Source organism: Thunnus maccoyii, chromosome 4 (genome assembly GCF_910596095.1).
Source record: "Thunnus maccoyii chromosome 4, fThuMac1.1, whole genome shotgun sequence".
NCBI classification, from domain to species: domain Eukaryota; kingdom Metazoa; phylum Chordata; class Actinopteri; order Scombriformes; family Scombridae; genus Thunnus; species Thunnus maccoyii.
Genome location: NC_056536.1, coordinates 13,548,934 through 13,609,044, shown reverse-complemented (window position 1 = coordinate 13,609,044; position 60,111 = coordinate 13,548,934). Strand labels below are relative to the sequence as shown.

Here is a 60,111-nt window from a genome sequence, read left to right as displayed (position 1 = left end):
TGTATTAAGCTGGTTTAAGTGTTAGGAATCTGGGAGTTATCTTTGATTAGGATATGTCCTTTAACTCCCACATAAAACAAATTTCAAGGACTGCGTTTTTTCACTTACATAATATTGCAAAAATCTGGCACATCCTGCCGCCTGGGCTGGGGAGGCGCAAGACTGCGGGGATGATGTGGGGATGGTAGTGTGGTCCTGTGTGTGTCCTGCCTCAACACCCTCTCCTGCTATTATTGCTATTATTATTACTAGTCATATCTCTATTATTATTATATTGTTATTGTTGTTATCATGCTTCTCTGTGTCTCTCTCCCCCTCCCTCCTTCTTTCTGTCTCAACCCAACAGATCAAGGCAGATGGACCCCACCTAAAGCCCGGTTCTGCTTGAGGTTTCTTCCCATTAAAGGGGAGTTTTTCCTTGCTGCTGTCGCCAATTGCTTGCTCATGGGGGAATTGTTGGGTCTAGACCTGCTCTATGTAAAAAGAACCCTGAGATAACTTTTGTTTCAATTTGGCACTATATAAATAAAATTCAATTGAAGTGAATTGAAAAAGATTTATTATGACATGCCCACTTTTCAACATTCAAATAAAATTCCTGTCAAGTCCCGCCTGTCTATCCTTGGAAAGGATAGACAGGCGGGACTTCCATATCGTGGTGTATTTCACTTGGAAATACACCACGATATGGAAGTTAGATACTCTCAAAATGCCGTTTCATCTGGACTTTAACAACTCTGCTGTCTGAGTTTATGTTTAGTTGCCACTTTGTGCAATAAAATAGTTAATTAAAAGTGCAGTTTGCAGTAAAGCTGATGAAATATACTGTATTTTAGACTAGACAGGCTGAAAGCCTTTTGGACTGATGCTCTGTTGGTTAAGCATGTTGGATAGGATAGTGTTTTGCTGTTATTGGCTTTGTGGTGCAGAACGTTGCAAAGTAAACTGGTTGTTTGTTTTTCAGTCTATATTTGTTCTTTTTTTTCCTTCTAACTTTTCATAAGTCAGTTTTTCTGGGAAAAGATGGTCCACCCACTTTTGTATTGGCCAATCCAAAATACAATTTCTGGCAGTGTACTAGCACACATTGAGACGTTGACATTGATAGTTGTTTTAACATTTCTTCAAGACATCCTGTAACGGTTCAAAAATAGTTCCAAAATGAAAGTTTGTGCTGAATTTAGCCCCAGACGTTGGGGCTAGATTAACAACTTAATATGCTATACTTTCTAAAATGGTCCAATTTACATCTTAGTCATACACCCATAACAATGAGTCACTTTGAAAATAATCCTGATAATAAATGATATAAAACCATTCACACAGCAAACACATTAAATATCTTAGTGAATACAAGACATAAGCAGTCATTTTTACAGAAACACACTGAGTCAATACTGACATACAACAGTACTTTATTAAGATAAACAAAACAGAAAAAGAAGATCAAAAGTACAGCTTGTTGTAGATAATTAAAAGGCAAGAGAATATGAATTTTTAACTCTTTTAAGTGTATACTTCTTCCTTCTCCTTTTCAAACACGTAACATTTAACTAGTGTTGTTTATGAGAATTTGTTTATTGAGTTTGTATAAGTTTAATGTTCATTTCATTTTATTGTTATTCTTCTTTTGTTTTTGTTTTTTATTTTTACATGTTTGAATTAAAAATAGACTAATTCTATGTGATGCACTTTGCTCCAGTTTCCATTGAAACACATATGATACGATACAATACGATATGATTTTATTATCAGCTTACACTGAAATTCATTTTGCGTCCTTGGGCCAATCCATTTAGGAGGTTGACACATACATACTTTTCGTAGACATAGATAATACATCAAACAGTCATAACGATCATACATATCACATCATATCCTCTGGATTCAGATCTCAATTGGCAGCACACGGCTCTTGGTTAAGCAATAGGATAGACTGATGTATAAAATAATTCCTCAGCCTGTTTCGTTTAAATTGAGGGATTCTAAATTTCCTATTTGAGGGCAGAATTTGGTATCTCTGTGTAACAAATGGAGGAGTCAGAAGAGATACTGTTGGCAAGACTGAGCATGCTCTTGTTGTGAGCTACATGAAATGAGTGTGCCACAGGTTGTCCAATAACATGGGCAACTCTGGGCTCTATGGCAATCTTCATGTACTCCCATGAGGCAGGATGATGTGCCACTAAAATCAAATGAGAATGAGCCAAAATTATGAAGCTATGTGACTCAATAATAAATCCTTCATAACCCTAACCCAGATAAAGCTTACATCATTGCTGAACTATTAAAAGAAAATCTGTAATGCCCAATGGAGAGGACGTCTCTGTAGGATGTCTGCTCACAACCAATTAATGACAAAAATAAAAAGTTTATTTGACTCCTTTTCTTTTGATACTTGAGGACATTTTTCAGTGAACACGTCTCTTCAGTGTGATTTATAATAATAATAATATAATGGAGTATTTTTGACATTGTGGTATTGCTATTCATTCCCGGTGCCAGAGGAAAGTAACTGGTCAGGTATTTGGTTTTTATTAATACTGTATCATGTTCAAACCATACAATCATCTTCAACCAAAACATAAAACATAAGTATACAAATTGACATAAAAAAAGACACTAACAAAACTATATACATAGGGGTACCATGTAACAAGCAACAAAGGCATTACAGGAAAATGTTTTAATCTTTACAAATTTCTATGGTTCAGTATAGTGTCTGATTTCTATTTTGAATTGTTATATGTGTGGTTTCTATTAGTCCATTTGCATTTGTGAATGTAATATTTTCCATATAAGATAAAGAGGTTCAAAATAAACAATCAAAATCATTCCTATCATTAAAATCACACAGGCAATCATAAAATAAAATGACAAAAGGTCTCAGTTTCGTTATTGCAAAACACTTTCCATCAATAGCATTTTTGAATCTTGAAAGTACCTGATTCACAGGATAAATCAAAATTTTGGTTTTGTTGGTAACACAATATTTCTTATTGAAATACCAAACTGATTTGCACTTAATATTTTCAAATCTCAAGTTCCAAAATAACTTGGCAGGAGGAGGTGCGGACCCCTGGCAAAGTCTCATAAGAAGATTATTAGTACATTTTTTGTCTGTGATGCATATACCATCTGACACAAGGTTACATTTAAATTGCAGATTCACATCAAACATGCTATTTCCCTGCATTAATCTCAAAAGACCAGGAGGTATTGCATCAAAGATAACTGCAAATTATTTAGGCATAGCTGGAATTCTATATTTCCTGAGAAATTCTGTATTACTAAATAAAAGTCCGTTTTCATTTTGTGTCACCAACTATATGTTAAACCCAGCTATCAATTAACAATGTTTTATTTTTAAATCTAATATACTATCTAAAACTTGTTTATGGTAGTTAGACAGTGTAACAGGGATCTTATTTATATCAAAATTGCAATGCAGGAGGAATTCAATACAACCTACTTTTTCAAAATTAAGTTCTGGAATAATGTACCATAGTTTATACTTTCCTATATAGACCATGGTATATCATTTTTTATCCAATTGACCTTGAACGTAGTATTGGAATTACCAAAATCTAATACATTTAGACCCCTCTCTCACACATAATGCACAGTTTCACACACACACACACACACACACACACACACACACACAAACATATGAAACAACTGAAGTCCATTCCCACCTTTAAAACATCTTCCCCACACGTTTTACTGGTGGTTAAGTCCAGGGCTCTAACAATGTCACTTTCCAGTGATGACCATGATTCTGTTTTAATTTAACGTTTTATTTTAACATTTTGATCGTTAACAGGTGTTTCAGTTTAACCAGTGACCGTGTTAACTGGCACTGTTCAGCTGAATGCGTTGTGGTTGTTCATAGTGATGACAGCTGGCTACTAAAAGCCTTATCAATTTTACTTTAATAAATCAGTGTGTTTATTATCTATGCCAACCATTAATGTAAGTTAAACTGTGCTAAGCAAGAAGCATTCACCTTTTTACGTTTCTTATAACGTGGGAAACAAAACGTAGCCGATAAGTTGGCAGTGCAGCTTTGGTCTTTTTTGTGATTTTATACTATTATCTTCAATTTGAAAGTGTCCCATATTCAACCAATTAACCTGCTTTGTCATTGTGCACTAAAAGTACAGTTTGTGGCTAAATATTGTGTGAACTGTGTAGTCACACAGCCAGTATTCACCGGGGTTTGACCAGCCTACTTTAACTTGTGACCATCAGTGTGGATACTGCAACGAGAATCAGCGTTTCATCTCAAGCAAGCCATTTAAAAAGATTAATTTCAGAAAAATAAGTGAGGAAATGTGACTGCCTCTTGTTGGCGACACCATTTAATTTACACAATGTAACACAAAAAGGACACGACTAACATATACTGTGTTGAATACATGATTATTTAAGACTTTTAGGAGGACACCTACATGTACTGTTCGTGTTCTCAACAGCTGCCGTCACCACGACGCATTGCCATGAAAGGCACCAGATAACATGGTCACTGGTTAAACTGAAACACTGGCGGGCATGCTAACCTCAGCTAGCTGCTTTAAGTTTCCGCTCTCGCTCTGGCTTCCAGGGGCCCACCCATAATGCCAGGACTGAAGGGGCGGTTTAATGACAAACAAAGCAGCTAAAGCAGATAAGTAAGGCAGATCACTAATAAAAACTTGGTTTGGTCTGAACATTAAAGGGGACATATTATGCAAATTTACAGATCTATATTTTTAATCTGGGACTCTACTGGACTATCTTTGCAAGATTTATAGTTCAAAAAACTCCTTTTTTAATTCATACTGAATGTTTATGCAGCCCCTCAGTTAAGCCTCTGTCTGAAACAGGACGTCTTAGCTCCAGTTTCTTTAAGGCCTCCATCCTGATGAGCCCACTCTTTTCTGATTGTCCAGCTCCAGCAATTTGTATATATACATATTGTATATATGTATTGTAATTGTCACCACAACCAACACAAGAAACATCAAGGTCAAATAGTTCACTGCTGTGGACACAAAGAAACACTGATATAACTCTACCACTCATCAATTCTGACATAATTCTGTCTGGAAACCTCTGATGATTAAAATATGGGGTGAACTTGAGTCATATTTAAAGATGACCACATTTCTTAAAGAATCATGACAACTTACTGAAACATAAACAGATAACATGAGTCATAAAACAAAAAAAACCACAAACCAGTGAGTTGTTCTGTCTACATCACTTCTTAAGTACAGTAGATATTTAGAACTAAAAGTTACTTGGAACTGGGACCATATCAGGAGTCGATGGTGTGTTGTTTGAAGATGTCATCTTCATAAATGTAGTTGTAGTTGTGGATGTAGTTGTATTTGATAGACATATCTTCTTGCATTCTGAGTTTTTCAGACAGCTCTGACAAGCCCTGAAAAACATAGAGATAAATATAGACAACAGTGGAATATAACAACATATTTATGCACAGTTACAATCCTTTATTCGTAAGGCTACCCTGACAGTCTTAAAAAAACTTTTAACATCTGCAGCCACACTGTTCAGTGCAGGTTGTACAGTAAAACCTCAGTAAGTCAAGACCATTGAGAAAAAGTTCCCCCCGACCTGAAATCATGCTATGCTGGATTTGACCACAGAAAAATACTTTTTAAATCAACACTAAAAGTCAGTTACAAGATCAAAAGGGGTTTTTTTTTTTTTGAACTGCACAGTTAACTCTCTGGCTATATGTGAGTCACTTTCATAGGAATTTAAAATGCTTTGGAGCAGTAGTATACACTCTCAAAATGTGAGGCATAGCACTGAAGGAGGTCTTTTGGCTCAGAAATCAGACAAAACATCTGCACACTCTACTGATAGCTCCTAATAATTGTAGAATATCAGAGTCAGTGAATAGTTGACATTTTCTCTTGATTCAATGGAAACAACAACAAATTGTATGAAACACATATTGAATATTCTACATGAAGTTTTGATAAAATACATAAGTCATAAAATCATCAAAAAGAAAGCAATTATCATAGAAAGTACAACATAGAAATAGCTAAGTACATCAGTGACGAAAAGTCAAAAGATAAAGAGATAGTGATGATAAGACATCAGTCACCCCCCCAAAACAAATTAACAGTGGAAAGATTAGCTTAAAGCGATGAGCCTGACTTATTACACTGAGTGAAAAGATCCTTCCTCAGCTCTCAAGATTTATTAGGATCTATTACTACAGTATGTAGATCAGTCTGATTTCTGCCTTCTGTTGCAGTTTTTTACCCAGCACCTATAAAAGATTTTTAAATGTGTGCACTCTCCACTCATTAAATACTACTCATTTAATGACTTAAACATATCTAGGTTTTTTGTTTCTGTTTTATAGTAAAATCACCCACCTGTTAGGCTGTTGCTTCCTTTTGCCATCTGGAAAAAAAACCCAAAAAATATAAACAATGTGATTCTGAGAATCCAAAAACCACATGCCTTTCTTTTGAGAGAATGTAATTTATATTTAATAAGCTAGAATATGAATCAATATGGCTGCTGTGAATCCCAATATGTCCTTGACTTTGTCTTTACTTACCTTTACAACCTTTAGTGGGGCATTGAACACACCGCCTGTCGTCAGTTTGAGTAGCTTCATTGTAGTATCCCGTTTTACACTCACACACCACATTACTGTTAAAGGAGCAGGGCTTTATTTGCTCCTCAAATTCTGGGGGAAATTTAAAAACACAATGTTTCTGTCTCAATCCACAGCATTAACACACAATGCTGACAAGGCGTTTTATTCTGAACAATAAAATTGGGAGGGCATGAGCTGATTCGAGGATTATTTTAATCAATTTGCCATTGCTTCAGTCAGCACACAGCCAGATATCTTTTTTAAAATTCTACTACAAAATTAAGGCTAAATCTGTTGCAGGACAGAAATAACCTTTTAGACAAGATCACATTTAACCTGGGCGTTAAGTTGGAGTTAAAATGGGAATGGCACACAGTGTATGTAATTCACATGTTGCCATTATCCAACAAAATCCCTCATCTTAGATCTATTGTACAACCTCATTGAACGGGACGTGCAGCCACATACAGAAGAAGATTTTACATCAGATTTATCTTATCAGTGTTTCCACTTCTGTCTAATCTCAAACCATGAAAATTACAAGTGAATGTTAACTGCAACAAAAAGCAATATATTTTCTTTTAAATAACTAGAAACGTTCAACAATGTATTATCTTAGTAGAATTTAACTTCAAGTTCAGACAATATCCCATAAACTGACAGTACGTGTGTTATATCACTAAACTCAATGAATAGTATTTGAACAAGATACTTACTCTTACATGTGTCGCACCTCTCACATCTCGATATGGAGTTTTCTATATCTGTGAATGTGTTAGCATCACATTTTTTACATCTGAACTGTCCAACATGATCATCACAGTCACTTTCTTTATGATATCCTGGAAAACAGTGGAGAAAGGGGTTGGGTTAATAGGTGATAATGCCAGTATAACTGTGCAACATGAAGGCATTTTGTGTTATAACTTACCAGGTGGGCACTTTTCATAACATGATGTACTGGTTTGTTCTGTCCCCTCAGTGTAACTTTCTCTAATAGAAAGTAAGGCAAGTCCCAGTGAGAAAGCCTGAAACAAAAGACGAGGTTATGATAATAATAATGTGTGATACTGTGAGGAGAGGAGACTGCTGGCAGATCAACTGACATCTCCAACACCGTAGCTGCTCCCATGTCGTCATACAAAGCTACAGCCGTAATGGTGTAGTAACTTGGCTGAATACAACTCTTTAAGTCATTGCATGGGCATATGTACTTTTTAATCTTCATACATCTTTGATATCAAGCGGGTTATTAAATATGCATATTGTGCCATTAAATCCTCTAGCCAAATGTTTCTGGGATGGTGGTCCAGTCTTTTCACATATCACACACACATCTTAAACAATTCTTATCCACCCCTGAAAAAGGTTTTGCTGCTAGTCAGATAGAGTCTATGAGGTATTCTAAACTGTAGTCCTTACGTTATGCATATTGATGAGGAATTAACTACCCCATTTGCTAACTGAAAACATATTTGTGATACTGTATTTGTAGAGACTGTCTCTCTACCCACAGCAGCTTAATGCGATCTAAGGAAGAAGCAGCTGCATGTTTCCATCTTCAAGAGATGGAAAGATGTTTTTTTTCTGACAAAACTCCTGACCTATAGGTATCAGATAAAAGAGTGGGGAATGCAAAACTCCACCTGCTGTTGTTGAAATGAGAGTACACTATCTAAAAAGGTACTTCCACCTCCTGGACCCAAAACATCAGCATATTGGCTTCATATAATTTGGCAGAGCTAACCTTACATCCTCCAATTTGGGGCTAATTCTTATTCCAAATGTATGTAGATGTGGGTTTATTTAATTAATAATAATTACTATTACTTTGATAATTACAAGTATTGTTTGAAATAAAAATAAAAAACCTGGCATTCACTTAGCCACATATAACTTAATCAACATCATCAACACAACCTTGTGCGTATTTGCCAGCAACCCATAAGAAGCAACACTACGGCTTAATGTTAACTCTTAACTGAAACCAACTGAAAGCTGAACTGAGACACTGAGTTTTTGCAGATATACTTTATATCTCTTTTTTACATTACTAAACATAGTTGGCTGCAGATCAACCCTTGAGTCAAATATTGAGACAAATTGTATGTTTTTTGATCATTTTTATTCAACACTTGCTGCTAAGAATAGTTATGGTGATCTAAAATCAATTCACAGAAACTACATTAAAGCGTCCTGGAAACAGACATACAGATGGTCCAATTAAAATGTCTAAATTAGTACTTACCAAGACAAAGTTCATGTTGGAAGATTAGACCTTGAGGTGATCAAACAACCCACTTAAGAGGAGTGTGAGTTTCTCTCATTTGAAACAAAAGTCCGATTATCACAACATCACCAGTTGAGGACACTCCTACATTCACTAACAGGAAGTAGCATTCTTACTTTAAGCTATCTATAGATTTCCCTCTAAGCTGAGTCAAGTGTTAAAGGAAGCCTACATAGTTCTGGGTTAGAGCTGACAGTTCTTTGGAGTCTTCAGAGAAATTGCGCAAGGAACAGGAAACACAGTGAGATCACAAAACCCCTCTATGGGACGCCGTTTTGCCTGGTTTTAGTGCAGTCATATGTCAGTAACTACATGTTCACCATGGTGTCTGGTGCTAATATACATAAAACATGTGACAGGCATCGTGACCAGGCGTTTCATTGACACCTGGGTACATGGTCATGGCCTGGATGTGATCTACAAGAATTATATTTAACACAGCACCACGGATGGCTCAATAGCGTAGTTGATAGGCTGACAAGCTTAAAAGATAAGGCTTGCAATTTTCTTTCTTTTTTTTTTTATTGTCAACAAATCTCATGTGCTCAGCTCCAAAGAGTAATAACAGCGATAAGACTGTGAAGCTTCATTTATATTCCCAAGCAGACGCGTACATGGACAGCTGCGGACACCACAGACAAGTAGTTGTTCTATTTTTACTACTTTCTGGGGTCCGCTTGGAGGACACGTTCCACACATGCACAGTAGATCAGTTTCTATAGGGAGACAGTGTTGTGACCGCGCATACTGGTGCGGACAGGTCCACGCAGACACAATAAATTACAGGTAGGCAGATGTCTGCACAGAGCCTACTCGTACACCCTCTGATGACGAAAGTTATGTCACGCAGACCCTAGCGGACACGGAAAGTAAACTTTCAGCTTTACTCTCAGGAGAGAAGTTCCTTGTATGGCAGATGCCACTGCGTATGCATGGCAACGTGGTTTAGTTTACATATCTTTGCTAGCTTGTTGTGCTACATATCACAACCTCTTGACTTTGTAATACATTAAAAATTTCTCAAATAACTTAAGTAGAAAGTCAAGAGGTTGTGATATATAGCAGATGATGGTGACGATGATGAAGGGTGGTACTGATGCCCACTTTCCAAGAGTGTAAGGAGTAGGTGGTGGAGGATATGGAGGCAGCACTGGCAGCCAGTGTCTGAGACCCTGGGCTTAGAGTGAGAGGAGGTGGAGGATGGCACTGACGAGATGTGGAACTGCAGAACCAACAAAGAATCTAAAACAGCTTCACTAGAGCTAACTTCCAATATTTGAAACATTTTAAACAAACAACTCAAATCATGAAAACAATTTTAAAAAAAAGCCATAACCCATGAAAGGAATGAATTAACAACCTGGTACACCTGGTCGTGTGCTCTGCCCGACGCCATCAGGTGTTGCAACGTGTGGTTACTGACACATGACAGCACCAAAAGCAGGCGAAATGTAATACTGGTATGTGGTGGTCCATACACACCCACACACAGTGACACAACTATTGGCAGCAACATCAGTGCACAAGTTCCTCCGCTTGTTTCTCATAATTCCATGTGGTTCAGACTGAGTGACAGGAGATGTCAATAATTCATGAGCATGTGGGTTGGACATCGGTGGTGGCTGGCACCACATAGCTGTGGGTGGGCCTGGATAGGCGTGGGCTCACCAACTTGGTACTCAGGCCCAACCAAACAGAAGGCTTCCTTTTTTGCTAGATCATCCAGTGGATAGCAATCAATGAATACTGTTTCAAATGTGACTACGCGACCAATACAAATAATACAATTCTTGTTTCTTGCTTCTTGTTTAACATATGATGATGATGATAGGTTGGAATTTGTGAGTGGCAGTGCATTGCAAGCAACGAGCAGTCCCTCCTCTTTCACTCAGCGTACAGCCTGCGCATTGCACAGAGGAGCATTTCAGTGTTCAACACCATCACCTCCTGCTGTAATCATCAAAAGCAAGCTCATTTACAACTTCGGACTGTAATAGCCTATTGCCTATTTCAATATTATTGTTTACTGAGCATAATTTTTGTTGGGTGTATGATTGGATTTTATGCTGATATTGATGATCTGTGTGTGTGTGCGTGCATGTGTGTGGTTCATGTAGCTGCTGTTCCAGGCTATGTTCAAGTGTCAGTTTTAACATTACTGAGCATGGTGCCAGTGTACCCTCTATCCATACGCTTGATGAAGTCTGTCCATCCCAACTGGTTTTCAAGCTAACTGGTTTCCGTACCTAACAGCAGCAGCTGTGGTCTGCCTCTGTCAGCAGATTCATCACACATTCACAAACATATTACTGGTGATTTTCAAGTCACTTCTCATATCTGCTGCAGCCAATATGATTGTATAAGTGAGCACTACATCACAGCCACCTACAAAAAAAGAAATTTAAGAAAATATCATCTTTGCAAGATTGCGTCGAGCAGGATTCGATCGCACTAGAGCAAAAGACTATTTAGTACAAATCACCTGCCTAACACTGTGAGCCACTCAAGCTTTCACAGTTTACTATTTCTGTCACATATTGGTAAATTATGTCAGCATCCAGGTGACATTTTGTTTTGGATTTACTCAAAACAACTGGTTACCTTGGGGCTTGTCTTAATAAATACCCAAACATATTTATTATATTACAAAGAGATACTTTTAAGCAGTGATGATATAACTCAGACAATAATACTGTCAAAATACACTAATATCTTAATAAAAAATAAACACTTAACCACAGGATGAGTAGAAGAGAAGTAGTAATATTCTACCCACAACACAATACTGAAGGCATGGATTTAATGATTTACAATAACTCTCCTTCCTTTTCTGTATATTGTATAGTAAAGTACAGATTGGCACTCACCCAAACCTCCTTTGTTATTCATAAGACAAAGAGGAACAGAAAATTTCCAGTAACATGTTTTTGAATGTGTGACGAATCTGCTAACGACAGCTGCTGCTGTTGGTATGGAAACCAGTTAGCTTGAAAACCAGTTGGAACATAACACAGCACCAGAGGAAAGTAACTAGCCGGATATTTGGTTTCCATCACGACTCAACAACCGTCCACTCATCCAACCTGCACAAACATCAGCCACGCTTCACTATTCACAATCACTAATGACTGCAGTTCAATTTTTTAATTCTAAGACTGTTGCAGCACCAAATACGAGTATAAGTCCACAGTGAAGCATACATATATAATACAGAAACTGTGTCACCAAAAGGTACAGGCCGGCTGACTGTAGGCCATCTCTCTCCACACATAATGCATGCATATGCAAGCTTACACACACACACACACACACACTCACAAACAGATGAAACAACCAAAGTCCATTCCTACCTTAAAAACTTCTTCCTCCTGGTTTTCCTCGCGGGAAAGTCCAAGGCTCTAACAGTGTAACTTTCCAGTGTCATCAATGTTAAATCAAGAATGATTCCATTTTAAATTTACAATTTAATTTAAATGCACATATGTAATTTCAGCTGCTAGAGGTCTCTCAATCAAAACCATAACAAAAGACAGAGTAGCCGAGCTCGCAGCCCCTCCAGAACTTAAGTTCCAGACTTAAGATCCAGACATCCGATGACTAAAATCCTTCATCCAGTTAAAAGATATAGTTAAAAACAACCAAAATCTAAAATGTTTATTGTAAAAATTGGGCTTAAAACTCAATAAAAGTCCATTTATTCGTTTCTGGCAGGTGACCACAATGCCGACCCATTATCTTGTATACATATACTCTTTGGTAGACGCCATTGTGGTGGACAACCACAATGCAGACGCATGCGCACAATATGATTATCATCTTACTCTTTGGGGATATGACGCCATTGACAGGCGACCAAATGAAACGGACCGTTACCTTGATTAAAATTATGGATTTCTCTGGGTTTGAAAATAGTTGGAAACATTTGGGATGGTGTGAGTGCACAACTTAACAAAATATATAACATAGATCAACCTTTTAGATCTTGGTCGCTTTTAACTTAAGAAGGATTTTAGTCATCGGACGTCCGGATCTTAAGTTATCAGAGAAAGAAGCTGAGCAAACATTAGCCGCAGCTTGGCTAGCAGCCCCTCCCAGACGTCCTGTGTCTGCTGAACAGCATCAGAGAAACACTGATTTTTCATGTAAAACTGCTTTATTCAGTGTTTTCATCTGTTTTAATCACTGGCTCTGTTTGTTCTGGAGAGGAGGATAATGGTCACGTCATGGTGACGTCGGTGACTCCTGCTGCTGTTGCCGCTCCTACTGACAGCTAACGTTACTCCTCACCACGCCGCAAGAAGTGCACTGTCCACACTGCACAAAATATCAGATGTCTTTGTGGTCTTCCATATCTTCCAGTGCAGATTTATGAATATTCTGAGTTTGTTGCATCCTTAATTTCAGAGTATTCTGCAGTTGAATATTAGCTGGTGAAGTTAGCAAGCTGTAGGATGTTAGAAAGTCCACATTATCCCCCTATGATACGGTCTGACAACTTTACATCGAGCAAAAACAGACCAGAACACAAGTACTTACTCTGAAAAAGAAAATCCTTTAAGGTAAGAAAAAATCATGTAATCCAAAAAGCTGTTAAGTCCCAAACCAGCTGCAGTGAAGTAAGTTACTTTGGTGCCTAGACTCACTCAGTGACGCTGTTCAAATTTGAGATCACATCAGGGCTCAACATTAACTTTTTGAGGCTCTTGTCCTTCAGACGAGTAAATTTCCTTTCACTTGCCCAGGCACAAAAGTCACTTGTCCAGGTAAAAATGACAATAATTTACTTTTTTCATTTTGTTTGTGAATGCAGACTTTAGACTAACAGTTGAAAGCATCCCAACAGTGTCAACATATAAATGATTCAATTTATGAATTTTATTAAAGCCGTTACTTCCCTGTTAATGATCTTTTCATTTGATCCTGAATTGTGAAATACTTTGTAAAGTCTGAGCTCTATAGATTAATCACTGATGATCCTTCTGATGTTTAATAATGATGACTGACAGTTATTCCCCTAGGGTTTGTTTCAGGTGGGGGTGGTAGGCCCGCTGAAACTACTAGTTTTGTCTTTCGGGGCGGGCGTGTCATGGATACAATATGTGGTGTCGACAGTGTCGTCATAGACACATGCAGTAAGGTGGCTGAAATTAAATAAGTGCACAAAAATAAGGTTAATAAATATTAACAATATTAATTCACAACACATAAATAAATGTGGGCCTTATGGATGACAGATGGACCAGTGAGTCTCTATCTTAAAAACAAATCTGGATTCTCACACTGTCTATATGGTCCTTAATATTGATCAATGTTTGCAGTATAACAAAATAACAAAACTGACTTATGAGGAATGACTTTGCTCAAACCAAATTAAGAAAACAGTTTGACCAATAGATGAATCATTCAGATGAATAACGAATCAGCATTTTGTGTTGCCTAATAACCGCAACTGTCAGTTTTAGTGCTGAGTTTACAAGTTACTGAAGTCAACGACCTTCTAACAGCTGAAGAAAACATCATGTTAATAGAGTTGTTGTGTGGTGTTAGTATTTGTATTAAAAGGTCTGTTAATCCTTTTACATGTTTTAATCTTGTGCTTTGACTTTTGTTTGTTAGGATGTCCTTTAGTTTACATTTGCTTTGAACCTCTGTGTGTTTCTCTGTCCTCCTTAAACTTTTTCTTTCCATCTTGAACCAGTTGCGTCTTCTTTACTTTCTCCTTGTTTTTCTTTCAACACCATTAAGTTACATCCTGCAATTCTTCCTCATTTGTGTCTTCTCTCTCCTGATTCCTTCACTCACTCTGAAAATCTAAAAAGCTTCCTTTTAAAAATCTGACAGAGCATGAAGCAGAACTTTAACTTGTACGGTGTTAATTACAGTTATTGTGGACAAACTACACACAGTGTGAATGCATCAGCAGTCCAGCTATCCAAACTATCAAGCTAACGTCACATTAACAATGTAATGTAAAGCAGCAGCACCTGATAAACTAGTTGGTTGAAACAACATTGATGTAAATTTTAAAAACTTTAGCTTCACTGAAGAGCTTTTCTAGCTACTTACTTTGTTGTCTAATGTCTGACATTGTTATTTGATGCCGTAAATGTCATTTAATGTCATATATGATCCTCTGAGCTCTGATTCATTTGTCTGCCCCATGAAAGCGGCTCCAGTTTGCCTGCTAGCTTCAGCACGGAGGGTCTGTTTGTTTTAAACACCCGAATAGCAGGAGTCAGTGGTGTAGAAGCTACAACAAACTGCAGTAGGAAGCCAGTCTGAGCTAACAGCTGTAAAGTGTAAATGCTATTTCTGAATTTGAAAGGTGGCTAAACAGCGTTTATGTGTGTTTAATGTGTGCATTTTATGTGTATAATGGTTACTGTGGTTTTCTGCAGTAACAATGGTTTCTGCAGTAGTATAAATATTACTGGGTTTTTCTACAGTAGTAAAATGGTTACTGTGGTTTTCTGCAGTAACAGGGTTTTCCCTTCCTAGCTAGCTCAAAGGTGGGCCACCTTTGTATTACTTGCCTCTGCCTATGTTGAAAATTTCAGCATGTGATGTTGACGGAGCAAAAAAGGAACTCAACTGCGAGGGCAGCACAGCAACCACAGTGTACAGTGTGCACATGCTAGATTTATCTTGCAGTTCATCTTCAAAAAATGCAGAGGTTGCAAGCATTTTTTGATTTAATGACTAAATAATTACCTTTGCAAGACAAACATGAAGTGTATTATGAACTTTCTACGCCGTCACTCAAAGACTGACGTTAGCGGAGTGGTACAGCAAACTCCAGCACTAACAAACGAGACTGGCTGACCAACAAACAGCAGCATTAGACAACTTAAACCAACTCTGAGGTGAAGAAAATAACTTAGTGCTCAGTCTGTTTCACCTCAAAAACTCTGCACCCGCTCAACGTCTTGGACAACGATGGCTTTCTCCAGAGCTAACAGTGCAGCAGAGAGGCTGCTCTCCACTGCTAGAGACATTAATAACAACACAGCAGTAACAACACTCCTCCACCTCCTCTCAGTTTGTTATTACAGGCAGGAGACTGTGAGACATTTTTAAATTCATTAATTAAAGCAGTTAACTTTTTAAATTAAAAAGACTGGACTATTTATTTTATCTGCCAGTTATGTTTCATATTGTATTTCAATGGAATAAGGAGACCAGTGAATGGTTTAGCACACAGTATATTGGAAGTAGTATTGTGATAGTATCAAATTGGGTGATAAGCATATTGTCGCAAGCCTACATGAATTTTAAATTACTGTGGATTTCACAGCCATTTTTTTTACTGTGTAGAAGATCACCTTTTGTCTGTACTGTTGTGTACAGCCTTTATAGACTAATGCTCCGTTGGTTGAGCATGTTGGATAGGATAGTGTTTTGCAGTTAATGTCTTTGTGATGCGGAAATGTTGCAAAGTGAACTAGTTGCTCATTTTCAGTTTTTCTATATTTGTTCTTTTTTCTTCTAACTTTTCATGAGTCAGTTTTCTATGAAAAGATGTCTCACCCACTTTTGTATTGGCACATCCAAAATATAATTTCTGCCTGGTTGGTTGGCTGGCAGTGATGTACCAGCAAACACTGAGACGTTGACATTGACTGTTGTCTGAACATCCCTTCAAACCACCTTGTAATGGTTAAAAAATAGTTTAAATGAAAGTTTGTGCTGAACTTAGCCCTGGACGTTACCTGGCTGCTAGATTTCCTCCCTGGGCATTCCAGCAATGTCGAAATATGTCATTACCATCATCTATGGGCCTATTTATCTATTCTCTAAGATATATATGTACACAGTGTGCATTCTGCAGCTTTATACATCCTGTATGCCTAGATTAACAACTTAATATACTATACTTTCTAAAATGGTCCAATTTACATCTTGGTCATACACCCATAACAATGAGTCACTTTGAAGATAATCCTGATAATAAATGATATAAAACCATTCACACAGCAAACACATTAAATATCTTAGTTAATACAAGACATATGCAGTCATTTTTACAGAAACATATTGAGTCAATACTGACATACAACAGTACTTTATTAAGATAAACAAAACAGAAAAAGGTGATCAAAAGTACAGCTTGTTGTAGATAATTAAGACAAGAGAATTTGAATTCTTAACTCTTTAAATTCTATCTGATGCACTTTGCTCCAGTTTCCATTGAGGTACATACGCTACAATATGATAAGATACGATTTTATTGTCAGTTTACACTGAAAGTAATTTTGCATCCTTAGGCTGTTCAGTTTAAGAGGTCGACACACAATAAACATACAGTTACACATGTGGCACTTTTCATAGACGTACATAATACATCAAACAGTCATAACAATCATACACGTCACAGTTTTATGTGCAATGTTACAGTTATTTGTGTCTGACCAGGACCACTTTTGGCCAGGGACACGACATCACCATCTGACCAATGTTTGCTGGGATATTATGGACTTATTTGCTGCAGTTAAACTCCGCTGTGCTTCAAAAACAGACACCAAGTAGAAGTATTGTCTGTGTTGGCCTCTAACTGTAAATATGGGTTATATTCTGTATATATTCAGTGACTTATATGTAAGTTATACTGTTTAACAATAGGTTAAATTACTTTCTTACTGCATGTCATTTAGTATTTACATCTAAACTTTTAAAAGAGGAAAACAAACTGCTGTAGGGACTATTTTTAACTTGTATCCCACAAACATTGATTCAAACCAAGTTTGCAAGTTGACTGAAATCAGTATCAATCAATAAAAACATTATTTTCAAGAATGACATCTAATTTTCTTTATACAACAATCCTGTTTCTTTCATGTTACTGACACTGAAACTGGACTGGTCATTATGTCCAGAACTGGGAGGTAACAAGCTCTTTTAATCAGTTAAAACTATGCTTCTGATTGAGAAGTGTTCACTGTATTAACATGATGTTACACCAACGGGATGAACAATAAGTTCAAAACAATGAGACCCGGCAGGAAGGAAGTGCACACACAAATTACTGGAGCAAAGGTAAAACCTTGCTCAAGAAGGCACCTCTACCCAGTATTTGGTGACTCAAAGTTCAAGAGGAGTCTAAAACCAGACATCTGTTGATGTATATTAATGGATGTCTATGTTATATACCATTGTTTCAACACTATTTGAATGACTAAACATAAATGTGAAGCAATTCCCAACTACACAATGAAATACCTGCTTTTTTTAAATATAGTCATTAAAATGCTGTTAAAACAATGTCTATGAATGTTCGTCAACACCATGTGTTTGCACAAGAGATATGTATGTAACCCTGACATTTAAAATAAAAACTTTCTCATTTCAACCAAATTTATCCCAGTTTTAACATTGATGTAGTGTTACCTAGACTTTTTCTTGTAAAATACCACCACTGCTCGATGCTTTTGCTTCTAACTTATTGTTTTCACTTTATTTAAGATAGTTTTGGAAACCTGAGTATGCATATTAACTCATTTGTTGAAGCTTTTTGTGTTCATCATTGTAACAATGTTCTTACACAGCACTTATGGCCAGGTCTCTCTTGAATAAGAGACTTTTAATCTTTTTCTTAGATTTTAACCTGCAAATCACCAAATCAAGGCTCACTGAGGAGTTCAGATGTCACTCTTAATGCAGGTGCTCAGAAGTTTTGTGAGACTTTTTTATTTTTTTTCTACACTCCAGAAGAAAATATTGCAGTTTTTACTACAGTTTTTTGCTGGTTTACATACAAATGCATTTCTTCAGATTAACAACACTTAGCTTAAAGTAAGCACATGGGGCAGCTACACATGAACGCATCAGTAACACTCTAAATTTGACTTATTTGACCCCTTTTCTTTTCAAACTTGAGGACATTTTGCAGCGAACACGTCACTGCAGTGTAAGTTTATAATAATAATAATAATAATTATAATATAACGGAGTGTTTGTTGCATTGTGGTATTGCTATTTCAGGATTTGAGTACTGCTTCCACTCCATGAGAGTCAAACACGCATCGAAAAAAACCGTTATCGTGTTTTGCAGAAATCCGCTGCACGTTAAACGTGAACAAAGTATCGGGTAAAATTATCCAAAGCAACATTAGCAGCATATCTCTGTCTCTGTGCGTATATGTGCCTGTGTGTGTATGTGTGTGTGTACTGTACTGAGCCTGCAGCAGCACCCAGAAGTGAACAAAGCGACCCGGAAGCGGTGGTCCGACTGGAGGCAGGCAGAAAGAACATCAACCTTTTATATTATAGCTGTGCTCGCAAGACAATATCTGCAATCAGGACACAAGGTATTTGTGCATGTCTTCTCGCGTCTTCACTGCTGTGCATTTGTCTGATAAGCGATAGACTCCCAGATGTGCGTGCATTGTGCATAAAATGCAACCGCTGTCCTTTGATTCGTCCAAAAGTTGCAGAATGTGGAGGAGAAAAAAAAGCAGTCTAAAAGTGAAATTTGGTTAAGATGGCACAGCGTGTTTCTGGAGACGAAGCATTGTGCGCCGGTTTTATTCTGACCTTAACGCGTCGGTACGGTTGTTTTTGTGGTGTTTGGCTCGAGCCTGCGTCTTGTCCGTTTCCGTGCTGTTTTTTTGCAGGGCATGGTTGTTGTAGGAAGTGTCAGTTTTTTTAAGAGGTGGGGAGGCCGGGCTATTCAAACCTGCAATTCGCCGTAAACAATCATTCATGCCTTTGACATGATAAACACACCTTTGTGTCGGCGTCGGGCCCCTTCTTCTCCCCAGCAGCCTCCTCACGACAACACGTTCATGCTCCTAAATTTTTTGGGGTCTGCAGAATATGGCGTCCCGCCTTATAAAAATAAGGCTGCCATTTTTGTTTCTCTTTTGTCTGGAAATGTTTTAAGAAAACTGTCTGAGAATGTCTGAGTCGCACCGGGAGGCTCGATGCGTAACAATCCTCCATCAGTGCGCGTCCAGAGAGGCTCTCAGGCTGCAGACATGTCCGAAAAGTCAAAGAATGGAAAGTTTTTTTCCCCTTATTGCGTTAATCTGAGATTTAAAGCGACGTGCACTTATTTTACAGGAATTCATTGTGAGACAAAAGGAACAGAGGGGCTAAACGTCCAGGCTACACGGCTCTGTCAGACCGCTGCTTTCTATTTTATAAGTGTTTAAATATTTCTAGTTGACATTTAGATGTTTGACCTGTGTTAACTTAAAACAGCATGGCTCATAGTGACAGTCTGCAGGCCTAATTTACACACAGTTAGTAGCATAAATGTAACATAACAAGTTCATACACTGTTCAAAATGTACATATTTATCAAATAGCACCTCTATGTTTATTATAATATTCAAGGTGACTGCAGGTCCTTCATAAATCTTTTAAAAAATATCTTAAACCCAGTTTTTCCACAAAACATTTTGAAACTCAAGGTCCACCGACAAGCTTTTTCCAGAGCTTTCAAACTGTCTTCCTCAGCAGATGGGGTTCGCTCGGTTGTCATGGAGATAGCTCATTTGAGCAAACTCCATTCACCGAGGAAGATGGTGAGATGCAGATGAAAGCTGTAAAAATCTAATGAGTAGACCTTGAGTAGAGATTTTGTATGTCAAACTATATGTTTCCAAGGTCAAGAATTTAACTTTTGATAAATCATGTTTTATGCTATTTCAAATACCACCCTAAAAGTTACTCATCTTCATTTGATTTTTTAGCAGAATCATAAGTTTTGATTTTCCATAAAACCCATAAAAGCCATTTTAACGGGCAAACATGCATAACGATGTACCTGCATGCTTAGACATATATTACAGTTGCCTGTGGTAAAAATTTTACATTAACCAAACCTCATTTACACTTGTCATAAAAATGCTAAATAACCTTAGCATTTGTCTTAAAAAATAATAAGAAATTGGCACACATATATCATAATGCAAGCCTCATTAATAAACTATTAGTAACGTCTCTGGAGCTGCTTTTTAAAAAATCCTTCCTTTGTGCCTAATTGTGCCATCTGTAGACTGAAACTTGCCTGCATGTAAGCGTGGGCCATACGGGTTAAATTAACTTTCCTGGTGTATTTTTTGACATCATATTGACTTATATAATCAGTACATTTTCAGGAAAATTAATTATAAATACATAACCAGATGGTAATTCTTGTTTTTTTTGGCTCATCCAGCAAATTAAACTCTTGTCTCTGTCTCGACAAGACACGTCATAGAAAATCATACAAAAAATATAGAGATATTAAAGGGAGAGTTAGTGAGATATAAACAATGTGGCAAAATCTCTGACAGCTGATAAATGTATATTGTCTCATGGTATATATCATCATGTCACCCAACCAGATGTGTATGAATTGTCCAAAATCTGTCTTAATTTTCTTTACTATTGCTGTTACAAATGTATTATTACATTTTCAAACTTGCTGATGTCAGTAGTCACTGAGTTTCTTAACGAAAGTGACGCACATACGTGGATGTAAGCGAGGGCAGTGGAAAATTAATGAAATGCATATGTTGATGTATGGTTAAAGGAAAATGTTGACTTTCCACTCAACAGGAAGTCTGTGTGTTGCATGTGGTTTAGGTGTCATCATTTTCATTTCACAAAGTCTACCGGTGTCTGTCACATTAACACCTGTAGATTTTCCTCAAAATTTTCAAAGACTTTACAGCTTGAAAAAGAATGTCACACACCGCCCCCCCAATTCCCATTGACCTTTTTCATTAAGTGTAACTCATGTTTAAATGTCCCCAAAACAATTGTTTTCTTTTTATATTTCAGGATGGCAGAGCCTCGATTTAACAACCCGTATTTCTGGCCGCCGCCTCCCTCCATGCCAGGCCAGGTAAGTCCACTCGTAACATTTAATTACTGTGACATTTCCATCTTTCATTGCCATTTGTTTCCATGTGTGAATGTCTTTTCAGCCATTCAGCAGCAGTCCGACACCGAAACAATCACTCAGAATCTGTCACAGTTTCTTCTTGTAGATTCAGAGAAAAAATAAACGTGTACTGTGTGCTGGTCAGCCGCTGTTTGCTGACATGGGATGTGTTTTTGGGGGCATGAATGACATTCACACACGGTGGCTGTTTTCTGTTGAGCATGACCCGTTAACCCTTTCAGCTGGATAACCTGGTGCTCATTAACAAGATCAAGGAGCAGCTGATGGCCGAGAAGATACGACCCCTGCACCTGCCGCCTACCTCCACTCCTTCCCAGCAGTCTTTGCTGGTGCCCACCTCATCCCCGGATGGTGGCGCGCAGCACGGCATGCCGGTGCCAAAGCCCCAGCCACAGCAGGTGCCGGGCCACCACCCGCAGCCGCAGGGCTCTGGACAACCAGACATCGCTTTGCACGCCCGCCCCGCCTCCAGCTCTGGTACAGTCTTTGTTGTTTGCAAGGCCTCAGTACTGAACCTCAACAAGCACAGACCCAAATGTGTCAGTAGCATCAAATATCAAAAACTGTCAAGCTTTGTCAAATGTTTAGTCCTGTTTACTTATTCTCTGATCAGATATCTTTGTTTTAAATCAGGAATCTTTGCTAATTATATCGAGGAAAAGTCCTTGTAAGGCTGCTTGTGTCAAGACAAAATTAAATAACGATACACCGAGAGGCATATTTAGCCCTTATTTGTAGATTAATCATATCTTGAAGGTGAAGGAAAAGAGCTTTTATCTGACATGCATTTGAAAGGTCTGAGGGTTTTTTGGGTTTTTTTGCATGACGCAGTGTAAGGTCTGTCTGTAGCAAGGCACTATTTACCGTTAACTGATTAAACTCCCATCACCTCACAACTCCCAGATGGAAATATGGACGATAAATCAGCTGTGAAGGCCAAAGGATTGTGGGAAGACTGGCATATGAGACAGCTCGGCGAACAACCTGGCCGGATCAACCATCGCTCAGGTACTGCGGTTTTTGCCCTTTGTGCAAAATAGAAGATAACAACGCTACACAGTCAAATACGTGAAAAAAATGGCAGCCGGTGGTGTAGTTAAACATGACAGCGATGTGATGAGTCATACTGCCAAAATACAGGAAACTGTTACGGTCGAATATACACAAGCACACATAAAGAGACAGCTGCTGGCACACGGCACAGACTGGTGCTACAGTCATATGGCAAACATTTGAAATAATGTTTAACAAAACAATTCTGTTGAACATGTGGTAAGAAGCACAATACTGAGAGAAGCAGTTGTTGCTTTTCAGGCAGCTAGCTGGCAAGGAGTGTATAACAAAATTGGTCTTTAAGGGTTAGTATTAATAATTTAAGAAAGATGCTGCTCAAAACCAAAATTTTTGAACCTTCAGGAAATCTGATCTGACGTATGAAACAAATTTATCAGTCTAACTCAAGTGGTACATTCTGAGGACACACTCATAAGGGCCTATTAAAGACCATTCCACTGTTTTTGCAAATTTTAGCCTGTTTTCTACAAGCAATATCTACTTCATCATCACAGATTATCATTTTGAAAACGATGCTGCTGTTTTTTAAAAATATCAGTGTATTTTTTGCTACTATTGCAGGCCACTATTGGTTTCCAGTACATCCAGCCTGCTTTAATTTAGTGCAGATCAAGGTTCACTTCAACTGTATTTCCACACTATGAGACTTTATCTTGACAAAAATGAATGCGGTGACTTTCAAGACTGTACTGTTAAGTATTTTTTCATATCATACACAAATGAATGGAAATCAATGGCTGCCTGGAACAGAAGGAAATATTCACTGTGAAATTCAAAACTGTGTAGCAGATGTTCAGAAATGAAACGTTCACATCATTTGCAGTTAAAAAAAACAACTAGAAACTGCAAAAACACTCGGCGGCCCTTTTAAAAGGATCAGGATAGTGCTGTAGCAGCTGGTGTTTGTGTTAAAACAGTCCTGGTTCCCACCACCACAGGTCTGGCTCCTTCATCCCGACCCGACAGCCACAGCACCTCAGAGGCTCTGACCCCCACAACTCCAACCTCGAGCAGCCAGAACCGCCTGGGCGGTGCCCCCTCTGTGAACATCATCTCCGGGTTGGCTAGTGGTCCCGGCATGGACCACATGAAGGCTGGAGGCCTGGCCGGACTGTTGGGCCCACCACCCAAGGCACCAAGAGGACGGAAGAAGATCAAAGCTGAAAACCCGTCCGGTCCTCTGCTGGTGGTGCCCTACCCAATCCTAGCTGACCAAGGCTGTGTCACTATTGCACCCAAAGAGGGCAAAACCTACAGGTTGGACGCTGGCAGCTGCTACTATTGTTTTCAGGCTTCAGGCAGATGTTAATGCATCACACGGGGAAGGGTATTTCCTTTCAGTGCTGCCTTTGTAAAGCCAATTCACAGATTTAATTGTGGTCTCTAGAGGATCAATAAGTATTTGCTTGAGACAAGATTGGTTTTAAGTAGGCTGTAGATGATTGAGAGCGCTTCCCCTCACTGAGACATCAATATGAACCCATCTTTCTCCTGATTGGATGAATGCCTCATTTAATGGACAATCAATTGATCTTTGCTTCCTATAATCACCTGGAAATACATGACAAATGTCTCCTTATTCATCTACCAAAGATGGGATCTGAATAAGATTTAGGTGAAAAATAGGCCATGAAGTTGCAGAAGCATGCTTTATTTTATATCTACAATGCCTGTTTTAGTTCAAGTAGTTAGAATCAGGAGTTTTTAGTTGGATACTAAAACATTACCTATTGTTTTTAAATGAATCTAGAATTAAACTCTGAGTTTCACTGGTAGTCGGTGCTACTGCTAGTTTAAGATAACTAAAGTGGTCTTTAAAGGGGGGCGGTGATTGTTTAATACTTTAAAATGTTAATGTGATTATGCTGTGGAGTCTCTTTATGGTTCGAGACTGAAACAGTCTGATCTGATTATTTTTACACATTTTTGTGTCCTTTTTGTGTCACCAAGATGCAAAGTGTGCCCGCTCACCTTCTTAACCAAGTCAGAGATGCAGATCCACTCCAAGTCCCACACGGAGGCCAAACCACACAAGTGTCCCCACTGCTCCAAGACGTTCGCCAACGCCTCCTACCTGTCCCAGCACCTGCGCATCCACCTGGGGATCAAACCCTACCACTGCTCCTACTGCGAGAACTCGTTCCGTCAGCTGTCACACCTGCAGCAGCACACCAGGTTGGTCCAGCTGTGTACACAAAGCAGGGAAGTCAGTGTTAAAATAGCCACTGCAGAGCGCAGTAGCTCTGCCTTGAGTAAAGTATACTGTACTAAGACAACTGAATTCTGACTCTGTTTCTTTTGCCGCAGAATCCACACTGGCGATAGGCCTTATAAATGTGCTCATCCCGGATGTGAAAAGGCTTTTACCCAGCTGTCTAACCTCCAGGTCAGTACATCGTCAGTCAGCTTATTTCTGCCACACTAGTAACTTGCTTTAATTGATTGTAATTACAACATAAAAGTTCACTTTTTTTGTCCGTTATTCTTCCCCTACAGTCTCACCAGAGGCAGCACAATAAAGACAAGCCGTATAAATGTCCTAACTGCTACCGTGCCTACTCAGACTCTGCATCGTTGCAGATCCACTTGTCAGCGCACGCCATCAAAAACGCTAAGGCCTACTGCTGTAGCATGTGTGGCAGGGCATACACCTCAGTGAGTACACAACAGTTTATCTATATGTTATCTAAACGTGTCTCGGATTTTCCAAATGTGTCTTCAGACAGACTGTTAAATATAGCTGATAAGATGATGGCATTTGATGATAATATGTCTCTCTTGACCTGAAACTAGACGCGTTTCCTGTTTTTGATATTTAACAGTTTAACATTCTCTTGCTCCCACTCAAGCATACAGAAAAGGTTTGAGGTTTTTGGTATAGAGGGATCAATCAAGGGCTGATTAATTTAATAATCTGATTTGCGAAAGATGTCTTTAATCTTTCAATAATTAATAAGCAATTATTTTGATCATGGAATCATTTTAATGTAATTTTTAAAGCAAAAATGCCCACAATTCACTGCCTCTAAAATGTGAATATTTGCTGTGTGCAGCAGCCCTGCCTCCAGTTGGCAGAGATAGATTTGTATTGTTGCAAGATTGTTGTTTCTGCTGCATTACATCCCACTTCTCCCAGTCCCTTTCACCCGCAATAGTTTTTCTTTTTGGATTACTGTGTGCAGGGTGAGCTTTCCACATGGTTTCTTATAATATTGTGCAGTGTCCTTTAGTAGCTACTGATCTTTTGTGGCAGTAAGATTTGCACCGGATTCAGAAAGCCTCTCCAGCATGAAGTTAGCAGCACCCCTGCACCCATGCCTCTAGGATAGTAAACTGAATGTAAGAAGTAATGTTAATTTGTCAGCTTGGGCTCTGGGAAATCATGATAGTGACAATTCTCACTATTTTCTGATGTTTTATAGACCAAATGATTACTCAAGAGAATAACTTTGTGATCGATCAATAAGAATCTTTAGCTGCAGCCCTAGATTTCACCAGATATTTTCCTGGCAAAGTAATTTTGGAAATTCAACTGGATTTTTGTGGCTGTTGACCAGTCTGCTGTTTTAATCCAGGCACCACTATCAGATTTCTACAGTCAAGCAGCCACACTTAAAACAAACCTCGTCACACAGGACCCTTCACACCCCCTCTGTAACTCATTCCAACTCCTCCCATCAGGCTGCTGTTATAAACACCCTCTGGCCAGGACAAATATATTAAAAAAGTCATTCATTCAAACTTCTATTCACATGATAAACACGCTATGAAGAACACATATTTGCACTGTGGCATTTCCTGCACAGCCGTAATGTTCTGAACTCGAACTGTGTGCGTGTGTGTGTGTAAACAGTGCTGGGAAAAAAGTTTTAGTGATGGATGAGAATCTAAACACCTAAAGTGCCTAAAACCTTTGCACAGTACTGTGTATGTTTCTGTTACATGTACGTTTTTATTCTATGTACTGTGTAAGCCACATCAAAGTCACATTATCATTTCCTTGAAATGGACAATAAAGTTTTTCTGGTTCTAAAAATGGCAATAATTTAATTTTTGATCATTTCGTGTGTTTTCATGTCTTTGTAGGAGACCTACCTTATGAAGCACATGTCCAAACACACAGTGGTGGAGCACCTAGTGAGTCACCAGTCGCCCCAGAGGACCGAGTCCCCCAACATCCCCATACGCATCTCCCTTATCTGAGCTCCCCGGCCGCTCGGCAGCAGGTCAGATTCAGAGTCTAGGTTAGGCTGGAGCTTATGAGGCCCTGCACCCACGGCCATCTACATAAGGCTTACATTAGCATTATGACAGCTGACATAAGCATTCAGTGCTAGATTCAGTAAACAGGCTGCCTCCATCCGTCTTGACACAGGCGGTCTGTCAAAAATGAGCACAGCGTTATTTTGTGAATGTAACAATACAGCTAGATGTTGTCCGGAGGATCGAGTGGCAAAGAATGTCTTGCGTCAGATTTAATAAGCACTTTCGTAAGCGTCATGTAAACTGCCGGATGCATTGGCCATCAGAAATGTTTTAGTTTTAGGGTTTTGGTTGTTTTTTTTTCCTCTTCCATGAAATGGGTTTCCAAAATGTGCCAGATGATATTTGCCCTTAAAAAGAATTGAGAAAGTTGAAAAATTGTTCACTGGGTGTATTCTGGAGACATCCAAAGATAATCTTAAAGCACTTTTAGGCCTTGTGGTTTTGGCTCAAATTGTTTAAATCTTGTTGGATGGAAAATGCCAAAGGGCATTACTTGTGGCAGCTAAGAGTACTGACTGTGTATAAATAACAGTCTTTCTGTTACTTTCTTTGTTCACTCACATTTTTGTGCAAGTACACATTTACAGGGTCATCTAAATTTGAAGAAAGGCAATCGGTAGATGACAATTTAAACATTTAATGATTGTATTCAGAAGTTGTATTATTGACTTGAGGAGGCAAGAAATAGAGCAACACGGAATAGGGAAGAAAGATGAATGTTTTTTCTTTGTTTTGTTTTGTTTTGAAAAGTCTTTCACTCCATATTTGACTTCACCTTTACGGCACCTTTACGATCATAACGTATGATCAAAGAAACACTGCTTTTTTTTTTAACATTACATTCTCCTCACGTCCCATTAACTAGTGCCATATGAACCTTGTTGAAAGCAAATCTTGTAATGACACGTGTCTGCTTTCTCGATTCAGTTAAGCTTTGATTTATTTTCGAAGTATTAGTTACAGAGGTTGAATACATTGCACATGTACCAGTGCCAGCTCTACTCTACTCAGCCTGACTCTTAAATACACTTCAGCTAAAATTCTATTTTACTCAAGTAGTAAATTTTAACCCTAACCATTGGACCAAAATGTGAAGTTACTGTACAGCTCTGACCCTGTTAGGATTTTTTTTTTTAAAAATCTTTAATAAGCTTTACCCATTTGAAATAAACTGCAGTATATGTCATATTTCATAGGCCTATATTATTAGTTAATGTGGAGGTGATGCTTCTCCTTTTTGATTTTTTTTTTCTTATTAGTATTCTTTTTATTGTACACAGTATTGTTTGTTGTATTTTTACTGTAACTTTAACCTCTGGATGGTACTAATAGGGTACCCTGTATTCTTCAGGGCACTTAAGAAAAGGTGCTACGGCTAGACATTATGTTTGAGACGGAACTGAGAATAATGTAAAATACATATACAGTATATAGTATGTTTTCAAAAGAATAAAAACTTATTACTCAAGCCACTGGCCTGAAAAACAGACATTTACGCCAACAACAGACCCTGCCTCTTCAACTTACTCTCTCTCTTTTGAGATAATGGGAAAATGTACATGTTGCTGTACTGTAAAACATGTTACTCATTTATAGTACCTATTTTTAAGTTTTCATAAACATGTTCTGTTTGGGTTTTGAACTTACTGTAATTATTTTAGTCTATTCGTATGTTATTAATATTCATGTTTTATATCAGTTATTTACATGTAAGCCTTAACTGTTTTATCATCCCATTTCCATTACTCTGTATTGTGTTCTGCAGTATTCAGTCGTGTAAACATTTTTTTTTAATTTTTATCCTTCCGCATGGAGTTCCTGAGCTGTAATCTGTATGATAACTGTTTAACCCATGTTCTCTATGAAAAAATATTGCGTAGATTTATTACACTTTTTCCTGTCTTGCATTGTGGTTTCATATACAGTTTCTAGACAACTAAATATGCACAGCCAAGACTGAGAAGTTAAACTAAGGGTTATCAATGTTTAAAAAAGGAAAAAAAGCTTTGTATCTTTACCTTGTTTAATAAACAGACTGTTATAAATTCATCACTGCTTGCTTGTTTTGTACCAAATCTGCGAAGGACGCATCCAGCACCTGCACACAAACTTCGTTTTTAAGAGAACATGATGGAGAAAAAATAAAATCAAGCATTATGTTTGTGATTTATTGACCTTTATTTATGAAAATAGTTTTATGTTTAAAAATGTATTTACAACAAATTTCAAAGGTTCTTGTCGATTAGATCTCAGTTGACATGTCTGTCGCAAATAGGCTTTTGTTAATCGACTTATTCACGCAGCAGCAAGACAAAGTTAAACACTTTATCATTTCAGGCACATTGAAGACAAAATAGACAATGGTTTCCACAGTGTATAACTATTATTAATACAAAATAATAATAGTGGTATGAAATAGAGTGCATTCGATCCCATGTACAAAACATACATCTCTCTCTGTTAACTCTCTTTATGGCTAAAGTAGAAGTACTTTCTGATTGAGCCTGTCTGGAATAAACCATTGAGGTTGACCAATGTAAAAAAAAAAAAAAGAAAAACAGCTTGGGAAGCTCAAAAGAGACAAAAAAAAGCCCCTGGAGTTCTGTGTTTTTCTTGTCTTGTATGTTTTTTTAAACTACAAGCAAAGCTGAGTATTGGAAATGATCATAACACAAACCTCCAGCCGCACCCTCAAATCTGCCAGCAGCTTGTTCCCTCGGGCCCCAAGTCTAAGCTCCGCTTTGGGGGATCGAGCCTTCTACTCTGCTGCACCACACTTGTGGGACAGCCTTCCAGTCCATCTGAGGTCAGCATAGACCATAGTTTCTTTTTTAAAAAAGGCCTAAAAACCTTTATTCAGGAAGGCTTTTTCATCCTAACTATTATTACTCTTTTCTTGTGTGTTCTATGTTATTAATACTGTAGCACTTTGAGTTTTCCTATGAATGAAAAGTGCGGTTCAAATGAAGTGTATTATTATTATTAAATACTGGAGTGGCTGTAAGAGTGACCTCATCTCTGACCTCAGAGAAGAGCCCAATATTTACACTGTGGCACAGCTTAACACAGCTTCTCCTTTTAGACATAAAGTATGTCTACACATTATCAATGTTAGATATATCAACATGGATTTATAAAAATCTTCCAGAAGAAAAAGATTTTTTTGACTCAATAAAACCATAAACATACAATACCGTAGGCATTTTTTTCATAGAAAAGGCTGCAAAGATATACATTTAACTGGGGAAAAATGTGTACCATTGACCCACTGTTGTATTCCACTGCTACATTTTCCTGAATGTAAACAGTAACAAGTAAAACTTTTAAAGTGCTCAGTTTAAACTAGTCAAATCTCACTCATGAAATGTCTCCTTGACATTCACTGCACTAGTGCGAAGTACATTGTCCTATCATGTACCATTAGATACAAAATAATAATAAAAATCTTTCCCATAAACCAACACAAGGCTTTTAAGCATTCTTACTTGCTTTGGCGATGTGACGCAAACAATCAACCAACTCCCCAGACACACACTTTGTACATACAGACATGATTGTGCCACATGTTTAGCTTCCAAATCAAAACTAAGAATCAATCATGACATCCTGTGTCTTTTAAATATGTCATAAAAAATATTTGATTGAAGCTTTTTTACAAATCCCCCAAGACACAGATATCACCCTGAGCAGAACTGCAGTGGAAGCCCCCTTTTTTTATTATTACTGTCTTTTATCAAGGATTATTTGCAGGCGGATGCTGTAGTACTACCCTCTCATCCTCTCATACCTTATCACTGTTATTAGCGTTCCCCTCTGTGCCTTTGGTGTGTGGAGGAACTAATGGGGAGGTGAGATTCAGGTAGCCCTGCTCTGATGGCTGATGTGTGGAGACAGATGCTCGAGTGCCGTCCACCACCGCACGCTCGCCAACCTTCATACGGCAGATTGCGTCCAGGATGTCCAGTGGGTCACACGAACCTGACGTCAGACTAGTGACAACAAGGTGGGAAGAAATGGCAGAAAATGCACATAAAAGCACTCAATGTAGTCAAACACTATGTATGTGAATACGTTGGAAATTCTTTGAAGAACATAACAGAGCTTTCTAACACTTTTTTCTTCTAACAAAAAAATGAAGGTAAACCACAACTAACAGATATTGTTTTAGTAATTGTTTCAAACAAAATTGTGAGTTTTCTTCAAACTGCCTCACCTTAACGTAGATGTGTGCAGGATGCCGTCACAGAGACTTTCAGAGGGGAGCACTTTCTTGGCATTCTGTTGAGCATTTGAACCATTAAAGATCAACAGACATTAAAGTCTCCTTTTACAACAGAGGAAGGGACATGTCACCTATTTAACATTTGGTCAAACCTTAGTGAAAGCCCCTTTTTTAACCTAGGAAACATTCAGCATCAGCAGTGACAATTAAATTTGAAATTCTTCATCTTTCAGTACTAATGTAATTAAAGATGAAGAAAGGCTAAAAAACTGGGTGGGTCTGTCTGGCACGGTTCTCCAGTGGTTTAAATTCTACTTGCATAATCATGATTTCATTGTCACACTTGGGGACTTCCTACTCCAACTGACATAAATTAGTTTGCGGGGTCCCGCAGGGCTCCATCCTGGGTCCTCTTCTGTTCAACCTATATATGCTTCCCCGTAGTTACAGTATCAGCAAACATAACATCAGCTACCATAATTATGTCAATGACACGCAGCTTCTCATCTCACTATCCACCGATGATTTCCAACCCATAAACTCCCTCGTCAGCTGCTTGGATGAAATCAACCACTGGATGGCAGAAAACTTCCTTCAGCTGATCAGGAAGAAAACTCAGATTTTGGTCATACATGCTAAAGCCCAGAGACACCTTGTCTGTGAGTACCTGGAGTCCAGATCACTAAAACCAAGTGACCCAATTAAAAACCTAGGTGTAACCATGGATGGAAGCATCATATTAACAGCATTACCAAGGTTGCCTTTTTCCAACTCAGAAACATTTCCAGAATCAGAGGCTTTTTTTTTTCAATCTGACTCAGAGAAACTTATGCATGCATTTGTTATGAGCAGCTGGATTAATGCGACTCTCTGTTCATGGGTCTTCCAAATAAAACAATCCATAGATTACAACTTATCCAGAACTCAGCTGCATGAGTTCTAATCAGGACAGAAAGATCAGACCGTTTAACTCCAGTCCTCCAGAACCTCCACTGGCTACCTGTTGTTTTCAGAATACTTCAAAACCAAAATCCTCCTTTTGGTTTACAAAGCACTTGCTGGTCTGGCTCCACAGTACATCTTAGACATGCTGTCAGTTTATAACCTCAGCAGATCTCTCTGATCACAAGGTGGATATCTCCTCCATGTGCCTAGAGCACTTTCAAACTCTAGTGAGATGGCATTCAGTATTTATGCACCTCAGTTTGCCTGCTGAATTTAGACTTGCGCTTACGCTGTTTTGTTTTTTTTAAAGAAAACTAAAGACTTTCCTTTTTAGTTGAGCATTTTCTTAAATGAACACGCTGTATTTGTACAGTATGTTTGTTTATATGCGTGTATATATTTGTGATTTTATACATATGTATGCATGTTTCTCTTTATTTGCACATTTTTGCTTTCTTTTTTATGTAAAGCACTTTGAACTGCTTTTGTAGGAGATGGTGCTATACAAATAAATTTGAAGTGAATTAATGTTGTATGAGCTGTTTTAGAAAATTGGCCTTGGGTGGCATGTCCCATAAAGACTTCAGGCATAAAGATTTGTGTGTGGTGTTACCTCCAGGCTGTAAAATGACTGGACGTTCCTCAGGGCGCGCTCTAAGGAACTGACTTGATTGGACAGCTTCAGGGTTCGATCCTGTAGTTGTCTGTTTTCCACTTCTAAAACATTGACCCTAGAACACATTAATGTTCACACTCACTCACAATATGAATATGTCTTCACTAGGGCATGTAGATCAATGACCAATTTAGGGTGACAATTAGTCACCCAATTTATACAATTTTTAGTATTCATTCATTAAATACATTAGTATTCCTTCATTAAATACATTAAATACATCTGAAACATCTGTCAAACATCTGAACAACAATTTTAGTCATTCATTAGTGTGATTCAATACAATACCTGTGTTGGGCTGTGGACGCGGCCCTCATGCCGTTGCTGCCCATTTCCTCTGCCTCACTTATCTTCAGCAACAGCACCCTCTTCTCCTCCAAAATCTTCTCGTTTTCCTCCACCACTTTGTGGATCCTCTCCTTCTCCTGTAGAGCACAGTACATTTTAGACAACTTTCAGGATTTGTCGGTTGGTGTTTGTAAACACACAGCATTTCAAAGTTGGCCCCTCCTCCCCGGCAGAGAGAGAGAGAGAGAGAGAGAGAGAGAGAGAGAGAGAGAGAGAGAGAGAGAGAGAGAGAGAGAGAGAGAATGATGAGAGTGAGCAGCGCTGGTGAGAACAAAGCCGTGAATTGTTTCACCTCGGCACAACCCTGCAAGGAGGTACCGCATTGCTGGATTTTGTGTGAATACAGAGCTTTATCCTGTGCGCTTTGGCCTCTCTGCTCTGCGTGTGGAGCTCAGCCCCGCCCTCGGTCAAGCAGACACACAGACCTGCAGCTCTTTATATATCCATGAGACAGAGACAGAGAGCAGAGCGGAGCAGAGGAGAGAGACGGAGACAGCATTGTAACCTAGTCGCTATGCTACGAGTCCCGACCTCACACCCTGCACACTGTTATTGGCTGGGGGCTACACACCCACTGCCCAAAGGTTGATGCCCTGAAAATCCCAAACACAGCAAAATAATAAGAAAATACAGGCAGAAGGCAGAGTCTCTGCAGATAAATATACTGCCACACACTTCTAGTGGGTCATAAGTGATGATTGAGAGGGATTACTTTTGTATGAGTCTATACATTGTTTTTTAGGAAAATCCTGCACAGTATATCTTTATGTTCTATACACATTACAATCCACTTCTAAATGCAGAACATCTGAACTGAGCAACCTTGCCCCAAGCTGTGAAAACTACTCTGTGATTTAGTAACTAATTCATATTTTTATTTCGAGAAAGTAAGGATGATAACTCAAACTACGACAACACAAACATCTTTTCCTGAATATTTAGAAGCTAAAGGGACTCAGGAAGCATTCTGATACAACAGGAAGTGTAACACCTGTTTCCATAACATCAGTGACATAATGACTGGATAGTGACATCATCATGTGCCTGACCTTGTGTGAGAGGCTGGAGGCCAGCGCCAGGTCGTTCTCCAGTCTCTGGATGGTGCTGTCCCTTTGTGTAGTGGCCTTGAGAAAGACCTGCTTGGCCTGACGCAGCTTTGTCTTGTGCTGACTCTGCTTTTCATTGTACTTCCTGGTTGGAGGAGAAGAGGAGCATGGGAAAAGCAACCATATCTCCATGTGTCTTAATTAGATTATACAATGGACTGTACATGTGTGGGTGTGTCTAACCTGACGTGTGTGTCCAGTTGGAAGAGAACCTGCTGCAGCTCGGCCTGCAGTCTGTCATATTCCTGCTGACTGGCCGCCAGCTCCTCTTTCAGTCTGTGGCTCGACGTCTGACCGTCTCTCGCCTAGAGGACAAATACAAAACATAGTTTTAAACTAAATTCAAACTGGATAAAACACATTTTTAAGCTTCAGGGGAAAAATTACTTTCTTTATTTTTTGTTGTTGAAAACTCCTATAAAATACAATTCAAGCCACAATACACAATGCATAGTTTCAGCAGTTTAATGCAGGGACTATGTTTATGTGCAAATTCCAACAAAAAGTCAAGTAGCACTAAATGATTACAACATATTTGAAAAAACATAAGACTACAGTAAAAAGATATGACACAAGCAGGGTCTTTTGGGAATTTATGGGGTTGCAGCAACTGATTGAACAGCTTTAAACTAGAGGTATAGATAAAGTGACAGAGCTCAACCAGACTGTATAAACATTGTTCTGGATATGAGCTGTCAGCACGACACCTCTGGAAAAACAAGGCATATAACACTCCTGTTTAATACATGATGAGAACTTGTGCTTGGGAAATACAAACTTACAACAGGGCAGAAAAAAAGAAAAAGATCAACCACCTGCACAGATGTGATCCCATTTAGAAGCTAAGTAAAGACTGAGAATGTGTCAATGGATGTAAGTTGTGAATCACATTTGATTCTAATCTTTGTGAAACCGACATAGTAGGAGTGTAAAAGACGCTTCAAGAGTGGAAACACCCTGCAGTACTAATGACATCTGATCGACTGTTGTACACTGTTCGTTACCTCCTCTCTGGCCTTGTTAAGTTCAGCCTCCAGGATGGATAGACGGGTGTCCAGCTGCTGGACACGGTGGCTGAGCTCTGCATTTGTCCTGGTCAGGGACGCCTCCTTCAGCCTGAGGGAGCGCACCTGCTGCTGCAGCTCTTCCTCACGCTGCTCTATCAGCTTCCTGAGGGAAGAATGAAGGAGAAGATGGATGGAGGGCGGGGGAGAAAGCACTTCTATGTAATATGAATCAGCATCATGTCCGAAAACTTGCAGTGTTGATTATGACAATTTTTCTACTGATGAAACTAAATCAAACTGGGCAGTGTCAGCAGCTCTGCAGTGTGTGTGACCTGGTGATGTGCTCCTCCTGCTGCTGGGCTCTCAGGGCTGACAAGGTGTCAGACAGATCCCTGCTGTCCCTCTCGAGGCGACTGCTCTCACCAGCCCGAGCTTCCTCCATGCGCAGCTGGTGCTGGGCACTCTTAAGCTGCTGCTGCAGCTCCAACACCTGCCATCACAATAGAGCCACAGGCTTCACTCAGTGAGACAGAAATCATATCGCAAATTTTTAAAAATGGCTATGTGCAATATCCTATCTGCTGTGTAGCATTTCAGGACACAGGAAACCACACCACCACAACCACAAGGACTCAGTATGCAGGTTTTCATTCCAACCAAAGACTACGACAGGGCTCAAGCAGAACCTAAACCATAGAGGAGGAACTAATGAATAAAACCTGAGGCCTTTATCATAAAGTAGGCTGAACTGGTCTAACCATGGAAACACCAGGCAGTGATTTCTTGCCCCGGCACTGACCTTCTTGTCAGCAGCAATGAGCCGTGCCCTCTCGGCCTGCAGGTCCTCCTGCAGACTGGTGGTGGTGCTGCGGTTTGTGGAGTTGCGTGCCAGTTCCAGCTCCAGTTCCCTGATTCTTTGCTGCTGACGTTCAGAATCAGCCGCCTGAGTGTGGACGCTCTGCTCCAACTGGACCAGCTTGGTCTGAACCTGCTTCAGCTCTGCACAAAGCTGAAGGAAGCAGAATGAGACAACAGAGCATGAACACAGAAAAGGATGTTTAACACCAATATAACAACTATATTATAAACTATCTAACAGTTAGAATTATTTGTATAGCACCTTTCTTTCCTGTTAACGTTTATGTTACAGTTTCACATTTGCTCATCATAATTAGTATTCACAGTGAGGTGACTGAGTGAAAAACAGAATGATGATTAAGTGATAACTATCAGTGGCATTCAGGAAATTCCAAATGTGCTGTAATTAAATACCAACTTTCATTTTTTCCTGGTCCAGCAGGGTGTTGTGTCTCTTCAGGTCCATGTTCTTCTCCTTCTCATAGCGCAACTCTCTCTCTGCTGAGGTGAACAGACTCTGTGCCCTCTGCAGGTCCTGTTTCGTCTGTTTAGCCTCCTCTGACTTCTGGCTCATCACTAAGTCCTGGGACTAATGAGCAAAAAAAGAGACAGGGCTGTGATATATTCAAATCGGCTATTAACTTAAGTATGAATGCACAATGAAGCTTCCACGATATGAAGAGTAAAGCAATGAAAAGCCAATCATATAATAAACTGAAACTTAAATCTAGTGAATACATAAGGAGGTATTTTAAATTGAGCTGCAGAAACAGCATGACTGTTTGGGAATGTTAATGATGTTTTAGGATAAGATGCACCTTGATTCGTGCCTGGGCTTCATTGATCTGAGCCTGCAGAGCCAGTTGGTGCTGAGAGGCCAGCTGCCGCTCCTCCCCCAGCTTGGTCTGCAGATGATTCAGCTCCTGCTTCAGACATGAAAGCTACACACACAACACACACATGCAATATATAAATCATATATGATTCTGGCAGAGGAAATTCCCTTCTGCTACAAGCAGGTCAAAGGTTAGGATCAGTGACTTTGAGTTGGTGGGGAAATTACCCTACTGATGGACATGAACTTACCTGATCCAGGCACTCATCCTTAGTCCTCTCCACTGGACTAAGCCTACACTCTATGTGAGTTGTGAGCAATTCAGATTTCTGGTTGTTACTAAGTGCTTCCTTTGTCAAGGAGAGCTGCTCTTGATGCCACTGGATCTGCCCCTTGAGGCGCTGTACCTCGAGCTCCAGTCTCTCTCTTTCCTCCTCAGCCGCCAGTTTCTCCTGGAGACTGTTGCTCAGTTTGGCCTGGAGCTCAGCAGTCTGCAGCCGCTCAGAAACCATTTCATCCCTGCAAAGTATGCACACGTATGCAAAACAGGTAAGCTCCGGCGTGCCAGTCCTATCTTGTGACCAGCCAAGAAACAAGATAGAAGTACCAGCTGCAGCAGTGCTATCATGTCTCTCCCAGCTCTGCTCCATCTCTATTTCAACCCACATGTTTCAAAAATACAACTGCATGATACTCTGAGCACTGTGAAGTCTAAACTGACAACAACCTCAGTCTGTTGTGTGCTGTCTGGAGGCTGCTGAGTTCCATGGTTAGCCGGTCAGCCTGCTCCTGCAGCTGGTCAACCTGCAACCGGTTTTCCCGCAGGTCCTCCTGGGTCTGGTTACTGTCCTTGTAGTGCTCTGCCTCACTCTGGAGTCGGCGGTGGGCGCGCTCCATCTGGGCTACCTGGCAGACAAAGAGTCAAAGACAGATGACAGACAGAAATTCATTTTAATGGTGTAAATTTCAATATGATGCAAGTTTTGGCAAATCCTGTACGTATGCTGTAAATTAATGTTGACATATTTTTATGTTGTCAAGTCAATTTTCCTTGATTAACACTGAATATACATATATATTATATTATGTTCACATTTTAAGACTATTTTTTATAAACACTTGAACAATGGAAGTGGGCATATTTTTGCTTATTAAAGCTGGAGTTCAGGACTTTTGTCTCCCCCTCCTGGCAGTGAGAATAAAGGGGGCGCTCAGCTGTGATTGCCTGACACAGACATGCAGCACTCTTTCATGCGCACCCCAAATGGCAGGAACACAAAGAACAGATATGTTTTGATGGTCCACCAGCCCAAAAACATATTTTTCTAATGGTCTTCCAGCCCACCGGGATTTGTCCCTGTATGCCAGTACACGACTGGCCGTAACCTACTGTTGCGGCTGTAAATCGGTGGATAAATTGTTTTGAGCGTCACACAACCCCCGCAAAACGACTCATTTCACTATCAGAATTTGATCCATTCAGTCCAACAACATTTGGAAAGCCTTGAAGAGCAGCACAATTAATGGTCAAACGGCCAGCACGGGAATGTTATGCCCGACATGAGATTTAAAAACATATACTGTGAAATACAGAGATTTAACTAGCAGTGATAGACTTAATCAGCATTGTGTGATCTTGTTTGGCAAGGGCTTGAATTTATATGTAAAAGTTCCGCACTGATGGTTTATGGTTGTGCTCTACCAGTCTACTTTGCACTATTTCCACTAAAACCTTATTTTTATCTCTTTAAATATTTCCTGTATTTTTATAAACATTCAAGTTACATCATGTTTAAAAAGACTTATGCAATGTGTCAGTGGACAAAATTAACAAACCTTTTCCTCCAGAATGGCTTTTTCCCCCTTGACTTGGTTGAGGCTCTTGATGAGTGTTTTCCCTTGTTGGCATTCAGTCTGAAGGCTGTTGACCTCGAGTCTCAGCTTCTTCAGCTCTCGCTCGCCTATCTGCAAAGCCTTGTATGTGTTGAGAGTGAAGAAAGTTTGTGCTGTTAAAGAAAATATGTGTTTTGTGATGGGTTAAAATTGACAATTAACACGCATGGCACTACTTCCTTTTTTCCATTCCTGTTTTAGTTGCACGTGTGTTTCCAGTGAATATTTTTCTTTATAATATGACAAAAAAGCATCAGAACTAAACTTCTTTAACTATAAATTTAATTGCACACCCTTGTGTATCTGTGGTGTTATTATTCTTTGTGCACAGTCAGATGAAGCATTAGATATATGTGGTGTTTACCTCCTTGTCTTTTTTAAGTGCGGCCTGGGCAGCACTGAGGTCCACCTCCAGCTGTTTCCTCCAGTCCTTTTCCTCAGTCAGACGAGCTTCTAGCAGAGCCAACCTCTCCTGGCTGCTGTCCCTTAAGTGCTTCATACACGGTGAGAGGGGAACACAATGCAATTATAAGTTCAATTGAGGTCATGAAGTCTATAAATGTGAGGTCAATTTGAAGTACATAAAATCTTTTGATGTACCATGATTTATATGATTTATCTTCACACACTGATGGTTAAGGTTTAACATTATTACTCCTTTTAACATTTAACTTTCTATGTGTGGCGATCTGAGAGGAAAACCGGGTAAGAATTTCATTGTGTAGTAAAACTGGTTTCTATTTTATTCTATTTGAGTTGAGAGAACAGTTTCCTCAAATTTTATACCCGTCTTGATCACATTCTTGTTCTTGCGCTACTTATAATACAAAAAACATTTAAAAGTTATTTTATTTTTTATTTTTATTTGTGCATCACGAGCCCCAGTGTTCTCACTACACTGACACACACTGACTGTGTAATTAACACAGAGGAAACAATGATATTCAAAAATGAGTTTTGTCTTACCAGCTGTAAGTAGGACTCATTGGCTTTGACCTCTTCTCCGTTCTTTAACAGTTTTTCCTGGGTATCCTGCTTCTTCAGCTCTCCCTCCAGGCTTTTGATCTGCATGACCAGTTCAGATCATTACTGAGCCTTTAGAGAGAACACCGTTTCCAAGCCACGTCCTAGACCAAATTATACTGTCTTTGTTCTTCTAATCAAGGACTGGCATTAATTCATGTCTGCAAAACTAGCTTTCCTCAACTTCTCAGGTTTCAAAACCAAAATAATGATCAGTAAATAATCCATCAATCCAGGTAAGATTCATATAGATTTCGAGGAAGAATTTAGTGCTGCTCATTACCTTCCTGTGCAGTCCCTCCAGTTCTCCCTCATGGCGATGCCTCTCCTCCTTGCTAGCATTCTGGGTCTCCCCCAGCAGGGACTCCAGCTCCTCGTTCCTCTCTTCCAGCTCCTCCTGTTCCTTGCGTAGCCTCAGAAGTTGCCTTTCCAGCTCCTTCACCTGTACAAGCCTGTCTTCCATGGCCGCACGACACCTGACAAAGAATGATGATGATTCAAGTCAGACTGACAAAGTCAACATTAATTTGTTGCTCTATTAACCAGGATGCAGTTGTTGAGGAATTAATATTTACCGTTTGTGAATGAGATCCTTTTCTGTAGCTGACAGATGGCTTTGTGGATCACTGTTAATGCTTTTGTCCTTTGGATCCTCTTTGGCTGCAACATCTTGGTCTGTATCATTTCTTGCCAACTGGACAAACACAACACCAGACAATGCCAAGCTGGAACGTATGGAATTTATACATTAATACATATAATCATACATAAATGACCAACCTGGTCACGGAGATTGTTCTTCTCAGACTCTAAAAGGCGCACTCTCTCCCTCAGAGCTCTATTCTCAGCATCCAGTCTGTCATTTTGCTCTTTGGCTCTCTGCAGCTTCATCATATCTAGGAGGAGACAAAACCATTACCATGAAGATATAAAATAAATACTGTATACTAGACAAGGTTTCTTTTGTCTTGGTTTGCCTGCCTAGACCTTAAACAAGATTTTACACATAAACTATGAGTAGTAATTGTTAAGGTAATACCAAAAACGCACAATGGCTGTCAACGGCAGGTGACATTTGTCCAGAACGGTGGGTAAGAGAAAAAGAGTTTCAAATTTTCTTGTTCAGTCCTTACAGCAAACCACATTAAGCATTTTAACTAATTTACAGGACTATTACATCACTAGTTGAAGCTAAACCATGAATGCATGTGGCAGCTGCTTCAAGATTTGACTGAGCCTCCTGAGAAAACATAAAGATTCAGCCAAAATACTACTTGTATGTCAAGGGAGAATATCTCTACATCTCTTAAACCAACGTCATGAAACCCTTTTGCACCAGGCTGATCTCAACATAAAGGAATAAAGTAATGTCCTATATTCAAAGTGTGAGAGCCAAAGGACAGGGACATGTAAAAGTAAGTTAATCAACTATGTAGTGAGGTCGTGTCACTAGTAGTAACTTATATCTAAATACAATGAAATTACAACTACATACAAACTCAATCCAATAAGTAGAATCAGAATCAGTAATATCCAAACCATGTTAAACGCTACTGAACCAATTCAATTTCTAGGCAACCAGAATTTTAGAGAAGTAAAACTCCAAAACAACGTGGCCGGTGTTAACGTCCCACACTGAATGTCAGTTTTTAAGTTCACACTCAAATCTGTCTCACCACAGTGTTTCAGTTTGTCCACTTCCTTCCTCAGGTTCTCTACTTCATGGACCGTTCCCTGAAGCTCTGATCCTGAGATTATAAGCATATTTTTAATAGAAAATATGCTTTCTGCTTATTTGTGGTTTTTAAAATATTTCTTTGCATATGCTGTTAATGACTTATTGCAGTTGGATAGAATAACACACTGAAAGAATTGGCACACACTGATAGAAAGTGAAGTTACTATATTTACCAAATGTGTGCCCTGATAGAGTAATATTGACATTTCAGCAGAGGAAGAAATAAGAGCTGGACAAATACAACACCACATGTTCATGGACAACAAGCTGGGTAGACCAGGCATTGGGGCTGCATGTGTAAATCTGGGCATTCATGGTTCTCTATGCCATCATATGTGTGTTACTTTACAACCATTCAAGCAGCAACAATGTGCAAAAACAATATACAAAATTTGAACATCAGTGTATAAAGTCCTTAAAAACATTACATCAAATTCTAACATAGACTCATAATTCTTTGAGGGACACATACTGAAAGTCTTTAACATACCACTTGAGTCAAAGTTGTTGTTTTTGGCAACATCCAGCTCATTGTTGAGTCTTCGGATATCCTGATGAGCCATCGCCAGCCTGCTTGACGCCTCTTCCAAGTCCCGCTCCAGCCTTTGGCGCTCATTTCGCTCGAGAGAAATCTCCTCGCTGTGGGCCTAATGTCAAAGAATCATGCATGATGGTTAAAGTGGGAGTAGTACAGCTGGTGAAAATATTGCTAGTTAGACTTGGAGATGCAAGTGACCCAGCATGCTGTTGTCAGAGACATGCAGTTTGAGGGTGAGATTCATCATCACTGCAGGCCTGGAGAGAAGTGAGGGCAAATAAATTAATAACTTGTATTTCAGCATTATGATTCACCTGCAAAGAGAAAAAAGTGGGAGGAAAAGTACACATGCTGTTACCTGTGACATGCCCGTCCACCCTGTGTGAGCTCCCATCAGTTGTTAGAAAATTAGATTCACAGATGTGTTAGTGAGACAGGCAATGTCGTCTGCATCATAGCGGTCATGCGCACATCGTCAGCTTGTTATTTTAAAAAGTAGTGCCACTCTGAAACAAGCCAGTGATGCCCCTGTTTGGCTTTTTATCACAACACCTGTGTTAGTTATGTCAGTATAAGCTGTGAGGTGGGAACCTACAGGGGTAATATTGTGTTTGCTCTGACCAGACCTGCGCAGCCCAAACAGCTTCTTCCATGGACTCTGGGATGAACCCTGCTGAGAGGAAAGACCAGTGTGTGCAGAATCACACTAGACAATAAATGAGTTATCATTAAAAGTTAAAAGAAAAGGAGGAGGGAGGCAACACCCCGATGTCTTCCACCAGCAGCACAAAGAAGAGACAGAGACTCACCTCAACAAGTTTATGTGGTTTCTGCATTTGCTTAGGATAGTTAACCATTACAGTTCACTACACATGAAGCCTTTGGAACAGGTTCATTTGAAAATTAAGTTTTACCAGAGACTGTAAATTCATTATTCAATATGGTGGAGGCAGTTCAAATGATGAAAATTATTTACACCACAGCATATACTATATTCACATTGCCTTGTGTGGTTCCTTTCCTGTTTCCTGTGAAATTTCACAGTCCTCTGACATAGGTAAGTCCTTTACCTGGAGGTGGACCTCCCTTAAGTTGTCAGGGAGGCTCTGACTGTCAAGTCTCCTCTCAGCAGCTTCCAGCCTCTCCAGCAGTGTGGCCCTCTCCACCAGCAAGTAAGCCACCTGTTCACTGGGGCTGCTCAAGCCCATCTCCCCAAGGTCCTCTTGGGCCAACATCTCCGCCAGCTCCTTGCTCTGGCTCTCTGGAAGAAAGGGGAGTTTTCAATGGTCAGTAGTTTGTCAGGCAGGACTATGAAATAACATTTAAGACAGGATAGAAATATCAGAAGTATTGTTGTATGGCAGCAGACTTAGTATAAACACAATTTAATATCTATCTCACAGATCCTATGCTTTGACATATTCACAGAAAGATTTTAGAACATACATGGAAAAAGAAAATGTAAGCTAAGGTGTGTATAAAATATCCTGCTACGGAGTTCTGTGGAGCCAGACTAGGCTACAACCCAAAGGAAAGAAAGCCAATGTTGCACTACAGTCACACTGAACTCACCTTGCTGTTGTCTGATGTGGTGAAGCTCTTGTCGCAGTTGTTCATTGTCTCTCTCATAGCCCGCAGTCAGACACTCACGCTGTTGCAGCAGCCCACGAATATGTGCAACATAGCTCTCCACCTGACAGACAAAAAGAAATATAAGCAAAGAAATTCTGTTGGCATTGCCTTGCACACATCTCAGAGTTTTTCAGTATTATTTAATGCACTCTTGTCATGAGCTACAGCACTGTCTGCACAGTAGTTTCAATGAAAAGGAGGAACAAATTATGTCCATCATTCACAGTTTGGTCAAAAGGTCTATGACATCAACAGTTAGTGTACTAAAACACCAAATACTCCAAAACATCTCACCTCCTTCATCTCATTGGCCTGCTGGGTACGTACGGTCTGCAGCTCCTGGGTGGCTGACTGAAGCTTTGCCTCACTGTTGAGCAGCTGCTGCCACAGGTGGCGCTGCCGCTCCTCGGGACTGGCTGCTGGAGGCAAACCATCCTCCTGAAGTCGCATAGAAATCTGGTCGAGCTCCGTCAGCACCTGAGGACCCAGAAGAGGAGCATATTGTTTTGTGTCCAGTTAATTGGGTATTTTTTTAAATTTCCCTTTAGGATTAATAAAGTATCTATCTATCTTTCTATCTATTGTGTGCTGAAATGTTATATTAAGTTGCAGCTTGTAAGATTTTATAAAGTGAAATACCTTTCAGTGCTGTGGTGAAAGGATCTGCAAATTAAGCTTGTCTTTGAATGAGTAGCCTTGGGTATACAGTTTATAGATAGTTTCATTTTAAAGCTTTGATTATTGTAGCATATGTGCATTCATCAAGTGTCATCTAGCTAAAAGCTGATATCCAAGCTAGATATGCACAGAGTTTCCTGAACTTTGTGTGTATTATGCTGTTATATACTGCTACATGCTGCTTTTTTTGAATATTTGTCACACCGGCAACATGATAAGCTAAATATCTTTACTTGTGTATGACTTACTTTTGCTAAAAAAATAATTTAAAACTATCCTGTAAACTAAAGCATGAACAAAAGACATCAAGGTTGTCAGTCTCGCTGAAAAGTGATCCGTTTGTGGGACACATTGGAGAGGGACACAACATCAGAGGGGCATGCCAGCACTAAACACCTGTTGCTGAATTCAATACTGTACTTTGTAGGCTCTGTAACCTGAGCAGGCCCCCTATGAAGCATTAGACTACTGCACGAGCGGTCACTACTCCAACAACATGCAACGTATTGTCACAAGCTAGGTATCAGGTCTCATGTACCTCTTGTACTTAAACATCACAGTAACAGGTCCATACTCTTGATGCTGTGGCTACAAGATCAGACATTAACAACAACAACAACCATCCTGATTCACTCCAACAATCACTTTTGCATGCATCACAATCATTTTTTAAATGAACTTATAAACATATATCAGCCAACGACAAAGTAAAAATTGCCAGCAGACACTGTGGCCAGTGGACAAAAAGCTTTTGAGAATACCAAAACAAAGTGGATTCAAACTTGTTCCTTAAATATTTCTGCTATTGATAACTGGCACCAAGCATCAGTGACTGGCTTAATGTCATCTGTAAGGAAATTGACAGCTATGAATGTTACCTCTTCATGATCCATGGTCATGCATTAAGCTGGATGAAGCTGCATCTGTGAGTGATGACCTTTTTCCTCAGTGGTGAAAGTGACTGATTCCAAACAACAATTTAGCCTAGCATCTCACAGAATACAACTCAGTCGATCTTCAAACTTCGTCACTCCCATTGTTGCTGAAATTCATCCATGACAACGTCTCCTGCCCTTGACATCCCCTGTAAAAGATGAGACACTTTAGAACAATGCTGTCCAGTCATGATAGGACCTGCGACCACACGCTTAGAGATTAGACTAGCTGCTTCAGCTTAGCCGTGTACTGGCGCTGTACAGTTTAACAACTTAGTTACATTGCATCACCCGAAGCCATGCAAAACGTCTAGCTGATTAGCTATGTTAAATACACTGCTGTTTTATCATGAGGTATTTAACACGGACAGCCAAAGGAGTATCATCTTTATCTTCTATGCAGGCGTTTCCCTGTCCTGCACTTGGGAACCTCCTTGCATTTAGCATCAAAATCTGTACTCATTTCTTGGATTGTGAACGGTGTCGCTAGTGACGACTTTCACCTCATGTGGGGTTGAAAATATTTATTTTCCAGCTAAGCATTCTCTCCAAAATGTCTGACGAGGAGGAGCAAACGAAGGTTTTTGTAGGACAGCAGGCACTTGCATTCCTTTTGGCCACGCAAGCTCACTAGTCAGAAAGATGTGGTAAGCTAATAATTACAGATTTGCAAACCACGTACTGTTATAATAAGTTAGTAAATAACAAAAACGGACAACCGTGACGACCCGCAGCACTAGCTAGTTAGCAAAGTTAGCTCCAAAGTTAGTATACTTCACGATCAGCTACGCTAGCTCGCTAACGGTAGCCATAGCTTTCTCCAGTGGCCGCTTGGCAGCAACTGGTGAACATTTCACGTACAGCTGAACACTTATGTTCAAACAATAACTTATTTGCAGTGGTGGAGTCGAGCTTGCAGTGTGCAGTCAAAGTTTTACTCACCTTGCAAAAGGTAAAAGCGACAGGAGAGCCAAACGCTGAGGACAGGCGTGGTGGAGTGAATTGGCTTCTACGAGCACCTAGGCAACGGACCGTACCATTCAAAGGATGCAGGGGACGGTCGATCACAACAGCTGCAACCAAATGGTGTTTGTGCTGGATTTATGGGTGGTGTTCGTTTTAGATTAGAAAAAATGTGCGGAGGAATATTATTGTTGCAAATGACAGCATCAAAACTAATTGTCACGAGTAATAACCGCAGAGTTTAACTAATCCAGATAGGGTTGATCCGGGGCTTTGTCTAAAGTAAGATTTGTGTCAGTAAAGCTGTGTGCAACTGTGTGTGTAACATGCTGTATTTACTGTACTCGCTGGTATTTGCTGGACATCGCATTTGGTTTTTGGTGAAGCCTTTCTCAACAATTTATGGATGCAAACACCAGGTGGCGACAAACTAACATTTACATTTCCTATCAGGAGGAGGTGAAATTTCCGAATATGCTAGAACTTCGGTATGATTTCAGCATTTAGCTCAATCACTATCATAATATTTGATCATTGTTTCCTTTTAGAATAAATGGAGAGATACTAATAATAAAATGTTCAATTCAATTCTTAAATAATTTCATAATTTTCTTCTTTTAAACCTAGATTTAACCTTTACACACTGTTCAGGTAAGATTTGACCAATTTTGACATTTAAAAGCAATAAAAACACCCTAAGTACATAATTTAACCCTGAATATATAAAAATGGAAATCTGTCAAAATTATTTATTCTTGTGCAGCTGGTATACATTTTTGAACACATTTGGTAGAGAGAGGTTATGGGGAATCTTGAAACGGTGAAACTACAGATTGGCATGTGTGTGTATTTCTGTCATTCGGACAGTGGGGACAGAGTTCAAGGGGGACCTTGACACTGTCATGAGAACTGCCTGGGTTCCCACCATATGTCTACATTTGCCAGGGTTCCACCCAGGCAGGCTTTGAGGTGTTATGGGGGAATCTTGAAACAGTGAAAGACTAAAACTGTGCATAGGCATCACATATGGTGTACATACAGTGGGGACATAGAGTCACGAGCCTTGACACTGCATCTGCATCTGTGAACAAGCCTACACAAAATAACATATCAAACCCATCAATTCCCAGGCAACCAACATAGTGGTTGTCCAACATAGTCCCCCCTGTAGTGGAGGGCAGCTTTCACAGGGCTATAAAAAGTACCTGAGTGCTTATTTCACTGATTTGGTGGCGTGAAAGGAGCGATTTGGTGGATCTGTTGAACCAAGCTGAAAAAGGAGACAGTGAGTTAAAGAGAAAGTGTTGGAAAAGGAGGACAACATGGAGGAAATGGAGGAAAGGCCCTTGTGACTTCTCTCATGCAAAGGCGACCCCACCTTTCCCACACGCCAGCGACAGCAGCACTGTAGTCCATATCTTCCCCTGATCAGTCTGCAGTCCTCAGTTTATTGCCACAAGGGGAAAAAGAGGTGGAGATACAACTTCTGCACAACAAAAAGGACTGTAAAAGTAATATTTGCAGTTTTGTTTGATTGAAATTTGCAAACCAGTTTGTTGGTTTTCTGACTAATACACTCAGTGCAGAGTTGACTGTGCACAACTGACAGAAAAGGAGGGCATGTGGTTTACAGGCAGTGCTGATTGATGGTTTTAATAGTTATAATGCAACCTACAATTCAAAAATATTGTTACATCCTTCACTGTTAATAAAATTCATAGAAATTATTATGGCTGTTATGTTCTCTTGTTGTAGATAACATGAGATCATAATATGATGTGATTGTTAAAGTATTTTCTCTATAAATGAATTGTGTCAAACCTAAAGAAAACATTTTCTCTGCTCTCTGAAACATTAATGAAGGATTAATCACCCATTTATTCAAAATTCACCCAAATTCAAAATTTGGTATAGAGATTAATTATAAAGGGATACTTGAACCAGGTCAGAAATGACTCGCTCCATACTGTGAAGGGTCAGAATATAATCAGTATTGGGTACTGTGAGGGTTAAATGTGTAATTTATGTTTTGAAACTTGATATTTTTGTCATTTTACTTTTACCTCCACTCAGCCTACTGCATGAACTTCAAGTTGTGTCCCGCCCAGATGTTCTCTGTGTGACTAGCACACTCTGAATACTCATTATGTTGTTGCTGCAGAAATGTGAGCTATGTTGCAGACGTGTGTTTATTTTCCATATCTGACCAGTCAAGACCCACATCATGCATGGATGGCATATGATGGAATGCTCATTATATATACCAAAGAGTATCCCAAGTGTACTGTTTGCAGAGGAGGCGTTTTCATGTGGTTTTACGTGCTTCCACTGCCCATGGGTGGGTCCTGTTGGCGTCTTTTTTTGGGTGGTGATGTGCTGTGGGACTACGAGGGCAGAGCTGTTTCTCCACAGAGGAAATGGGCGTTCTCCTTGGAAAGTTTGGATGGAGTGACTGAGAAAATATAGGGGGTGTGGCGAGACTAGAAAGGAGAGGACCACCTAGAGGGGCACACTGTTGCAGAGTGGGGAAGCAGCCCCAGAGATCTGATTCAGAGGAACAAGCAATACCAGGGGTAAGTAATGTCTTTTTTCATGAAATATTAATGAAAACCTTGCTAAATCATTGTTTCACTGGATTCTTTTAAAACAAAGATGCCAATGTGGTGACTCATGCACCAATGTCACACGCTTTAAAAGTAATGGGTAGCAAAATCATGCCACACATTTTGTGCGCCATAGTTTGCAACAGAGAAAAGATAATGGATTTTACATATCACATCTCTGTATTATGTGTATTTTATCCGGTTTCTTACACCAAGAATTCTTTTATAACCATCTGCTTTGTTTTGAAGTATTTTATCACTGAATTATTACCTTCCATTCTCTGTTTTATGATGGATGAAATCTAGTGTAATGACATAATTTGACCCACCGCCCACCCGAGTGGACCTCTCCTACAGATAAAGATCTATACAGACAATTTCATCTGTCTCTTATTTCCGTCTTTCTATTATGTTTTTATTTCTTTTTTTTTTGGTTTCACTTCATGTCTCCTTATAGTTAACTGAAATTACTGGGCACTACAGCTACGATAGCCTCTTCAGTGTTTGCTTCTGCACTGCCACTGTGTGTACAGTGTCAAATAGCTTTTAAAATCACAGGCTTTTCCTCAGACTTCAATTTCCTCTAAGTTGCCAAGTAAAGCGGCTATAATGAAATCCAAATGTAAGTTGAATTACAGACTGTTTACCTGATGCAGTGAGAAAAAAAACAACCATTCACAGGGTTGGAGAGGTTAATTGGGTAAATATTTTGGCACCATTTAGATTTCTATGGGCCCGCCCATGTACAATGGAAACACACAACCCAGTCAAAGAGAAGTTTTTGAAATAACTCACTGCGCTCTGTTTTGAAGCGTGGTCTTATGTAACACAGAGTATACTATATTCAGCTACTCAGACTTTCCATTTTATGTTCTAAGGCAAAACAGGAAAGTTTCCTAACACTGATATTTACTGTGGAGCCGACAAACACGTTAATTTGGACACGTACTATTTCTGTGCTAACTGCAGTGTCAGAGGAAGCCTACATTTAAACTATGTTGTTTGTTTCTCGCAGGGAATCAGAAAATGGCGTACCTGCTTATGTTTGTGATCTTGCTGCATCTCATTACACTGGCCATGCTGTTCATTGCAACCATGGAGAAGGTAGGATTCAAATTTTAGGACTCAATGTTCATACACTTTAACCATATTATTTCATAAGTGCAACATATCCATCTGTGTGTATCATGTCCAATCTCTCCTTACAGTCCTGGTGGGTGTGGGATGGGATGGAGAACTCAGACTTATGGTACAACTGTAGGTTTGACAACTTCACAGGAACCTGGTTGTGTGCATCCTCCAAAGAAACTGGTAAGGAAAGACTTCTATTTCTATACCTCCATAAAGGGTAAAATTGGAAAGCTAAGCTGTTTTTTTTTTTTTTAAATTTGGGTGTTTTCCTTTTTCAGAGTGGCTTCAGGCAGTTCAGGTCCTGATGGTCGTCTCAGTGGTCTTCTCTTCGGTCTCCTTCTTGGTCTTCCTGGGTCAACTGTTCACCATGTCGAAGGGTGGACTCTTCTACTTCACTGGGCTGTGTCAAGTCTTTTCAGGTAACAGTGGAGTGAAACAGTGTGTTTCCAGCGTGCAATCTGTTAAAAATGGTGAATCCGGTGTACATCTGAGGCCCATTATGGTGTGCCCATTAATGCAAATCTGCAATCCTAGTGACATAAGTATACTTTTTGAGTGTCTATATCTGCCATAGAATTTGCATTACGTACAGATATCAACATTTCTGCAACAAAGTCTCAACAAAAAATGTATATATTGCCATGTATTCATGTTTTTTTCCCCCACCCTCTGTACATCTTGTCATTTCTATTACTTTACAGTGTGTGATATTAATGAATAGGAATATGAGCTAAACATACCCTGCTCCTTATTTTAACTGCACATCATCGTATTTTCTAGATAGGTGAAAATAATCCTAAAACAAACATCATATATACCTCTTTTTTTTTTTTTAGGCCTGACAGCCTTTTCTGCAGCTCTCATCTACACATTACACAACAAGGAAATCCTTCAGGACTCCAGAGACCTGACTTCAGGACACTTTGGCTACTGCTTCATCCTAGCCTGGGTGTGTGTCCCTCTGTTGCTGAGTAGCGGGATCATATACCTCCACCTGCGCAAGAAAAAAAAGTGACCTGAAAAAGTAAAACATTGTCAGCAGTATTAGAAAAAAATAAATAAAACTGGCTTGACTTCTTGTTAATCAGAAATGGTAATTTTGCAGGAGTCACATCAGATTTGTCACAAATGCCTTTGTTATGATTTCTGCTCATTTGATTAATGTAATTGTTGTATTGTAAATACTGGAAAATATATTGGAAACATTATTGATGAAATAAAGGACTATCTTTTGGCAGGCATTAAATCTTCAACATCATTCCAATATATGCTCATTTTATGTTTTAAAACATTTTTACAATACAAGGTTTTTATTTTCCAATGCTGTCCTGTGTAGACCAGGGCAACAGATACCAAAGCAATATTATGTATTCTTTATTAGTATTGTAGGCTTTTAACCATATGAGGCACTTTGAATTACTTTTAATTTTCTATAGAGCAAACTGGAAATATATATTTTTTGTACCTGAAGCTCATCTGTAGAATCTATTCAGTAGTTGCTCCTAATAAATATCACAGATGAAACAGAATGTGTGCAAGTCCTGTCATTACAATATGTCTTCTTAGTACAACCTAAATTTCTTTATTTAAATTACATTTAGATATTGTTAGATTATAATTACAACAGATAATAAATAACCTACACACTTATAGTTATTATTCTACTGTATTTGTACAACATCATTGATATTTTTCGGGGTTTGCGAGATCGAGAAGATCTCGCGAGAGTGATCGTTTTAACCAAAAACATGATCTTTTCCTAATTCTAACCAAGTGGTTTTTGTGTGTAAACTTTACCAGACCTTAACCACTGCGTTGTCACATCACAAAACATAATTATTTTGTACAACGCTTTCGCAAGACTTTCCCATCTAGGACCATGGACACGACCATATGTAGGCCTTTGCCAACAGAGAGGGAAACTACTGAGGTTGTTGCCATAGCGACCGCAAACTTAGAATTCCTCAACAGGTAGCGTTAGCTCCGCCAGTTTGCTCTTTTATTGTTGGAAAAAGCGTGTTTATCCATCTCACAAGGGACGTTATGATGGAAGCTGAACCTCAGGATCCGAGGACAACATCCAACATTATTCCTCTTGCGTTACCCAAGGGAACGGAAAAGTTGTGTGAACTTTGTCAAAGAAGAGCGTACCTGCAGTGCACCAAGTGTCGGGTCGCCTTTTACTGGTAACGTTACGTTAAGACTGGTTCATTCTGAAAGCTTTTGCTCGCCATATGACTGTTTATTTGAGAGAACATAACCTCCAAATGTTATAAAGTAATCTTGTATGAACTATAATCAAACAATGTCTACGGTTTGGACGCTAGGTGGCAGCGTTCGCCATGTTTTTTTAAAAGCAAAAAAAAAAAAAAAATCACAGAACACGTCAGCATGAAGGGCACTCATGTGAATGTGTTGTCAGGAGGGAGAGGAACAGCTGGATATGAAATTACCTCAGCGGTTTGTGTTTTTTTAGTGTGTGTGTTCATGTGACTGTTATGGAAAAGGCTGCCCGCGTCTTTTCCGACAGTATGAATTGGACAACAACAACCTTTTAATGTGAGCCAACGTAGCTATTGGCGTGTTCAGCAAAGGTGGACATCACAGCGGTCTCATATTGTAGAACATAAGATGGTGCTGTGGCAAAATCCTCATCGGCACAGTGTGGGGAGTGAAGAGGAACATGTGGTGACATCCTTCCCTGCAGGGATTTATCTAGTCTCAAGGGATGAGCCACCAAAGCTAGCCTCTGAAAGAGAGCTTACAGCCACTTATTGTGCTTCTTTCCCTCTTAGCTTTATATCATCACGCATATCCTAAATTACCTGAAAAATATCAGCCTACATACCCTTAAACTATACCTAAGCAATAAAGAGGTTTTCATTTGAACTGTAGCAAATGCAATATACATGTTGTCAGTTTTTTGTTTATTGTTTATTGGGATCCCCATTACTCGTTGCCTTGGTAACAGCTACTCCTCCAGGGGTCCATAGCTAAGAGCTGAGTTAGTTTTTGGTCTTTGTCAGAGCATCATCATTTTTTATGGCTGAAAATAAAAGAGTGTAAAACTATTACATTGTTAGGGGTGAAATGGTTTATTGGAGGCCTAATGAGCCATAACATATTACCAAGCTGCTGGCTGACTCATAGACAGGCTGATGTTTATGGTGACCATTTGTTTGGCAGATTGAGTTCATGTATGCAAAGAATTCTCAGAAGAGACAAGAAAGTGCAGTGTCCTAAGAAGACCCTTTGTGTGTGTGTGTCTGTGTGCTCTTCTCTGTGTCTACACACACACACACACACACACACACACACACACACACACACATATAAAGTTATGTCAGTGCTACTGTTGATGTGACGTGGCCAGATCACTGCCTGCTCGCTTCTTCTGTCTCAGATCCAGAAATACAAACATACTGGAGTGAAGACACATGCTCCTCAGTAGAAAAAAAAACACAAGGAAAAGCAGGACAGTTTCCACACCAGTGTGCAAAGAGGAGAGCCAGATGAACAAAATTACAGACCAGTTATGTAATGGCATACAATTTAGTATGCCCTCTGTGCACTCAGCTGATATTTTCTAGATGAGCTAGGAGCTCTGCTTTGAAAACGTTAGCAGAATTCAAACCAACTGATGTACAAAAACATTTCATAGTTAGCTTGATGGTACATGTGATCCTATCTGACTGGCAGTTTGAAGCTAGTTTATTCACACTTATAAACATACTTACTAGACTTATTAGTTGCAGCTCAGTTGTTCATAGCAGGGAAAACAGGTTCATGTTCAATAGCTGGATTATTGAGTCAACATCATCCACTTTATGCACAGGGGAGAGATTCAATATGCAGAAAAAAGCAGGTGTTACACAAATCCATGAGGGCTCTGTGGATCTAAGGTAGTTGAAGGGAGAGAAGGAAACTGAGGTTTGGTCAGTTTGGTGATATAAATATGACCTTAAGTTGCAGTCCTTCTCTTTTACTTGATTTTTTTTTGATTCCTCAGTGATGCAGAGCACCAGCAGGCTGACTGGATCGGGATCCATGAGAGGATCTGTCAGTTGCTTGTTCCCGTTCGCACCCCAACACTCTTTAGTCTCCAGAAGGCTGGTCGCATTGAAACACAGCTTAAAAAGGTGAGGATGTACCGTATGTGAGGTATCGGGATCATGGTAGAATAGGTCACATACATAGTGTGGACATCTTGTTTGAGTCTAGTTTGCATTTATCATTGTCAAGTAAGATGTAAGGAAAAACCTGAACTTTAAAAAAAAAAACTTTATCTCCAGGCCATTTGAATTTTCTTCTCAGAAATTTGTCTACAGTTCATAATTTATTATTGTTCCAGGTTTTTCTGGGTCAGCTTTCTTTATTTCATATTAGTTAAATGACATTTGCCAAATCCAGACCTGGAGCATGCAATAAAGTGGTAGAATTACTGTTTAATAACAGAACATAGCACAGATTCTCAATAACTTCCTGTATTGTGTGATCTTTCAGGAAACAGCAAAAACACCACAAGAACCCTGAATCTTTGTTCTTTTCCTTTCTTTCACTTTTCAAGCCGAGTGAAAATGTTGTGAAACACATTTATGGTAGAGAGAAAACTTATATTGAATAATGCTGTAATGATATATAACATACATGAGAGAGGCTAAATATTAGGAACACCATTCAATATAATGCAGTCCAGTACACCACCGCCACCCACTACGACCTCAATAATAAACATGAAGTAAAATTATCAGCTTTGTGACAATGTCAACAAAAACTGAAAATGTATAAGGTTTGTTAATGTAGAATTTATGGCAGAGCTGCTGTATTGGATTGCATTAGATAGCACAGATGCACCAAATTAAGTGGCCCCCTGAGTGTATGTACAAGCTAACATTGAATATTCGCCATGCCATTGCCGTCAGTAAATAGGAGTGGTTGACTTCTTTGCCTTGTTATGAAATATTCCTGGAAGAAAAGTAAATTTCTGACAAATAAACGTAATGGTATCTTGGATTTGGCTCTTTACTCAGGTGGAGCTGATTGAGATTTCCAGGGTGGTGGCTGAGAGCAAGCTGTCTGAGGGGAGGCACCAGGAGGCTCTGCCTGCCGCCCAGTTCTGTCTGCGCTGTTCTATCGACGTCCATGGCCCCAGTACTGTCCAACTGGTCCCTGCCTACCTGCTGCTGGCTGATGCCAATATGGGTGAGGAGGGAGGATGAAATTATTTCTCAGCTCAAACCTTTCTCCTTCCTATGTTTAATGCATGACTGCGTATTTGTGTGTGTATGCATGTACTTGTGTTTCCAGGTATGGGAAATCTAGCTCTGGTGGCGGAGCTCCTGTCCCAGGCGGAGTGGGCGGTGTTGAAGAGCCCAGAATGTGGTCATGCAGTCCACCACCGGCTGCACAGGAGCCTGGGCCGCCTCCACACAGTGACTGGAAACCTGGAAGCAGCTCTGCTTAACTTTGCAAATGATGTCTGTGTCATAATTAGTAAATTCACCAGAAATGATTTCAGTACATGAAGTCTTTTTCAAATCTTTTATAACTTTATTAAGAGGCAAAATGAAAGCCATGTTATGTGCACCCATCCCAACATAGAAAACCTCCATCATATATAAATATACCATGTAAGTAAACTAATTTCTCTGTTATTTTTCCAGATATACTTTGCCAGTGAGGAGTATGGTCTGGATAGCATAGTCACCTGTGGTGGTTACTTTCTCATGGCTGATGTGTTTGCCAAACAGGGAAAGATGACTATTGCTCGTTCCTTGTACTCTGAGGTAACATCAAACAGCTTTGATGCTATTGCCCAATGTGACCAAATTTATTTTTTATATGTTTTATGGTTTATTTATCATATTATAGGTGGCACACACTTGGCACTCCCATCTGGCCAAACTCCTGAAGACCCACATTGAGAATGTCCAAAAAAATCCCAACCTGTTGTTGGAGCCCTCCTTTGGTGCGTCTTGTCACATCAAATATGTGCAATATAAATTTTCTCTGTCTTTTTGTACCTTTGAAAGCTGTATCCATCGCAGAAGCTGTAGGATGAAGTTATATTATGCCAAAGTGTAAAAGACAACATCTTAATATAGGTTTTATGTCACAAATTTAACAATAAAAATAAGAACCGTACATGTAGGTTTAGTCAATCTACCCAATTCTACCATACAAATCAAATTTGGTGCAGAATCAGAAAATGACATCACCAACCCATCATTTGCTCCACCCACTATACAGCAGAGAGCTCCATTGACGTATCACTGAAAAAATAAGGTCAACAGTGCTATATTTAGCTGAGCTGTCTTGCTGGGCAATCCGTAAACTAAACCCCAGATTTACGCTAGCATGCTTAGGGCTGACTAGAGACCACTGCTGACACATCTTTGGCTGTGCAGCATCCGTACCGCTACCCTCTCTGGCAGCTGCTGCCCTACATATGATGCTAAGCCTGTTAGCTGCAAAGCAATTTCCCAGGCTATCTGGAATGTTTCATTGGGAAAAAGTGGGGGTGGGAGGTAATGATGCTTACACAAAATATGCAGAAGATAAATTTTAATGTTGACCTCTACAAACCTCACTCATCCATCCATGTTTGAAAGCTGTTTGAATAAAATCCATACTGTAGGTTTATCAATGTGCAAGTGTATAATGGTAATATGCTGAAGTACATCTCCATCTTTATCCATTTGTCTCTCAATCAGACAAAGCGCAGCAATTTGAAGTGGACGGCATGTTAAGAACCGTTTTGGAGTTTGAGCAGAATGACTCCAGAAAAGACTCTGCACAGATTGCGCTGGTGGCTCACTGCCTGGCCATGCTGTGGTTCCTGGGAGGAGACGCCATAAAAGTGAGTCACCTGACAAGGTTACCAGGCATTACAGAGTTTGACACATTAACCCAGTTCCCCATTTACCCCCTTGTGCACCTCTTTTGGTGTGCTGTCTCCATATGGGATTATCTCTAATTGGTAAAGCTGTGAAGATGAGGAGGGATTTAGTGGGAGTTGATGCGACTGTCTTAACGCTGACTTGGTTTCTAGTCTGTAAAGACACTGGACTGAATGAGCAGATCTCCAGCGTGTCGTGCTAACTGAGAGACGAGGGCAGCGAGGGTTTAGTGAACGTATACATACCACTGATTACAGAGGAAGGTCTGTACTAGACAGGTGACTGCCACAGACTTTAAACCTTGTTTGCGTCTTTAAGTCCAGTGGGTCTGAATGAGATCTTAAGGCTAAGCTTAAACAAACAGTGAATCAGACAGTTACGCAACTATAACATTACAATCAGTTTACGTATCTGATTTTTTCAGTCATGTTTTTATCTGGTGGTTTGTTGGGTTGTTAGGCTGGATAAAATGCAGTTGTTTTTTCAGTTTTCACTAACTGCTACACCAGAGCTTTAAAACTACTGGGGAAAAACATGAACCTTTTCTCTAAGGTCAACATTTAGGCCCCGGTGCCAAGCAGAGCCAAAATAACACGAGTTAACAAAGTTACCCCAGTCATAATGACCACTTTTCCTCCCTTTATGTTTTAGTGTGTGGTGGTAATTTTGGTTTTAGTATGACATCTGCTCCTGTTTTTGTCCACATTATGGTTCCATTTGTGGGTTGCAGTGGTAGAACTGTACTTTGAAAAGTACATAACTGTAAGCACACAGCTGTTAACAGTAGGATGCTGTGTGATTGTGAGAGAATTCTTTCACTTTTCTATCTGTGATACTTCCTGTTGTTGCAAGTCTGATAAAACATTACATCAGCCTTGTATTTACTATGCTTGAGAGGGCTGTAAGTGGATATAACACAAAACACATGAGTAACAATGGGTGACAATGCATGTTTCCAGTTTACAAATCCTAAGAAACTACAGTCATGCCACAGATGGCACATCAAACCACAGTTAATTCCACATCCAGCTTGGCATGCCTCCATCTAAACGTGCATAGTTTTGTTAGCAGTGTCAAACAATGCTTTAATATCCTCTTTAATATTTTCTCTCACTTATAAACGACAAAGAAAAGTATAAAAGCTGAGTAGATCAGGTTGTCAAAAGGGTAAAATGGGATGAGTTAAGATGGCCGGGTCGCATTCCAGTTTGCAGTGATATTATATAAGTCAGCTTTACTCTCCCCGGAGAGTCTAACAGCTGCAGCTGCTGTGTTTGTTTCCGTATGTGTTTGTGTGCCAGGCACTGGGATTTGGCAGCACGGCCCTGCAGGCCAGCCAGCTGATACCAAATCATGACCTGACAGAGTCCATCGAGGGCCTGCTGCAGCTGGTGCAGACAGACCCACATCCCCGTTCTGACTAGTCGCCGTACCTGCCCTGCCCATCCCTCTGCATGGTGATCTGTTCCACCAGGACATGTCTTTAGCCGCACAGTCACCTATGTAAATATGAGGAACTGCTGAATTGGTAACAAACAGAACGTCGATGAATCCAGAGCTAACGATGTTTTATGTCTTATCCAGATGTTGTGAGTTGGTACTGTAAGTGGAAAATGACAAAAGTATTTTGGGACCTCCATATTAGACTGTGGTTTTACCATACAAAGACTTGAAGAGAAGGCTGAAAAGAGTCAGAATAAAATGAAATTTAAGCAGTAAAGGGACTAGACGTTCATTTTTGAATGACTCATCTTTATTTTAATCTAAAAAAAGAGGGATATATATTTACATCATTTTGCACATTTGTGAATTACATGATTTTGGAATCCATTTTGTAACACTGTCAGAGTGATTAACAGAATAATGGTGAGGGCATTTACTAAAACCTTTGTTTATGAAATGTTACACAACGCGTACCAGTGTAGCAGTCCAGAACCTCTGACCACCTTAATTCATCATATGCAGATATAATTCAAGATTTCTATTGTCTATATATCAACATACACATTGCATTTTCTTCCCCAAATCAAAGTATATTGTAAACCTTTAAGCAAACCTCAGATTCACTTTGTCATAAAATGAATCCGATGATTGCTGTGAAATCCTACAAATTATATACAATTCTGAAACATTTATTCTTTATATCAAAACAAAGAATCACTTTTAAAATCATCTCACCACTAGTAGTATTAGTACTGAATTATACAACAAAGTGTTTGTTTTTTGGCATGTAGATTCATTTTTATGTGTCGAGATGCAGCAAAACGTGGAAACACTTTGATTTCCTCGTATTCCCTTTTTTTTTTTGTTTGTTTTTGAGCCAAATATACATTAGCAGCAGTTTGGAATTAAATAGTAACCTTGTGCTCTCTTGTGTTGTACACAGTGACCAGTCCAGAGGTCCCTACACATTTGTTCCTGGATGGCCAAGCACCACACAGGCCAACACACTTTTCATGATACACATTTGTTTTTTTATTCCTTCATTGTGTCACAAGCAGGTGGTTTACCTGCTTTCATGCTTTGTATCCACTGTTTCATGACCACTGATCTATAAAGACCAAGCAGATTAAAATCCCATCTGAGCTGAGACCTTTGCTCGACTATGATCCTCATCTTTTCAAATCACTGCTCCTAAAGGAAACCTGACAATGAAAAGGCATTCTGAAAATTGTTAGGGCACAGTTAAATGAACCTCCAATGGCTAAATGTGCTCGGTCTGCATATGGATCCTGTATTTACTACAGATTTAAACAACAGGGTAGAGAGAAATTAACATTTCACTCTTTCCTATGGCTGGATTTTTAATGTCTGAAAGGATATGTGATCTTTGCTTTACATTTATGTACACAATGTGGAATGACACAGGCTTCAATACAAAGACACAGACTTCGAAAAATAGGGGACAACAACAACTGGAGATAGTTC

At 39.5% G+C, this 60,111-nt stretch overlaps 4 protein-coding genes across 14 annotated transcripts; 3 read left to right on the top strand and 1 right to left on the bottom strand.

Moving 5' to 3' along the window:
• Window positions 1-12,824: 12,824 nt before the first annotated feature.
• znf362b (zinc finger protein 362b) lies at window positions 12,825-29,202 on the top strand. Of its 4 annotated transcripts, none has more exons than XM_042409985.1 (9): window positions 12,825-13,480; window positions 21,690-21,753; window positions 22,035-22,290; window positions 22,717-22,821; window positions 23,826-24,144; window positions 24,838-25,062; window positions 25,195-25,273; window positions 25,384-25,542; window positions 26,974-29,202. In XM_042409985.1, the coding sequence occupies exons 2-9, from the start codon at window positions 21,691-21,693 to the stop codon at window positions 27,088-27,090; spliced, it is 1,323 nt and encodes a 440-aa protein (XP_042265919.1). In that variant the 5' UTR covers window positions 12,825-13,480; window position 21,690; the 3' UTR covers window positions 27,091-29,202. The 4 variants fall into 4 exon arrangements, with proteins under 4 accessions (XP_042265919.1, XP_042265920.1, XP_042265917.1 ...); XM_042409986.1 differs by lacking the exon at window positions 12,825-13,480 and adding an exon at window positions 16,231-19,225 and having other exon boundaries at window positions 22,062-22,290; XM_042409983.1 differs by lacking the exon at window positions 12,825-13,480 and adding an exon at window positions 16,342-19,225.
• On the bottom strand, window positions 24,986-47,116 carry LOC121896228 (coiled-coil domain-containing protein 30-like). 3 transcript variants are annotated; one of them, XM_042409980.1, is made up of 27 exons: window positions 46,530-47,116; window positions 45,531-45,736; window positions 44,269-44,451; window positions 43,915-44,035; window positions 43,413-43,603; window positions 42,295-42,451; window positions 41,743-41,814; window positions 40,847-40,962; window positions 40,642-40,760; window positions 40,350-40,542; window positions 40,010-40,108; window positions 39,408-39,536; window positions 38,987-39,124; window positions 37,878-38,056; window positions 37,402-37,669; window positions 37,134-37,256; window positions 36,734-36,904; window positions 36,257-36,466; window positions 35,790-35,947; window positions 35,455-35,620; window positions 34,634-34,755; window positions 34,394-34,535; window positions 33,285-33,421; window positions 32,934-33,051; window positions 31,367-31,431; window positions 30,941-31,142; window positions 24,986-25,072 (listed from the first exon to the last, which is right to left on the bottom strand). In XM_042409980.1, exons 2-27 carry the CDS (start codon window positions 45,549-45,551, stop codon window positions 25,040-25,042), a joined length of 3,633 nt encoding a protein of 1,210 aa, XP_042265914.1. In that variant the 5' UTR covers window positions 45,552-45,736; window positions 46,530-47,116; the 3' UTR covers window positions 24,986-25,039. The 3 variants fall into 3 exon arrangements, with proteins under 3 accessions (XP_042265914.1, XP_042265915.1, XP_042265916.1); XM_042409981.1 differs by lacking the exon at window positions 41,743-41,814; XM_042409982.1 differs by lacking the exons at window positions 40,010-40,108; window positions 40,350-40,542; window positions 40,642-40,760; ... (1 more) ...; window positions 41,743-41,814; window positions 42,295-42,451.
• On the top strand, window positions 45,757-51,785 carry LOC121896232 (epithelial membrane protein 3-like). Of its 3 annotated transcripts, none has more exons than XM_042409994.1 (6): window positions 45,757-46,234; window positions 48,947-49,123; window positions 50,169-50,257; window positions 50,362-50,464; window positions 50,563-50,703; window positions 51,121-51,785. In XM_042409994.1, the coding sequence occupies exons 3-6, from the start codon at window positions 50,180-50,182 to the stop codon at window positions 51,297-51,299; spliced, it is 501 nt and encodes a 166-aa protein (XP_042265928.1). In that variant the 5' UTR covers window positions 45,757-46,234; window positions 48,947-49,123; window positions 50,169-50,179; the 3' UTR covers window positions 51,300-51,785. The 3 variants fall into 3 exon arrangements, with proteins under 3 accessions (XP_042265928.1, XP_042265927.1, XP_042265926.1); XM_042409993.1 differs by having other exon boundaries at window positions 48,845-49,123; XM_042409992.1 differs by having other exon boundaries at window positions 47,178-49,123.
• Window positions 51,786-52,042: 257 nt separating this feature from the next.
• On the top strand, window positions 52,043-59,773 carry zmynd12 (zinc finger, MYND-type containing 12). 4 transcript variants are annotated; one of them, XM_042410337.1, is made up of 9 exons: window positions 52,164-52,470; window positions 54,294-54,423; window positions 55,315-55,486; window positions 55,592-55,761; window positions 55,948-56,070; window positions 56,156-56,252; window positions 56,998-57,143; window positions 58,485-58,640; window positions 59,570-59,773. In XM_042410337.1, the coding sequence occupies exons 1-8, from the start codon at window positions 52,328-52,330 to the stop codon at window positions 58,605-58,607; spliced, it is 1,104 nt and encodes a 367-aa protein (XP_042266271.1). In that variant the 5' UTR covers window positions 52,164-52,327; the 3' UTR covers window positions 58,608-58,640; window positions 59,570-59,773. The 4 variants fall into 4 exon arrangements, with proteins under 4 accessions (XP_042266272.1, XP_042266271.1, XP_042266270.1 ...); XM_042410338.1 differs by lacking the exon at window positions 59,570-59,773 and having other exon boundaries at window positions 52,043-52,255; window positions 58,485-59,536; XM_042410336.1 differs by lacking the exon at window positions 59,570-59,773 and having other exon boundaries at window positions 58,485-59,536.
• Window positions 59,774-60,111: the final 338 nt, after the last annotated feature.

What these genes read in the sequence shown, in the direction of transcription:
- LOC121896232 (XM_042409994.1), top strand. Translation starts at nt 50,180, where the DNA reads ATGGCGTACCTGCTTATGTTTGTGATCTTGCTGCATCTCATTACACTG. An exon ending in TCATTGCAACCATGGAGAAG is followed by an intron (nt 50,258 to 50,361) that starts GTAGGATTCAAA and finishes CTCTCCTTACAG; the next exon opens with TCCTGGTGGGTGTGGGATGG. An exon ending in TGCATCCTCCAAAGAAACTG is followed by an intron (nt 50,465 to 50,562) that starts GTAAGGAAAGAC and finishes TTCCTTTTTCAG; the next exon opens with AGTGGCTTCAGGCAGTTCAG.
- znf362b (XM_042409985.1), top strand. Translation starts at nt 21,691, where the DNA reads ATGGCAGAGCCTCGATTTAACAACCCGTATTTCTGGCCGCCGCCTCCC. An exon ending in CTCCCTCCATGCCAGGCCAG is followed by an intron (nt 21,754 to 22,034) that starts GTAAGTCCACTC and finishes TAACCCTTTCAG; the next exon opens with CTGGATAACCTGGTGCTCAT. An exon ending in CCCAGCTGTCTAACCTCCAG is followed by an intron (nt 25,274 to 25,383) that starts GTCAGTACATCG and finishes CTTCCCCTACAG; the next exon opens with TCTCACCAGAGGCAGCACAA.
- LOC121896228 (XM_042409980.1), bottom strand. Translation starts at nt 45,551, where the DNA reads ATGACCATGGATCATGAAGAG. An exon ending in TGACCATGGATCATGAAGAG is followed by an intron (nt 44,452 to 45,530) that starts GTAACATTCATA and finishes CTGGGTCCTCAG; the next exon opens with GTGCTGACGGAGCTCGACCA. An exon ending in CCACATCAGACAACAGCAAG is followed by an intron (nt 43,604 to 43,914) that starts GTGAGTTCAGTG and finishes CCTTTCTTCCAG; the next exon opens with AGAGCCAGAGCAAGGAGCTG.
- zmynd12 (XM_042410337.1), top strand. Translation starts at nt 52,328, where the DNA reads ATGATGGAAGCTGAACCTCAGGATCCGAGGACAACATCCAACATTATT. An exon ending in GCTGGCTGATGCCAATATGG is followed by an intron (nt 55,487 to 55,591) that starts GTGAGGAGGGAG and finishes TTGTGTTTCCAG; the next exon opens with GTATGGGAAATCTAGCTCTG. An exon ending in GTTGTTGGAGCCCTCCTTTG is followed by an intron (nt 56,253 to 56,997) that starts GTGCGTCTTGTC and finishes TCTCTCAATCAG; the next exon opens with ACAAAGCGCAGCAATTTGAA.